The 55,740-nt window shown below is 40.9% G+C and overlaps 3 protein-coding genes across 4 annotated transcripts; 2 read left to right on the top strand and 1 right to left on the bottom strand.

Moving 5' to 3' along the window:
• Positions 1 to 9,528: 9,528 nt before the first annotated feature.
• Positions 9,529 to 27,282, bottom strand: med23 (mediator complex subunit 23). 2 transcript variants are annotated; one of them, XM_084377993.1, is made up of 31 exons: positions 27,117 to 27,282; positions 26,108 to 26,139; positions 25,817 to 25,904; positions 25,429 to 25,553; positions 24,969 to 25,080; positions 24,097 to 24,195; positions 23,858 to 23,959; positions 23,645 to 23,714; positions 23,375 to 23,487; positions 23,189 to 23,284; positions 22,450 to 22,467; positions 18,307 to 18,513; positions 17,403 to 17,546; positions 17,118 to 17,263; positions 16,731 to 16,976; positions 16,455 to 16,597; positions 15,296 to 15,470; positions 15,029 to 15,192; positions 14,766 to 14,890; positions 14,453 to 14,658; positions 13,527 to 13,707; positions 13,262 to 13,432; positions 12,916 to 13,132; positions 12,664 to 12,773; positions 12,444 to 12,570; positions 11,939 to 12,104; positions 11,726 to 11,798; positions 11,424 to 11,638; positions 11,199 to 11,319; positions 10,730 to 10,861; positions 9,529 to 10,226 (listed from the first exon to the last, which is right to left on the bottom strand). In XM_084377993.1, exons 1-31 carry the CDS (start codon positions 27,165 to 27,167, stop codon positions 10,005 to 10,007), a joined length of 4,197 nt encoding a protein of 1,398 aa, XP_084234119.1. In that variant the 5' UTR covers positions 27,168 to 27,282; the 3' UTR covers positions 9,529 to 10,004. The 2 variants fall into 2 exon arrangements, with proteins under 2 accessions (XP_084234119.1, XP_084234120.1); XM_084377994.1 differs by lacking the exon at positions 22,450 to 22,467.
• Positions 27,283 to 29,055: 1,773 nt separating this feature from the next.
• il20ra (interleukin 20 receptor, alpha) lies at positions 29,056 to 36,589 on the top strand (the record flags this gene model as incomplete). Its single annotated transcript, XM_084376960.1, has 7 exons — positions 29,056 to 29,104; positions 30,395 to 30,542; positions 30,812 to 31,017; positions 31,665 to 31,840; positions 31,951 to 32,095; positions 32,276 to 32,412; positions 33,378 to 36,589. The coding sequence occupies 7 exons, from the start codon at positions 29,056 to 29,058 to the stop codon at positions 34,551 to 34,553; spliced, it is 2,037 nt and encodes a 678-aa protein (XP_084233086.1). The 3' UTR covers positions 34,554 to 36,589.
• A 1,141-nt stretch (positions 36,590 to 37,730) lies between these two features.
• On the top strand, positions 37,731 to 54,850 carry ehd3 (EH-domain containing 3). Its single transcript, XM_084376668.1, has 8 exons — positions 37,731 to 39,135; positions 42,605 to 42,781; positions 43,560 to 43,657; positions 48,609 to 48,750; positions 48,897 to 48,996; positions 49,855 to 50,025; positions 51,639 to 51,803; positions 51,905 to 54,850. Exons 1-8 carry the CDS (start codon positions 38,909 to 38,911, stop codon positions 52,430 to 52,432), a joined length of 1,608 nt encoding a protein of 535 aa, XP_084232794.1. The 5' UTR covers positions 37,731 to 38,908; the 3' UTR covers positions 52,433 to 54,850.
• Positions 54,851 to 55,740: the final 890 nt, after the last annotated feature.

Here is a 55,740-nt window from a genome sequence, read left to right as displayed (position 1 = left end):
TTTTTATCAATCCGAAATCCGTCTTCTCTCTCTCTCTCTCTCTCTCTCTCTCTCTCTGTGTCTGATGTCAAGAAGCTGTTTCATCATGCCGATATCCTCCTCGGTTAGAGTTATCGGGTCATTGCATTCAGGGTCAAGCCGAAGAATATCTCACAAGAACAAAAACCCAGCTGCTTGGCTTTAAACAAACGCTTACAGACAAGATGGTGTCATCTCCGATATAACCTCTCTTCCCTTGTTATCTGTCAGTTTGAGTATTGATTGTAATATTCGACTGAAGATTTTCAAGCACTTCATGGTTTATCTCCCTGTTATATTGCTGCTTATATCTGCTCCTTTTTGTGCCAGAGCTCAGTCTCAGATCCTCGGGCAGAGCTCTGTTCACTGTTTCTTAAGTCCCAGCTCAAGACAAAAAGCTGACCGCGCTTTTATTGTCAGATCCCCTGGGCTCTGCATGAAAATCTGAAGCTCGCAGAATCAGTGACATCTTTCAAAACACTTCTCTCCCCCACTCGACATGTTGTTATTGTTGTTGTTGTGTATTTTATTCCTTTTTGTAATTTTAAGTCTCTGATTTTATTTGTCTCGGTCCAGAACTGTTTTGATCCCCTTCCAACCATGTAAGCAATTGTAAGTTTGTTTTAAAAGTATAAAAAAAGTTTATGATAATTTATTTTTGAAACCATTTTAAAATCAAGTGGTAGCTAACAAGATTCATTCATGACCTAAAGGAGCAGTGTTTTCTGTGGGAGAGGGGAGCTTCTGCTGGTGTGAACGTTGACCTTTTACATGCAAAGAACACATAAAACACTGAAGGAAAGACATTTCAATTTCAAAACAATCTCAGCAGCGACATCAGCAAATCGTGACAATGGTTTAACATTGAAAAACCAATTAAAAAAAGGATGCACGCTCACTGAGAACAGCGTAATGTTTATGCTGCTGCCTTGAAGGCAGAAATCCAATCAAAAAAACTGCACTGTGCTAATGTAAAGTGATATATAATGAATGAAAAACTGCTTGTATGTTCTGATTCTGGGGTATGATTGTGGCATTATGAGCCCGGTCATTAAAAACAGGAACACGGTGACATACAAAGAGGAAGCAGAGGATTTATTGATGCTTCATCTCTTGTCAATGATTGTGTGTCTGACAGCCTCGAACTGAGATTTATGTTGACTCTGCGTTAATAATTGTAATTTTATTGATGCCAGCTAATTGCTCTGTGAACATCCTGTGTGTGTGACGCGTGTGAATGAGCACAAGGCTGCTGTTTTGTTTTTCATGTGTAAATGCATCTTGTGAAGCACTTTGAGCCGTGCTAAATGTCCTTGATGCCGGCATGAAAAATTGGATCTGAAATAATAATCCTCCCTCGCTCTGCTTTGCCTCAATCGAGAAAAAGTCACTGCGACCAGAACATACAGATTTATAAAAGCTGCTCGAAAGATTTTGTCCCTATTAGCGAGACACACACTTGCAAATGTACCCAAACATTCCCACCCACGCAGCGCAGGCACACACACACACACACACACATCTAGTATCAGCGAATAACAGCTGCTGTCTAACTGTTGATGCTGCAGAAGAAACTTCCAAAGCCACAAATGGCCAGAGTGCACCCACAAAGAAGTGTTTACCATAGTTCAGGATGCTTCAGTGACACACAGCAGCTGTGCCGAGGCTCCAAATAGACCCAAACCTCTTGTGAACAGACAAACGCACCCTGCTCAGGCTGCTCTGGTCAGAAATTAACTCGGCAACAAAGAAGAACAGACTCTCAGGACAGGGGAGATAGGGGTTTTTTGTCACATTGTGGTGTTCCTATTATCTGCACGTTCCTCTTTGTCATTTCCCTGCGGATGTTCTGCCAAATAATCTCCATTTCTTCAGAACAATGTTGCTGATTTCCATTGTTCAAAATGTTCAATCCGTCCTTGGGCACCTTTCAACCTGAAAACTCACCTAGCAACGGCAGAGGACTGAGGATGTTGTTTTCTGCTCTCTTAATCAACAGTGATGAAGGTGAGGATGTTGCCCACTCTCTTTATCATCACACCATCTGGCCACACACACACACACACACACACAAACACACGCTGCTAGGCAGGTGGGACTCCTTCAAAGGGAATTCAAAATGGTTCACAGTCACAGAAATTAGTCACCAGCACTCACTTGAGTGAGCTCTGACTAAGCACCGGGAGGGAAAAAAAACATCTATAACTCACTTTTAGTATCTGCTTAGTCGAGTGTGTGCATGTGTGTGTGTCCAGATGGAAATGTGCAGTGTGATGATTAAGGCACCAGTCAGTGCGTCAGCCCAGAACAAAAATAAACCCTTTGTTCTCCGATCTCTACATTCTGCTGTATTCATCCTACATTTAGTGTCACATTTGATTCAAAATGCTTCCATGGGCCCAGTTTTTTTCTTTCTTTCTTTCATCAGTTCACTGATAACCGCACAACGTTATTCTGCGTGTAATGGATTTAAAAGTTTTGTTAATCAGCTGGAGACACGCCGCTGGCAATCAGTAATCTACAGAGCGCAGAGCCGTTTACATTAGAGTACAGCTGCAGAGGGCTTTCGCGTGGAAAGGATGGATTTGTGACGCTGTTCTGTGTATTCAGTGTTTGCAAAAACAGTCATATGAAATCTGTAATAGTGATTGGATCGTTTTGAACAGGGGGGGTGGCCCAATGGGAGCCCCCTCTGCCCACACACCAGCAGAAGCCCAGCCTGAGTCTTGATATTTTAATTGTGATTATAATTTCAGTCTAATAAAACTGCTGTCAGGCTAAATACATATTTTGTGTACTCCTTCTGGATGCGGACATTAAACATTTTAATTTTAATTTTTCAAAACACACCATGAACTCTGCTTTGTTTTATGTAACTTCAGCAGCTGAGCGCTAACCTGCACTGACGGCACCAGTCAGTGCAGGTTAGATTCTTACATGACCTTTTCCATTCCCAGGTTGCACCAATAAACAATAAGCTACAATAATATATATTATTGAATATTTATTGTATATAGTTCAGCAACAATTATAGATCCAAGTCGAAACAAATCTGTCTGCTACTTCAGCACCACGGACAGCGCTGTAAATGTATTATTTAATGAATTTAAGTGTTTATGTAACAAAAAATACAAGGATGGCGTCACTCTATGATGGAGGAATAAACCCAGAGTCCGGATCTGGAGTCATTTACCGACGGGAGGAGAGCACATGAATTTCTAACTTTTGTGATTAAAGAAGTGGATCCTCAATCCCTTTTTGTTACTTGCAGCAGCGATCCAAGCTGACCTTCATTGTACTCATACTGTAATGTCGACCGCCCGCTGGATCTGTAGAGAAAATGTACTTTACTACATGAATGCAAATACAGAGAGGAGTGGGGAAAAGAGGAGAGAGAGAGCTGGAGTCTCCGGTGAGAGGACAAACACTTTCAGTTTGTGTCATTGCTTGCTATCTTATGGCTGAAAATGAAATCTGGCTGTTTGGGGCAAATGAACACATGATCCTGTGGTGAAACTCGCCTCACTGGTGGTGAATACCATTTAACAACCACCTTTGCTGATGCTGAAAATCATTCTGACGTGACTCAGGTACAACTGATCACAGGCGAGGTAATGTTTTAATTTAATTCACTTTAAGTTTGATCTCGTTTGGCGACTTGCTGGAAGTGTCAACCAAAGGAAACACAGCGTTTGATTTCTCTTTTCTTTGGGATAATGTAAAGTACACAACTCAAAAAAATGTGTCAAAAGTCAAGTTGTTTATAAACATTACAGTTGATACATATTTAATATGTATTGATTACTGTCTGTGAACATGCAGCACTCTGAATAAAATGATCAGAATCAGTGGCTTGGTTTTGGCCACTTGGGCTTTTAAATCTATAGATTTCTTGGATTTGTACAGGTTGCAGGTTTTTCTTTATCGTGTATTAATGCATTTCTATTCAACACTTCAACTGTGTCGTTCTCTTCATGTGGACACTATCAATATATTTGCCACTGAGTGCAGTGAAACCAGTGAAACAACCTGATGCTGCTCTCTTTGTCCTTGTCCATCTGTCTTTGTCCTCCACAGTAATCCTAATTACTGTGCGGTTAATGATAATTATGTCAGTAATTGCTTCCTCTCTGGCATCATTATACTCCATTCTGCATTCTCCAAACACACACACACACAGAGACACACACACACACAAAGACACACCTGTAAGACGAATCCCATCTTAGCCTGATTTCTGCTCTGATTTGAGTGCAATCCAACATTGAACAGGTGTGTTGTTCCACAACTGTGTGCCGGGAAGGACGAAAAACAACACCGCACTTCCTGCTGTCACTTTTTGTCAACCCATCAGTCCTCTCCACTGTCCTCCCCGTCTCTTCTCACCTGTTCTCCCCTCCACCCATCATCCTCTCCTCTGTGTCTGCGGTCCACGTCAAAGAAAATAAGATCGTCAGACGAGATTCAGAATGATGGGGTCAGGAGTCCATCACACACACACACACACACACACACACATACACACAGATACATTTAGAGATCAGGCTGAACACCGGGGATGCACACACCCCCCCTCCCATCAGATGCACCCGGTAACCATGACAACCCCAGTTGAGGAAACTGTGTTTGTGTGTTTAGCTCAGAGCTTCCCATTTAGCAATAATTGAATGTGAAGGAAGGACGGAGGAAATGCTTGAGTGTGCATACTGTTAGTGATTGCTTTATTGACTTTACAAGGCTGTGTGTGCTCGTGTGCGTTTGCGTGTGTCTTTTTGTGGCAGTTTAACGGTGAAATAAACAAAGGCGCCGTCTGTTTATACTGGGGAAATAGTTTACGACTGTAACTGCAGCATAAAATCAATTAGCTGAGTGTGTAAACTGAGGCTGTTTTATCAGAGAAGTAGCTAAAAAGTCTAGAAGTAGCAGAACGATGAATATCCATGATAATGCTTGTTGACCTACATTAATGACCAGTTGCTTATAATTGAGACAACTCCTATTCTCATCCTGCAGCACACTTCTCTTTCCTGATCTTTTGCTGTTTATGAAACTCTCATTTTACCTACGCTTACTGTCTTCACACCCAACACAATCTGACAGGAAAAACCAAACTTATCTTAAATTTCCATGTGTAACTCTGCAGTAGTTTGAAAGTATTATATGTTTGCAGATAAATGTATTCCTCCACTCCACTAGAGGGAGCTACCATTATTTGAGACTAGTGGCTCTAGAGGCCTTGAGTATTTAGAGCAGATTTTATGAAAATCCATCCAAATATTTTTAGGGGACATTTCCCTCTGAGCCAAAAATATTGACCTCGTGGTGGCGGGGGGATCGTCAAAGTCGGCAGGATTCATCCCGGACTATGAACACTTGTACATATTTTCATGGCATTACATGAGATAGCTGTTGACTATCCAGTCTGTGTTGCACAGATTAAGCAAAACAAAATACATATTGCTTAGACGTGTTGCTTTAACACTCGTCTTTTCAATCCTACACATTTGGCTGGATGTGTATCCGCCGACTTTAACAAGGCGGTGTAATAAATTACTACCAATGTTTCCAAAGCGTGGCTCGGAGACTTAGATGAGTTTGTGAAAGAGTCATCTCCTCTTCCCGTGTATTTTGGTTGTGAGTGGGAGGCAATAATCTTTTACTGGAAAAGATTTTTATAGATGTTTTCTCTAACTGCAAATGCATTTGCTCAGGAATTGTATTTGATGTATACACATGAGAATAAATGTTTAGAGCTCTGGGACTGAAACTTGAACAATGAAGATGAGGAAGTTCAAGTTAGAGGCACGAATAAAAAAAAAAAGATTTTTGAGTCCACAATCAATACGAGATGACACATTCATGCTGGAAACCGGTCCGTCCACAGCTCATAAGCCTTATATACAGCCAGGCTATATATAAACCCGGGGCTTCCCACGCGACGCTAACAGAGCTGAATCAGTGACACACATATGTGACGACAGCTTTACTCGACCATGCTGCGATATGAAACTAACTGTGCATTCACATCGCACAGGCCAACATGTTGTCACACTACATTTAGGGGCCGGAGTTTAAAGGGTAAGCCACGGGGGCCAACAGCACATGAGATGACCTACATCTCAGCCAGGCCTTATACACAGAACATGTGATGATTCATACACACACACACACTCAGAGAAAGCAGAATGGGATTAAACGCCCAGAGTACACGGCATGAGCTGCGATGTGATTAAGTCACAGTTGACCTAGTATGCATGAAACTTTAATGAAGAGGAATAATGATATCGAGCTTCATGTTCGGAGAGCTGAAATCAATGTTTCTCAACATGGAGCCGCTCTCTTTTTAAACCACAAGCGAGGACGACTAGGAGCTCGATTTGCACTGTCATCTCGATGGAAGTCACAAGAGATGTCCTGGTCTCTAATGTACTTAAGTAACAGCTTGCATAATGTTCATGTAATTCACTTAACCACTGACCCGCTGAAGATGCATTTGAGACTGGTTAAGCAGTAATGATCGATTAAGGTATTTTACTTCTGTACGGTCTGTTTTTCTTTTATGCAAGTTCGAGTGAGTCGTGATACGTGAGAAAAATAAAATCAGCCAGTTAAGCCCCAGCGGAGGCCAACTGGGCTATTTTTGAGCACCTATGGTAACATACAGTGGATATAAAAAGTCTACACACCCCTGTTAAAATGAGACCAAGATAAATAATTTCAAACTTTCAACTGAAATCTTTGAGGGGGGAAAATAAAAAATAGAAAACTAAAATAATGTGGTTGCATAAGTGTGCACACCCTCTTATAACTGGGGGTGTGGCTGTGTTCAGAATTAACCAATCACATTCAAACTCACGTTAAATAGGAGTCAGTACACACCTGCCACCTTTCAAAGTGCCTCTGATTAACCCCAAATAAAGTTCAGCTGCTCTAGTAGGCTTGTCCTGACATTTTCTTAGTCGCGTCTTACAGCAAAAGCCACATGGTCCACAGAGAGCTTCCAAAGCATCAGAGGGATCTCACTGTCAAAAGGTATCAGTCAGGAGAAGGGTTCAAAAAATGTTCCAAGTCATTAGATATACCATGAAACACAGTGAAGACAGTCATCGTCAAGTGGAGAAAATATGGCGCAACAGTGACATTACCTATTCTTCATATGTCTGGGCTATGGGGTAGGGTGGCAAGACGGAAGCCTTTTCTTACGAAGAAAAACATCCAAGCCCGGCTAAATTTTAGCAAAAACATATTTGAAGTCTCCCAAAAGCATGTGGGAAAATGTGTTATGGTCTGATGAGACCAAAGTTGAACTTTTTGGTCATAATTCCAAAAGGTATTTTTGGCACAAAAACAACACTGCACATCGCCAAAAGAGCACCATACCCACAGTGAAGCACGGTGGTGGCAGCATCATGCTTTGGGCTGTTTTTCTTCAGCTGGAACTGGGGCCTCAGTCAAGGTGGAGGGAATTATGAATAGCTCCAAATACCAGTCAAAACCTTCAGGCTTCTGCTAGAAAGCTGAAGATGAAGAGGAACTTAATCTTTCAGCACGACAGCATATATCCAAATCAACAAAAGAATGGCTTCACCAGAAGGAGATTAAAGTTTTGGATCGGCCAGCCAGAGCCCAGACCAGGGTGATCTGAAGAGGGCTGTGCACAGGAGATGCCCTCGCAATCTGACAGATTTGGAGCGTTTTTGCAAACAAGAGTGGGCAAATATTGCCAAGTCTGAGAAAGACTGAGTGCTGTAACAAAATCTGCTGGTGCTTCAACAAAGTATGAGTTTAAGGGTGTGCACACTTATGCAACCACATTATTTTATTTTTTTGTTTTTCCCCCTAAAAGATTTGTTTGTTTTTCAATTGAGTCGTACAGGTTACAGGTCACATTAAAGAAATGATTTATCTTGGTCTCATTGTTTTAAATTTCAAATGGCACAGATGGTGTCAAAATGTGCCAAAATGCCACATTTGGAGATTCTGCCTGAGTGCTCTGTAGTAAAATCTCTCTAATTTTTATCTGATTTACTTTATTATCATAAAAGTTGGCAGAGGCAGATGTTTTGCTATGGTTTGCTGGAGATCTGGAGCTGCAGCTGCATCATTCCTATATTAGGATATTTAACGATATTTTAAAATAAATCTTTAATTTCAGCTGTGTTCCAACTTAATTTACTCGGACCCAGTGACATATTTACTTATACTTACACATCTGGATAAATATTTCAAGTGTTCCCTTTATTATGATACCTTGATTATTGAAATAGACCTCGTAGTTGCAGAGATACACTGTTAATTATCGAGCAGGGACACAAATTAAGGCTAGTTCTTAACAGGTTAACTTGAGAGGATGAAGCGCTCACAGAGAGACTTCAGCCTCACTCAGGAGCCTCTCAGGTGAGACTTGATAATACAGAGGGGAGGTTCGTCCTCACATGGAAATTAGACATTCATGATGGGTCCTTCATGATTATCACTATTAATACAACTTAAACCGGTAAATTGGCCACTCGCTTCACAACATTAACATATTATCATGTATTAAAGTTGCAGTATGTAAGTATTTTAACTAAAATTATCAAAAGAACATAAAGAAATAACAGTTTTGATGTTATGACGTCTCTGTCCTTCTTCCTTTCTCAAGTTTTGCATTTTCCTTTTTCACAACACAGAGCTTGACTTTTTCTGATAGAGTGACAGCTGCTTGAGCAAAAATTTACTATTTCTTAACTTCATCCCCGACATCTGACACTATGACAGATTTGACATAACGAACCATTCATGGCAGAATGAGAGCATCATCAATGGCTCAACTCTCCAGCTTGCTAAAAACCCAAAGGCACCACTTCAATTATAATTTGATTTACTGACCGGACGAATATATCCCCTGGATTTGGTATCAAGCCTTTCTCTCACCATCAGTTCCATTTCCAATTGTCAAATGGCAAAAATCCCAGATCTAACTCACTGCCAAAATCCTAAGTGTTCTTGGCTCAAAACCAACCTTTCCACCAGTGAATATCTGCTCAGATGTTTCAGAGATATCCCTGTGGCAGAGAGGCAGGAAAATCAAATCTAATGGGGCTACTGGGGTCGATAATGTTTCACTCTCCGTACTCCAGTGGCAAAAGGCAACTTTAAATGTTCAACTCCCCCTACTGGCCTCAGTTGCAATGTTATTGTATTTATTTGACAGAAACTGAGAGCTGTTATCTCAGCAATTGGGATCATCTGTCATGACCTGCCTCAGCGTGACTCACCCAAAGATAAGGTGTTTCTTCAGAGTGTGAGAGATGAGTGTGAGCTGACCTGACAGAGACACTGGCGCGCTCACAACACAGGTTATCACAGCTCCAGGGTAACACGGAAAACCAGCCAAGGAAAGACACCTGGTATAAAACCTAACCCTCGCAGATTTTGGGTGGATTACAAAGACGGACAGGTGTTTTGAGAAACGCTAACCCGGAATGACGGAGGCCGAAGAACCATCAATAAAGAGTTGAACCCAGATATCCAAAATCTTTTTTAATGAAGAGTCATAATGTACAATATAAAAATCGACTACAAACAGAAAAATAAAACAGATGTTATGATAGTAATGAGAAATTCTGTGTATCTGTGACCTTCTTGAACGCAGCACATACTGAGAGCTGCACATTCTTGTATAGTTTGTTGGCTGTTCTGATAATTTACTACATTTTCTTGCAAGAGATTTTCCACTTCAAAGACTTTTTAATGTATCAGTACCTCTGAATTCTGTTCATGATGAATTTTGAGAGTTTCCTAGACAGGAAAACACATTTTTACACACTTGAGCGAACAAGATTCAGTCTGATCTCTCAAAGAATCATCTCCATGGTTCTTGTTTATGAGAGTATAATAGGCACAATTAATCCAGGTCAAACAGAACAACAGACAGCAAAAATGTTTTTGTGATGTGGTTACATGTAAAAGTCAGTTGTCACGACTGTGTTGAGCTAGGTTGCCTACATAGGTGTGTGTGTGTGCTGTGTGGAGGAGGGCGAGGCGGCGGCGGAGGATGACGAGAGCGAGGAGGTGGACGGCTGAGGGGTGGAGGAGGAGGAGGTGGAGGAGGAAGCGGAGGCGGCGGTGGCAGCCAACGACGAAGTCTCTACAATGCTGCTGTGCGTGATGAAGCGCAGGCGCAGCTTCATGGCCGGACGTAAAGTCATGATGATTTTCTCCACCTGGGTAAAAAGAAACGGAGACGAGGTGATGACAACAAGTAGAAGTAAGGGAGAGAGAGATTTTATGTAACATCACTTATTTAATCACAGCTCCCAAAAATAAAAGACATATAGCTCAGGTAAAGTCGGCTCTCAGTGTTCAAGAACTGCCTTGTCCGTTAAATTAATTACTTTAAAAGTCAATTTTAAGTACACTTGTCTGAGCCTCGAGGACAAAGCAGAGCCACAGTTTCATCATCTCTAATTAACTCTGGTGTCAGGTCTGGACCTGGTGGGGAGTTGTCTTACAGCACAGGAGGTGACAGCTTCAAACTATAAATGGAAACTGGGAACAGAAAACTGTCTCCTGAAGAGCTGCCGGTTCATACGTGTAGATGCCATCTGACTCAAAGTCTGGGTGACGAAGGTCTCCGTTCGCCTCCATTTTTAGCTTCACGTCAGTTTGTTATTTTGTTGTATGAGCTTGTTGCCGTCTACTGTAGTTTAACAGAAGACAGCCTCACCTGCTCCTTCACGCTGTCTCCAGTGTACATGTATTTGATGTGATAGAGGAAGTCACAGATTGGATCCATGTAGCTGAGATGTTGGGAGTGCTGGTCCACCGCCTGGAGCATCTCATAGAAGGCCACGCCGATCTGAAATACACAAAGTTAAAACTTAAAACAAAGACATAAATCTTAAGCTCTTTTGCTGCACTTGTTATTGGAACTCAGGCTGAAGCAATATATCCAAAATTTCAGGCAAAAGTGTCAAACATTAGCTGGTTCTAGCTTCTTAAATGTAAGAATTTGCCCACTTGTCTTTGTCATTAATGATAGTAACTGAAGAGTCTTTGAGTGATGGTAAGGACAAAATAACCGATCTGAAGACGTCACTCTGGACTATGGAAAATAATCTGCAGATTAATAGATAAAGAAATAATAATCATTAATTTTGCCATCTAATAATCTATGGTCAAACTTCTCTATGTACCTCCAACATGCATCGGGTCCTCTCCTGCTGGAAGCGCTGCAGGAACGGCCCCACCAGGTGATACACGTAGAGTAACTGGAACTCTGTCTGGACGACGGGCTTCAGCGTCTCTGACAGGAATCTACAAACACACACGCAGCCACACATTTATGGTGACACCAGAGCCATAAAGAGCACAAAGGAGGACATGAAGAGCGAGAGAAGAGAGTAAAAAGACTTCCTTACTTGGGGATAAGAGACAGCTGTCCGATGGAGGAGTGATGCCAGACAGCGTGTGCTAATGCTAGCACATAGCTGCAGTTCATTTCACTGTAGCTCTGGTGGCAGGCTGTGAAGTCCAGCAAGGCGAAGGGACAACCTGCCCACTCCGTCTCAGACGTCAGCGCCGGAGAGCTAATCACAGACACAATGCGGTCGTGGAGAACGATCCAGTAGGGCTCCTGGAAGTGGGTCATGGTGAACAAAATCAATGCTAATTCATCAAACAGTAAAGGAATGTGATGATCTTTTATGACTGTTTTTCTTACAGGAAGTGCGGTGATCACAAGCCCAATGGCATTCATCCAAGCTATGATGCTCTCCCTGGGAACCAGAGGTTGGCTGAAAGGTGGAAGAAAACATTGTGTGACTCAGCAATAATTCAAACTCTTTTATCAACAAAAAAATACGACCAAAAACACACAACGCTCAAAATGATCTTTCTAACAGTCTAAAGATGGTAAAGCATTTGTCTATCGTACCTCTTCAACACAACGTTGAGCAGAGCGTTCCCGACATCTTTTCCCGGCACGGCCAAAGCCATCAGCTCCACGCAGGTGACGTGCAGGGCGTGGGCTGCGGGGTTGGGGAACTCGTTGAACCTCCAGTCACAGTTGGGGAAGGGGCCGGGTGACTTGCCGGCCATGGGTGAGAGAGAGAGTTAAGGAGGCCTACTGGTCACTGGAGGAGGGGCGTGAATGTTTGCTGCATGATTACACACCATAAAACATTTCCATCTGGTTTTCAGTAACTCCTCTCTATGTAACAGCTACATTGCCTGCAATAAAACAACCTTAAATATTAAAAGCAATAACTATGTGCCTTTAAAGCAAAGAGGCACTCAGGGACACTACAAGTATTGGCAGTAAGGTAAATATATTATTCACGTGCCCCAGAGGCCTGTGACTTTATTAGCTAGTACCAGGGTCAGTTAGAGAGAACAGTGATAGATACATCTGCCAACAGGGGGAGATTAATGAAGGATATTGTCCACCAGGCGTCCAATCAGCTTGCAGTAGTAGGTGTCATCAGGGATCCACACGTTGTCCTCTCTTGGGTTCATGCCAAACTTCAAGTAGGTTTCACTCAGGCACCAACCTGGGGTACGGTTGTCCTTTAAAAAAACAAGGAATAAAATGTAAATATAACCAATAAAATAAAAAATAATAAAATGTGTGTCTCTTTCTTCTTCCTCTACAGTACCTACCTTCAGTGACGACATGATGGCGTGCACAAGCTTCCTCTTCAGATTGGTTCTGTCTCTCAGATGTCGCTCGTAGTAGTGAAGTGTGTTGTACAGGTAGGTGACTGGGCGGTCTGCACACAAACACATACATAAACATACATTTCATTCATCTCCCTTCTTCCCCTTTTTTATCCATGTCATTTATTGCTGTTTCTCTATCTCACTCTAAACCTGTTCCCTCTTTCATCCACACAGTCGTTTTTCAAGACTCACCATGGAACTTGTACAAGCCTCCCAGATGATCGAGGAGCGTTTCCAGAGACTTGGAGACAGGAAGGAGCTCCAGGAAACGGTGGATGACGATGTCGAAGACGGGCAGGAAGCGCAGGCACACGTTGCCGAAGTAGATGGGCAGGTACTGCGGCTGGAGCTGCATGGGAGGGTTGACTTGGTCTGCGAGGCCCTCGAAGTACAGCTTCTCTGGGTATTTCTGGTAAAAGAAAAATCAGAAGAATACTGAATGTTCTGACCTGGCTCCCTCTATTAATTTCTCTTTTTTTAGACTGAGGTGTTGTCAGAATGAGATGGATGATAAGGGAAGGTTCTGTTACACGTGTACCTTGTGGTAGCTCATGTGCTTGTTGTGCCAGTCGCTCTGCAGCCAGTGCTCAGGAGCGTTCTCCTTGACAAAGTCATTAACTCGGTTCCTGAAGTCGTTGGGCTTCAGCAGCAGCAGCTGGATTATGAAGTAACAAACCTGAGCCTCATTGCCCTCGTGGCTGCGCATCGCCTGGATAAAGATGAGAGGAAAAGAGAAATCAGACAACTAGACCTAGACCTGTCAAACAGCAGACTTATTTATCTGTATGCAACTTTCCCCTCACCAGACACAGGATGAGTCTGTCCAGCGTGACTATGTTGTATTTCCAGACCATGTCGTTGAGAATTTCGATGCACTTGTTCAGCTGTTGCCCGCCTGCAGATGTCGAGAACTCGTAGACAAGGAAGTCTGCAAATGTGCGCACGTGAGCCACCAGTGCACGAGCCCCGATACGCTCCAAGACCCTGAGGGACAGAAACATCAGGTTACAGTTCGCTCGTCATCCCACAAAAACACTGTTTTCTCCCTCTGGATCAATTAACTACAGATGTTATTTAGAGACTCGAGAATGCCCCACCTCGGGCTAATTAGTGGAAAGTTAAAATGCCAGAACATCAGTGGTGAGACACATTATTAACACATGCTTCACTCAGGAGTGTCTTGGGTACAAACGCAGGAAAATTAATTTGGAAGCCAATTTATACAGATTTGTTTTTAAGTTGACGTTTAAAAATATTTTTTTCTGTTGATGAGCATGAAACCTAATTACTTTCAGTGGTGTTCAAAGATAAAACAAAGGCACTGTTTGTACAATATCTGTGACAAGAGCTGCAACAATTAATCGATTAGGTGACAGCTATTAAATCAATCAACTATTTTGATAAGCAATTTAACTCTTTGAATTTTTTTTTAAGAAAATAAAGTCAAAATACTCTGATTGCAGATTCTTAAATATGAATATTTTCTGGTTTCTTTACTCCACTATGACAGTAAACTGAATATCTTTGGGTTGTGGACACAACAAGACATTGGAGGACGTCATCTCAGGCTGTGGGAAATACTGCTCAACATTTTCCTCCATTTTCTGACATTTTATAGACCGAACAACTAATACATTAATCTAGAAAGTGGTCAACAGATTAATCAACCAAGAAAGTATTCGCTGGTTGCAAAGGTATTTTTGTAGGACATAAAATAATGACATCATACCTGAAGCCTATCTGGTTTATGTGGTCCGTCTCCAGCAGCATCTTCCACAGCAGACAGAGGAACAGTGGGGGTGATCCCTGCATGGAGAAGTGGGTAATGATGTCATTCTCATTGGCCATGGACTTCCACTTTCTGTACTCCTCTTCCACATTCTTCTTCAGGTTGAATCGAGACTCCTGAGGAACGTTGTTCTGTTTGAAGAATGCCTGAGGAGGAGGAGGAGAGAGAGAGAGAGAGACGGTCGTTACGACTGGATGAATTCATCTGATTTGAATCTGTCGGCGTTATTCATGCCTCAGTGACCACAACGCACCTGTAGTGGAGCAGGGAAGCAGGAAAGTGTGTGTGATGCCCAGTTATGAGGCGTGAAATTCATGATGGTCTGGAGGATGTCTTTACACCAAGTCCCATGGATGGAGTCGGACCCCGTGAAAAAATCTACACAGAAGAACACATAATGCAGAGGGTTTGACAAGTGGCAGAAAAAAACAAGATAGGAGGGAAAGCAAAAAGGAAAAGACAAAGGCAGAGAGCAACTAAGGATTCAAGAAAAGAAAAGATCTGAGAGAGCGCTACCAGTGACGTGTGTGGCTCTGGCCAGGGTGAGGATCAAGGCTCGGTTCAGCTCCTCAGATTCAGCTGACAGAACCGTCTTTGGGTCGTTGAGGAAGCGTGTGAACTGGGGCTGCACTTCAGAGCTCCCCAAGGCTGTGATCAACCGCAGAGCTGTGCTCTCAACACTGGAGAAAGAGACACAGACAGCAAGATTGTCATTCTAGTGGATGTGGACACAATATAAACAACGTGTGTACAACGCGAGGATGATGTGTTCTTCTACTTTACCACAGATGCAGCTGGTTCTGGTTGGTCTGGGGTACGGCTGCCAGACTGTGCAGATGACTTAGTAGCTGGACTCTGTAGTGCGGCTGGATGTGGTGCATCCTGTAGCTGAACATCTCCAGTAACGTGTGGAGGATTCCCCACGCGTGACACTTGAACACATTGGGCAGCAGCTGGCCTGAACAGACAGACAGAGTCACACTATTCAATATGTATTCGTTGCCCTGAAGGGAGACGAATTCATGAATAACACAAATGTTCTGAGTCAATCTGCTCAAAATGCAACCCAGAGGAGGAGCAGCGATGACTGAATATGAATTGGACTAAGAGATGCTGACGGACGTGCCAGATCACTCATAAAGACATTTCTTTCTTGATCATGCTCGTGTTCAGAAAGCCGATTATGCAATGGTGGAGTTTTAGAGACTTAAAAGCATAACTGAGATTATCCTGCTGCCGCCTTAAATGTAGCTGAAGTAAGAACTTCAAAATGAATAAATACGTATAAATATATGTCCATCATGGTACACTAGGGGACTTAGGGCTTGATTTTTTGACGGTTTTCTTTGTCACTGATTTGTTGTTTGACCACTGTTTTGTAGCTGGAGCTTGGCTCCACTTAGTCGTTATATCCACAGTCCCAGTGTTTTCAACACATATATTTTACTTGGGCAGTCCACCCAGGTATATTAACAGCTGTCCAAGTATATTTGGTGACCCATTTTAGCATTTTATACTTTTATTTTTGTACAAACGTGCTTTTCCATGTGACTGAGTGAGTGTGTGAGTGAATGACAAAGTTACAGGATTGGTCAGGGCAGTCAAGTAGCATTTGCTCATTGGCTCTTGATAGTTGATTTTTGAGTCTCTAGTCAATATTGCCGCAATATCGATATCGAGGTATTTGGTCAAAAATATTGTAACATTTGATTTTGTCGCCTGGTCCTCGCATTTATCAAGTACTTTTGAGGAGATTTCAAATCGGATAAATATCATGTATTGCGGTATAGCCTAGAAATATTGCGATATTAAATGACTAAATTTTGTCTTGAAAGGTAAGTTAGTCTAGCCTGTTTTACACTGGTTCAGACAAGAGAGGTTATTTCAATCTTGTTTTTGTTTTTTTGCATTCTGAGTGAATTAACATGTTTCAGTGACTCACTGATGAATCCTTTGATGCCCAGTGACTCGATCTCCATATAGACCAGCAGTCTGCTGTATGTCTCTACCAGCGCAGGGGCCAGGGCAATGCTGGATTTGGCCTGGGCCAGCTTTATTACCCGCGTGGCAATACTGTGGATCAGACTGGAGGCAAACAGACAAACAGAGTGGGACAAAAAGATACAGAGAAGGTTAGAGTCATTGTCTATCATTCTATCATCAACATATACATTTTTAAACCCAATTTATTCATCTGCACATCCCTTCCTTCCTCTACCTCATCTTTGCGTGCACTGTGAGTGAATCCAGCAGGTTCATAGGCAGCGGGGTGACAGAGCCCGATGCCATACAGTTGGTGCCAGGTAGGTTGATCCTCATAGTTCCGTTCCCATAGATGGTCTCCACCAGGACGCCCATCGGCAGAGTGAAGCACTCCGAGTTGGTGCTGTAGGCGTTGCACAGCAGGGCGATCTTGTAATCGGACATCCCCAGAGTCTTGTTACGCAGCGACTGCTGGAGAAACCTAACAGATGGTAGGGAGATTAGCAGAAAGACGTTGTATGTATGTAGAGTTGTTAGGAAGCACTTGCATGTGGAAGTGCGCAGTTTTAAGGTATTTATTGATCTATAGCACATATGGGTCCAGTTATTTAAAGATACATACTCATGGTGTAGTTTCAGAGAATGTGGGATTGGTATCTGGAGTTTGGAGTTGTCGTTCTGAGCTTTGCGGTTCAGGTGGATCCAGATGCAGGTCATGGCAAAGGAATGAGTCGACTGGGGCTTGTTAATGTCTGGAACTGGAATACACTGGAGTGGGAGAGAAATCAAAAATAAATCTGATGGAACTGCTGCCAATAAAAAGCGACATACGCAACAAGATACAAAAGACAAGAAATAACAGAACAAAATGGGGCATGAGTAATAATGATCGTCGGCAGATGTGCACCTCTTTTTCTGGGTAGAGCAGGTCAAAGAGCTTCATGACAGGCAGGAAGTCGGCTAAGGCATTCTTCTGAATGCTTCCCGAGATGAACTGCAGCAGGACCCACATCAGGTGGTCTCTACCTTTAATGAGACCTCTCCCTGCAAGCTAGAGAGAGAGAAAGACCAACTCAACAACAAGGAACACATCAGCTCACACCTTTTTATAATTCAAACACTTTATACTTTTGTATTTGACTTGTTAATTTTGCTTTATTTTTTTGTAGTTTTTACCTACATTTCCAGCAGCAGAGCCACAGAGTGCTACCAACCTACACCTTAAGGCAGAGGGTTGTCCAAATTTCTTTAATGGAGCTCAACTGGTGCTGTGTGGTGTTGCAGTGAAAATGTATTTCCTATTAGCAGTTACTGTTTGTGGATGTGATATTCATTGTTTTTACACGTCAGGTCGGGCAGATGCATCACAAGGAATTAATGACTTCCGAATAGTGTGTGACTGCAACTAAACCAATTTTATACTTATCTTAGGAAGGGTGAAATAATCCAGTCATAACTCTGGAGCCAGTGTAGCAAACTTAAATCTTTACTTGAGAGATTTAAGTGTAGCAAACTTAAATCTTTACTTGAGAATGAGTTTCTGCATGTTGGTGTCAGGGGATAGAACGAGCTACCTCCTTTAATTAAGGTCAAATCCTCCAGACTTTGAGGCACACGGCTGAACAATGGCTGCTAGAGAGTACTGCCTTATTAAATGTGACGTTTTTTAAGTTTTAGTTCTTAATTGATTGATATTTGTATCGTGAACTACAGAGTCATACAGCTGTTGTCTTCTGTGACACCAAATCACATGTAAATTACCCTTCATTTGATAATCAACTCTTCCCTCCTCTACATCTCCCTCCTCTTACCTTCTGATGTAACGACAGCACCATGTGAGGGAAGCTTGCAAACTGAAACAACACAAAGAAGATGAGCTGGGAGGAGAGGTGCTGCCACAGCAACTGGCTCGTGCCCCCGATATCGGCGTCAAAGTGTTCCTCGGTCTCGGAGCGCTCCATGGCGTACACCACGAGGTCCACCAGCTGCTCTTCTAGCACCGGGCAACGCTGCTTTTGCTGGCAGGGGAGGAGGGGAGTGTTAAAGACAAAAAAAGAGGGCAGGAGAGAGAAGTTAAACGGAGAAAGGGAGGGAAAGACGTCCACGGACAGACAGACAGACAGAAGGAGGAGAAGGGGTGGAGGAAATGAGGAGAGACAGCGGGAAAGGAAGGGAGAGAATGAGAAGAAGATCATCATTAAGTTACTTCATACACATTTTCTTGTCAATAGATTCTCCAACAGTTGTCACACTTCAAAATCTTTTCATCCCTTGCATGCAGGACAGCATCTCCCTCCTGCTTCTGTCAGCTGGGTAAACATCCCTCTGGCCCCATGTCCAAATTAAGCTTCAGCTCCAAATGTCCTTTTAATTCTACAGTGATGTCACTACGCAAGAATTGTTAAATTGTTAAACTTTAGAGTCCACGCAACTCCAATCCTTGAATTACATTAAAATAATGTAACTAATGTTGATGCAAACATATTTTAGCATTGACAAAAGTCAACCTGTGCTCAGCAGACGTCTGGTGAAAGGATTACCTGGTTTTCTGAAATGATCCTATCAAGTAGGAATTCATTCGAAATGTAAAATATGTGAAGCTCATTTAGGTCAGCAGCCAGACTTCCATGTATAAAAAGGGGTTTTGATGAAAGACAGGAGCAGAGAGGGAAGAAGGGGAGGGAATCAAGAGAAAGTATGAAAACTGGCAGGGAAGGCAGGTTATCGAGATCCTGTGGATGACTGCGTAGACGTGGCAGTATCAAACCAGTGGACTGAAACATTATTCACAGAAGTATTTCAGACTATATTATTGACTACTGACTGACATAATGTCGTATCAAAACAAGACAGTGTTCGTTTAAAAAATCTGAACTGACCAAAAACTACTAAGACTGACATTTCCTGGTAACCCATGGTGAGAAACTTAACTTCACCCATCAGTGACAGAGCAGGAGTGTCTCTGTAATGGCTACAACGACAGACTTAAAAGAGCCTTTTTCACACAGCATAGCAAGGAAACAGCACAGCACAGCACAGAGCAGTTCAATATGTCACAGCACAGCACAGCACAGCACTTAACACCAAACCAAACCAAACCAAACCAAACGGTGCAACGTGTTCCTGCATGCAGGCTAACGGGTCTGGAAAGGTGGGGAGGTGGTGTGACTGGGAAGAAGAAGAGGAGCTGCGAGGCTGACTGTCACCTCTCTTCCTCTGCCACCAAACACACATTTGCACTCTCACACAATCACACACACAAAAAGAGTGAGGGCAAGAGAAAAACAAAGAAAAAGAGAGAGAAAGAGAGAGGGATCCACAGGCACATCATCCACACTGTACAAAGAAATCAGCCCAGTGGCGTACCTAGTTACAACCAGAGTAAACCACAGAGAGAGACAGAGCTACAGCTCCATATCAAGGTGAGTGTTTTAATGTATTTAAATGTAATTTTCACAACAATATATCTGGTAGCAATTTAATAGTCTCTCAGCCCGCATTTATTCTAAAATGAGTACCGAACTGATTGTGATCACTGCGGGTCATCAGTTGTTAAACAAGAAAACATGTCACTCATCTGCCACTGACATTTCAGGCTCTGTATTAAATTATAGAATAAACTGGATTCAGTAGTTGTTTTTGTAGAATCAAGATCATAATTATTACTTAATTGTGTACAGTAGGTGCGTCATATGAGCAGCTGAGAACAATATCACATGTTGATGGTTACCCAAACAAATTAAACTACTAACACTAAACATTTTAATTTGGGGCCTGTTCAATCACTTTGCTCATTTAGTAATTGGCATAAATAAATCAGATGTAAAATAATTGGAAAAGAAGCTGTTGCTTGCAGTTTTTTGTGTACTGAAGCACAGAACCATTATTAAATATCTATTAAAAAGTGCAAACTGGAGAAAAAAAAAAAACAAGAAGTCAGCAACCACGCGCATCATCAACCAATGAATACCACAGCACACAGGTCAGACTACACTCATCCAGTCAGACAGCCAATCAGAAACACTCAGCAGACCTGGGCAAAACACTGTTCAACATAGAAAAACAAAAACAAAATAAGCATAATGTTAATTTGTCTTCCTAATCCACACTTTGCCATGTCTTCTTATTTCTGTGACCTGCCCGTGCTCATGCCATTTAAATCTGCACGCTGCTGCTCAAAACTTTATAATTACAAAAATATCACTCCATCTCTTTAACCTGGAGAGACTCTGGAGAATGATTAAGTTTATATAAGAACGAAAGTGAAGTTAGCAGAGCATGAACATTGCAAATTACAAGCTACTTATTAAAGAAGCTGATATCATTTTGGCAGTTAATTGACTGGATGGCACAAGTTGCATAGGAATAAGGTTCACTAACAAACTGCAGCATCGCGGCACAGAAAGTTTGTTTAGACTGGAAGCAGAAGACATGACAATCAGAAAATCATTAAGGTCTACCAACTATCAATGCCTACCTTTGAAAATAAATATGTTTATAATGATAAACAGGCCTGTAGACTTCCTAATACACTGCCTGTTACAGTGTACTTGTTCAGGTTTATTGCTTGTGGTAGCCTGACCACTATTTAGTCAAAATGGAGTAGTTTTGCCCAGGTCAGCGCAACAGAAAGCAGCGTAAAGGTCAGACACGAGAGGACCTCGCTAACAACAGGCAAGGACCAGACTACATTCACACATGCAGTGCAGCAGGACTTGAAATGTCAACAGCAGGGTTTAAAATCAGAAATACTTCATGGGAGCCTGTCAGCTGGAACCACAGACGTATGTATTGAATGGCTGGGACTTTCCTTTAATAAAAACGGCAGTGTAGAGAATCTGTCTTAGTCCGGACGACAGACTGTTATGTCGTTATCAGTTGGCTCAGTTTAATTAAGGAAAATCCAGGGTTGTAAAATAAAATCTCATTAAACGATGGAAACTGGGCCACAGCACTGCGAATATTCAATATAGCAAATGAGGTGTGTTAAATATGAACATAAGCAATTCCAATGATGCAAAAACATTACTGAGTATACATTTATGCAGTAAAGCATCAACAGATCGGGCTTACTGCTCTCGCTCTCTCTCTATGAGCATTAGTGGAGACGAGTTAGTAATAGTTAATGTCCTGTTTTCATTTATAAAAGGCACTATCATAATAGGCCATTAATTCTATTTTGGGGGGATCAATGTTTTCCCTAGAATTTAATTAATGTCATGTACGTGTATAAATAGTTGGAAAAGCTAGAGCAGCTAATAAATAATCAACACTTGATAATAAAACTTGCTGAAGAAGTCCACTGGGGACATACTGCAAACATAAGTCATTTAGTTTGTTTTGATGCTCTCTACATTGATTTCCCATTCATCTGGCTTAGCTGGGTGCTGCGCCTAAGCCTTCTAATGGAAAGGAAAACCCCTGAGATATGACTTGTTTTGCCCAGAATATCGTCTAATATAGATACTGAATATTAACAGAAAATATTGGACATCCGTGGCTTTGGTCAATACACTTTTTATTGCTTGTGAACTTATTCTGCTGCATTAAAGACAGTGATAAGGCAGCAAGTGACGCAAACTGACGTCACTGAAAATGTCACAGGAAACGATTTATTTGCACTCCAACCTTTTATCTGAACAATTCATCCATGGTTAATGATCCGCAAACAGCCTGTCTTTCCACCGAATGTTGATCTGCTTGTCAGTCTGTGTGCCTACCCAGTATTTATTTGGCCACATCTGTCTCTTTCAACTATGTGTATCTCTATGAAGCCCTGCTGTGACCATTTCAAGCTCTGTAGCATTTCTCTTTACTCAATTTACGTTTTCTTTTCTTTTTTTTTTCATGTCCAGTTTTCCATATTTATGACATCAGACCGCCTAAAAAGCTAAGCGTCCGATGGGCTGGTTAGTTAGGAGGTCGGGCGACCAGGAGGAGGAACAACGACATACCTGGGCAATGTTCAGAGTCTAGAGAGCGCATGGCAGAGAGACGGACAAACACAACACACAACCAGAGAGAAAAGAGAGAGAAACAAAGAAAGAAGGAAACAGAGAGGGGGGAAAAAGGAGAGACAGAGAGAGAGAAAGTGGTGACTAAGGAGCTAGGTTGTTCACTGTCTGTTCAGCACAGTTAGCATCAACTCAGCCGATTCAGAACAGACAAGATGGAGTCTGGGTGATTTGTTCAAAATCAGAGCTCTGGTCTGTGTAGATTATTCTGTTAGCAACAACGATGAGAGCTGGTCAAACTGTGTCTGTGGCGCTCAGCGAGCTGGGCTGAGTTGAAACTGCATGAACCAAACAGGGAGAACTAACACCAGTGCATTATGGGTCAAGCACACAGCATAGGTTGCTTTACATATGGTTTTATATAGCTGTGTTACCAGGGCAACAAAGGATGGGAGGGGTGTCAAAAGAGAAAAAACGATGGGGGAGAAGAAGAGGGGAAACCTGAAATTAACAAAATGAAGGAACGATGAAGAAAAGGATGAGGTAAAGATGAAGAAAACAAGCGGCAGAGAGGAGACAAGAATGAGGGAGGAAGGAAGAGCGAGAGCAGGCAGGGAAAGAAGGGAGCAGATAGGAATTTAAAAGAAAGGGGAGCATGATGGGGACAGGAGAAGTTAGGGCAGGTGGAGGGCCTGGTGCAGAAGCAAAGGAGCAAAAGTGGAAGAAGAGATTGTCATACCTGTTTGTTGAGTCCTAACATGTTGCACACCATTTCTCTCGAATATGGTTGCTCTAACACGTAGCGCAGCAAGCCCGTCTGTGGCTCAAACAGGTCCTACATGACAAAAATACACAGTTTAATACTGTGTATTTGTATGAGTGTGTGTATAAATGATTGTGTAATACATTTATGTTAATATGGTACCTTGTCAAATGGCAGCATGCCCTTCAGAGGGAAGCGGAGAGTTGTGGGGTCTAACTTCCAGGAGTTACAGATGGCCCCGCTGTTATTCACTACCGGTAACAAGCTGCATCGACCTGCACACATTCACACATGAAATAACTTAACAGGACTACTGCAAAACAGGAAGAGGAGAAGCAGTTTGCCAAATAACAGGAACCCATTAATACAACTCTACACATTGCAACTCTGTAAACTTGATATGTTTTCAATCAATATTTTATTTTCTCTTACCACAGATGGAGTTGATTCTGGCAGTCGGTCTGAAACTGTCCTCAAAGTCTGAAATCAAACTGCCAAGAAGCTACCAACAGACACCGAGTGACAGAGAGAAAAAGAGAGAGAGAAAGCAAAGGACGGATAAGAGAGGGGATAAACACAAAAATATTTGTTGGAAACAGATGACATGGCTGCACACACATTTACACACAAGAACCCCACACTTACCCAGTGTGATAGCTGTCCCTCTGGATACAGTTTTCTGATTTCTGTGACGGCAAAGTAGGCTGGCAGGAGGCAGGCATTTCTGTCCAGGATATATTCTACCACCTGGAATACACACGGAGCAAAACATTAAAGTGATAGACTTGGTCTGCTTACAGATAATTCATTCAAACAAGCAATCAGGGTAAAAAAAAATAAAGAAATTACAAAGTGAAAGTAGTGAAAGATAGACAGAAAAATACCTCTCTGGCAGCCAGAAGCTGCTGGACTATAGCTGAGCTGACAGTGTTAGGAATGGTTTGAATTTTATCCAGTACAGGCTTCAACAGATCTCGAACACCCTGAAACAGACACACACATTTAACATGAAAACAAATCTGATGATGGAAGATTTTAATTTCAACAGCTGTGTGTAAAAAATATATATATATATACATCAGACATATTTTAAGAGGCCTAAAAGGGCAATTAGTGTCTTTTTGGGATTACATAATGGAACTTCTGGTTCTGGACTTCTGGATCAAAGCGTCTAACGTCCAGCAGATGCTTTTAAGAAAAATACTAACCAGACCTACATAATCACTGAAAACTAAAAATTAGGTTTAAGGTGCACTATCTAGTTTTTGAAGAAGAAATATTAATCAGAAGAGAAAGATCTTCACTGACTTGATTTTTTTTGGCTAAACAAACTAAATAAACAAAATATCTTTGTTTTCATGACTGAATAAACAAAATGACCTTAAAGGACAACACAATTTCATACTGTTTTACTTTGTTTGTATTTGGCAGACCCCGCCACCTTTCTAGCTTCAAACAGTGTTCTGGTGACCTTATTTTCCTCTGAGAGCAGCTTGTGTGCAGAAAAAAATAAATATTTCTGAGTTTGTTTTTGTTTTATTACCTGATATTGTAAATGTTAAAATGCTAAGTTTGAATTGCTTCTCCAAAATGACATAGTGCCTCTTTAATGTGCTAACAGCTCCCAAAAGTAAACATATACCGATCATGAAAAAAAAGTAAAAAAAGTAAAACAAAAGTACTACAGGAAATTATCATTCAAAAGCTTCTTATCATTGAGCTTGTTGATGAATGCTGTGTTGTGCTTGTGTGAGACCTTGTAGTCCACTCCTCCGATGATCTTGCGAATCAGTCTGAACGTTAACGCCCACAGTTGGGTCCTCTCCCACTCCAAACTATCTGAGCTTATCAGAGCCACACACACCATCCTTCAGACACATACAGAGATTCATTAGAGGGATGATTATGACAAGAACCAGACATCATAGATAAGAGTTTAACAGATTAACTGCAGAGACATGACAACAAGACTAAGGTATCATATATATGAAAAGTAATACTTTCAATTTAAGAATTTTAATAATCCATATAGAAGATCTGTTTTAATTTTACCTTCAAAGTAAAAGACAGTGACACAGACGCCTAAACAGAAATCTCAATAAATCTTAGCCAACGAACAGGATAATACTAGACTCAGTCAAGCCCCCAGACTAGAAATTCATGTATGCTGTACTTTCTGGGTGTGTACAAGTGTGTGTGTGTGTGTGTGTGTGTACCTGGGCGTCAACAGACTGGTCTCCACAGCCATTGCTAAACAGTCATAGAGGAAGGAGATCCTTTTTGGACTGTGCTGGCTGTGTATAAACCGCACTATCCACTGTACACACTGTTCATGAGAATCCTGCAGAAAGACACCAAGACAGTAAGAAAACACAGAGTTAATAACTCATCCTTGGAGTAATCTTTGACGCAGAATTATAATTTGACACTTGACTAAAGAGGCGCAATACTGCTTTGCACAACTGAGACAGCTGACCAAGAGCAGGTTATTTTTTCGTTTTTGAAAGGTGCTATACAAATAAAGTTATAATTATTATTATTATTATTATTATTATGATCAGTGTTATTATGTCTGAGCGTGTCTGTCTCTGTGTGTTTATAGACCTGCGGTAGTGTCCCCCAGTATTGCCTGAAGGCTCCGAGACAGCTGATCAGTTTGGTCCTCTCATCCTCTGGAGTGTCCATAAACATCCTGAAACACACAGCACACTTGTTACCTTAGCCTGCAGTGGTTTCAGATTACACAGTACACATCAAGCTTTACATTTTGACACATTATTGTTGACATATTATACATATAGTGTTTGTCAAATCTACAACAAGTCAGACCTGTTTTAACTGCATAACAACAAAACAACAGGAGGCGTGTGTCGTGGGTGTCTGGAGCCAACTTACCCAGCAAAGGCCTCTTCTATCATCTCAGTTTTCTGCGGAAAAGAAGACAAAAATAAAATTTAGAAAAGATTTTCGTGAGAGGACATAAAATGTGTCGACTCTTGGTGTGTCATAAACCACTAACATTCCTGACTTTTAAACAGATGTTTAAACTTTGACTTCGCCCGAGGTGAAACAGCTAACCGGTAAAGGATTCTTGTTTTTATAACGCAAGATTTTACAAGAAGACATGACATTTCTGAGCAATGTATGTTGATATTTCATTTAAATATGTACATTTATAAAATAATAATAACACGCACAATAAAGTTTAACCGAATAGTATTTCTGAGCCTGAGGGTAGTAACGTTTAATCAACTGCTATTCATCCCCCATTTATTTTTGCTCTTTCCTCTGTAGGCTCCTCTAACAGCCTTTACTTTCTTTACATAATAATATATATAATAATAACAATTCTCACTGCTACAGAACAACACCTGATGTTTCTACAGATTACAGTGCCTTGCTCAGGGACTCTTGAGCAGGGTGGATGCCTGTCAGCTGGGGGTTTGAGTGCCAGGTTCAGTGCTATCAGTATGTTTATTCAAGCATAGTTATATTGCGATTTCTACTTTTATCTAGTGCTATTCCACTCTCTTGATGCCCTTTTCCTTTTAACTGGCAAATAAAATAAAAAAACACTAGCAACTTTGAAGCAAAGTTACAATTAAAGGCACTTATATTAAGTAGTGTGACAGAGGAGATGTAGGTTGTTGCACAGTGTTAACACTGCTTGTGAAAATTAACAACATTTCAAATGTAACACGCCATTATTATGACGCACATCGTAAAGGAAAATATGCAAGATAATACTTGAATTAACTTGTAGCTGTCTAGCTATGTTGCTGGAATTAATAATTGCAAAACCACATCAGGTTCATGTGTGAAAATGTATTGGAAAAGGCTAACATGGTCGGAAAATGCTAACTAATACTAGCTTTAAACCCAGTTATTAAAGATGCAAAATTACCACAACATCCTCAAAGATGCTCTGGAGCTGCGTTTCCATCGAGAGCGCCATGTTTGCACCAAAAAAGTGTCCGTTTTTAGCGAAACATCACGCGAATCAATGAGGTTAACTACTGCTACCAATGGGCGCAGACGCTAACAACAAGCTACATGCTAACAGGCACCGGAATGAAAGCGCCGAGATACGCGCAACTGCAAAAACAGTCCGGAGACACAACAGAGACACACGGTGCATAGTTCCGCTTCATTTTGTCACTATGACGTGTATGCCTCGGTGATTATAGCATATGATAATTATATTATGTAATCGACAGTTATCACAAACAATATATAACTTCACAAAACGAAACATGTCTGTGTTTTTCGAAATCTTTGATGTGATATAGGCGATGTGAGACACTTACGGTAGTTGTCCGCCAGATGTCACTGTCGGCGATATTAATGAAACCACTTTTTACTCTGATGCTGTTTTCTAATTATTCCTGTCGTGTTTTATATTGCATATTAGGAATGCCAGTGAAATTGGTTGTGATTAAGGCGTGGCAGGGACAGTTTTCTGTCTGATATTGAAACCAGACAGTTATGAAACACAGAGTCAGGTTGTTGGTTTTTTTTGTCACCAAGGTTTTCCAGATAACTCATTAACCTGCATCTTGGAACAAGTCCGAGAAGAAATATCACAAGGCAATGTTCATGTTTCTCAAGGTGCAGCAAGGTGACTTAGTTTATATCTGCAGGAAGGCTTTGGTGGATTCAGTCATATTGACTAGCCTACTTCAAGACTAAACTAAACTAACTATGATCTAAATAAATATTTGTAGTAATCCAATTTACAGTTTTTATTCAAGGGGTTTCAGTTTTACATTTCATAGCCCCTTAGTGAGCCTATTAATGATGGTGTAAAGTACATCAATTTACTCAAGCATCTACTAAAAGGTACTGTAGTATCTACTTAGTACAATTTTGATGTACTTGTACTTTACTACATTTGGGATCATCTGACAGCTCTTGGTGCCTCATGGATTAAGATTTAACTACCAAATCATTATGTATGTGCAAATAAATAATTCTTATGAAATATTTTACTACTCAAATATACTTGAATTTAAAGTTAAAAGAGGCTTGTGCAGTAGAGGTAGGAAGCTGTACAGTTTATATAAACATTTTTTTTCCTTCAAGGCAAGTTTAACGTTGTTACATGAAATAATAAGGGATGGAAATAAACGTTGTATAGTATATTTGTATATAATATACATGTATATGGTGTACAAGTATGACCAACAAGTAAAATATACTGCATTGTTATCAATCAAACTTGCCATAAACACCATACAGTATACATTAACATGCTTAAATGTTGATTTAAGCCACACGGGGGACATTTTACATGATAAGTGCTATTTATTTATTTATTTATTTATTTATTTATATTGTGTTGGTGTTATAGGCCACTTCTAAGATGATTAAAATTTGGAGTAGTTTTTGATGAAGTAGCTTGTATTTGATAGCTGTTTTTTAATGGATCTGTTTACCTCTTCCAGCGATGCACGCCCGTGCGCGCGCGCCTCCACCTGCACAGGTGTAATGTGCACAAACGAGCGAGGTCACATTCCTTCCTCATTCAAGGAAACCTGGCGCACGGCTCGTTTTACTTGAACCATAAATCGTTTAGGGTTCAGCAGGCTGCCACTCACCTTTAACCAACCATACAGACTTAATCCACTCTCTCTGGCTGGACGTACAGTATGTGTGTGTTTGTTTTGTAGCTGTTCTTTTTTTTCCCGGGTCTGTTAGTTTTGTTTTATCGTGTGGATTAACACCGGGCTACTGACAGCTGAGCCGTCGGAGCAGGTGACCGAGCCTGCAGAGCCGACAGGCCGCTGGAGGAGCCGAGAAGCTGCCGGAGAAATGCTGTGAAAACATGAGCACCCCGCGCAGAGATGTGGACTCTGGTCATTCTTCTCAACCTGGTGGCTCTGTACTGCACAGGTAACATTATGAGTACTCTGAGTTAGTTAGTTTACCTCGCATTCCTATCTCAACAGGTCATTGCTAATTATTGATTTTCCTTTTAAGGTATAACCTAAATTGTAAGCTTTTCACAAAATATAAAATATGGTAATATCACAAGAAACTAAGCGATGGTTTTTGCAGATCATGTGGATTGTCATGAACTTTGGTTTGGACTGCTCTTTTATTGGGCTGTTTGGTTTCTGTGAGCGACTGTGTGTGTGTTTGTGGTGGGCTGATGTGATTACAACCACATGAAACCACAGAACATCTCTCTGTCCAGTAAGCTTCCCATAATACAAACGGATTTATTATTACAACATGCACTGGAATCATTATGAAAATACTGTTTGCAAACAAGTGAATATATGGTGTCTTAAGCTCACACAGGCTTAGACATAGTTGTATGTATGAATGACACAATAATAAAGACGTCATTTATATTACATCAAGTAGTCCTGTACATAGCGTGTCCATGTAATGGTGTGCCAACAATGGGTCACAGCTGTTTCTTGGGTGTGTGTATAGCCATTAAAATCACGTTAATGAGTCATGTGTGGCGTTTCATGTTAAATCAATCATTGCGTGACATGTCTGCACCCTACCAACCTGGTTCTCACGATCAAACTTTCATTAACTGTCTGGAATGTAATCTAAGTACATTTACTCAACTACTGTGCTTAAGAGCAATTTTGAGGCACTTGCACTTTACTCAAGCATTTCCATTTTCTGCTACGTTATTCTTCCACTCCACTACATTTTGGAGGCAAATATACTTTTTCCTACACTTATTGATTATTTAATCAGAAAAATGCTGAATATCACATCGAATAATTGTCCAATAATTGGTTGACCCAAAGTATACAGTATACATACATGTTAATATACATATAATTTTACTTTTATTTGTATTTCTGATACATAAGTACATTTAATATCAGATACTTTAACACTTTTATTCAAATACTATTCATATAGGTGACTCGCTTTTGACTTGTCGGTACTTTTTACTACACTGGTCTCATGCAAAGATAGTTTTAAACAAAACAAAAATGAATGAATCTCTATTATTTTTGTTATATTTCATATGTTTTAAGAGCAGCCAGTGGTTTCACAGCACAACAATGTCATAACAAGTCCTTCTGTGGTACAATAACACACAAGAGGAAGTTAACCAGCGAACCAGCATGCGAGACTGAATTGTGTAACCAGAACAAACATGATGATTTCATATTACAGTAAACATGTGTCTCTTATCCTTCTGAATCTCAACTTATTTTTCTTCCTCCTCAGTCTCCTCCGCTCCTCCCAGCCCCATCAATGTCATCTTCTCCTCAGTAAATCTAAGGAATACGCTGCAGTGGGTTCCAGGAAATGGCACACCGGATGACGCACACTTTACAGTGCAGTATGCCATGTAAGTGAAGATTGTGGAGTTTAAGCCTTTCTTTAGCATGCCTCAAAGGGATCTGCTGACACAAAGAAGCAGAGAAATAAGAGAGGAAGGAAAACAAAAGAATAATGTAACTAGATCTAACAAACAGCCTATGTAAGCTGACGTTCTTGCTTGAGGGGGGATTGAACGAGGAGAGAGGAGTGTATTTTCAAGTTCACTCCCTCGATACTTGTTGTCCGAGCTTGTGCGGGCTTTCAAAGGCAGTCATCCTCTGATCTTGTCTTTCTCAGCTACGGGGACAGCGTTCAAGACAGCAAAGGAAGACGGGCGCACTGGAGGGCAGTGCGGCGGTGTACAGAAACGGTGCGAAGATGGTGCGATCTAAGCAACGAGACGTGGGATCTGGACCACGGATATTTCGCCAGGGTTCGGGCTGTGAGCAGAAGAGCATCCTCCAAGTGGGTCATGACACGGAGATTCGATCCAAAGTTGGACAGTAAGTTAAAGGGACATTCTGTCAAAGAATATTAGCTGTGACATAAATAAGAAGAGACGGACACACAGGAAGGCCGAACAAAAAGACAGTTGAGATGTCCCTTCATCTAATCTTTAACAAAATACCAGAGATCGACCAATTGAACTTGGCTCCGATAGTGGAATTTGACAAACTCAAAATCAATCCTATCTAGATTTTTCAGTTAGTTTGATGTTCAGTTCCAGATTTGTTTATTATTTATCACTAATTTCTTTGAGTTTTGTGCGGTGTCAGCAGTAATTTGGACGTTGTACCAGACCATTGTGGTGAAAAGAGAGCCGAGCACGTTCCAACCCTCCCGTATTGTCACAACCTACATCGTAGATGTATCGTGGATACAAGCATCCAAAATGAGTTTCCTATGCAGGGTGGCTGGACTGCCCAGCTCGGACATCCAGAGGGAGTTCGAAGTAGAGCTGCTGCTCCTTATGCATCAGCTTTATCTTGGTCCAAACGATCGTTATTATATCAGCCTTTAAAATCCACAAACAGTCTGCCTCTTGCCACCTTTGTGTCTAACTTGAACTTTTTATTAACTTGGAATCAACATTTCAATCTAAAATATTTCAAATCTTTCAAAACCAACATATTTTTGCTTATCTCAATAGCTACCTTTGGTCCTCCACTGGTTTCTGTTGAAATTGAGAACAACAGTGCCGTTGTCACTCTGAAGGGACCAATGAGATATCAGCCTAACAACCACACCCCGGTGGTTTCCATGGCAACACTTTACCCCCACATGAGATACAACCTCTCCATCCACAATACCCATCGCGGCCAGATGGTGAGTAAAAATATAGCTTGTCTCATCTTTTTTGCACAGAGAGGCTGTTAAATCAAGCATGCATGAAGTTCTCCTATAGCACTGACTAATCTATGAGTGTTTGTTTGTAGAGCCATTTCCCAGTGGTCTCCAGTCCGTACAAACATCGCCTGATGGACTACAATACACAGTACTGCTTCTCTGCCAGGACAAAATTCCTCTCTATGCCCGTCCAGTGTCAGTCCTCAGAATGGAGCTGCATAACCACACCTCCAGGTACAAGCACACTGACAGCAAATATTTCCTTCCCTGTTTGACTGGAAGAAAGGAATGTGACTCAACCTGCCACAGAAGCGAAAGAAGGATTGATGTTTGTGTCGGAGAATGAACGCTTTCATTGTTCGTGTTTGTGATAATTAAGCATTTGTGTGACCTTGTATTGATTCACGTCTCCAGACCCTGTGATTGACCAGCTGAAGAGGGTGGTTGTTGGTATTGTCGTCCCATCTGCGTGCATATGTATTATGGTGGTGGTCGGCTACCTTCTCCATCACTACCTAACAGGGAAAGGACAGAAGAGCCCATTATTCCTGGTAATGCAAACACACACACATTCACACTTTTACCCACACTGGCTCTCCCTTTTGTGTAATTATTGTCCTTAATGTAATAAAAACTTGTCAACTTGGACGTTTAATCCTCTACCAACTGCTGTTACGCTAGCAGATGCGAGCACTGTGCAGATCTTCACTGACTGGCTAGTATTATGAAAAATGCAAGTATGTATGGAAGGAGGCATAAAAAACAAAAACAAAAAAAAAGATTATCAGGGTAGAGAGTGCATGTAAATCCTTAAAAATATGGGAAGCTCTCCAGGGTAGCATGGTGGCCTCATAGCAAGAAGGACATGGGTACCATTGGGTACCGTTTTTCATGGGGGATTTCCCCTAGGCACTCCTAGAGGAAACCCACATGAAAAACATAGGTACTTTCTCCTGTAGTTGTTCCTCGAACCAGGGTGCCGCACAACGACTGCCACTGCCGTGTATGATTGTGCTCGTGAATTTTTAACATTTTTAAAGGGCACTCTACTGATCTGACATGTTAAGACCAGTTTACTTGCATGGTTGTAAAACCCTGATTCCAGAAAAGTTGGGACACTGTGTAAAATGTAAATAAAAACAGAATGCAATAACTTTCAAACATGTTGTAATATCCTTAACACAGTCATGTGTTTCACAAAGTAGTGAACGCTGTCCAATCTTTACTTGTGAGCGAATGACCCTTGGGATGCCACTTTTATAACTAATCATTATGATTAGCAGCGTCCCGACTTTTTTCAGAATCAGGACTGTAAAAACAACAGGAGCATTTGACATGAAAACAAATATCAGCTTGCCTTCGGAGACAACAGATTTTCAGTTGAAAGCCAGCCTTAGAAATAATACAGTTTTGACTACTGCGTGGCCACTCAGCATGTCAACTTTATTTAAAAAAAAAAAAATGTTTCAGAAGCTAAAGGTACATTTTTTTAATGCCACACTGTTTTAACTTCCAGAACCAGTCTTCTTATAATTGGCCCCCTCTGACGTGGCCCCCTGTGACGTCCCCCCCTGAGAATCCTGTCATCCCCATCATATACAGCATATCAGACCCTGCATGCCCACAGCAGGAGCGACCTATCGCAGGTCCCCCACCAGGATACGCCCCCCAGAGGCTCGAAGCACCCCCAGAACCCGAGGGGCCCTGGGATGACATATCCATTGCCTATGCGTTTGTTAGCGTAGCTCCTATCAATGACAGAGATCGGAGGCATGAGGGCGGAGAAGGTCTGAACAGTCTGAAAGGTGAACATCAGAATGGCGGCTCAAGAGACAGTTATGAGGGGAGAGTTGAGGACGGTGACTCTACCGGGGTTTACGCTCCTCAGAAAAAGTCCTACCACTCGCAGAGGTCAGCACACACATGCTCACAAACACACGCACAGACGGAGATGAGCACACGTGTACAGGCGCGGGCATGTTCACAGGTAAGTTTAGTTCCTCTGACCCAAACTCAGGCACCATCACTGTCTTTTCAGGGAGAGGTAGATACAGAGAAGGAGGATAGAGAGTTTCCAGGTTTATTTATAAACAAAACCCCACAAATTTGCCTCTTCCACACTCTAAATTTGCAAACGAAGGAGGAAGGAATGGAGGATGAGACGAACAGAAACATGAGAGTAAGAGCAGATGGACAGAGCGATGGAGGTGTGGAGGAAGTAAGTGAGAGCGAGGGGGTGCCCCTTCTTTCTGCTTACGCCTCTCAGAACAACAAAGTCACGTCTACCTCCCACGCTAACCAACCAGATTACTTACCAGATGACTATGGCGTTCTGAGACTGGCTACAGCAGATGAAATTGAGAAAGATGAGGAGGAGCAGGAGGAGGAGGAGGAGGAGGCGGGAACTATCTTTATTGATTGGGATCCCAACACAAGGAAACTAGTATTGCCAGACATGGCGATGGCGTTCACCCAGGTATTAGGGTCGGATGGGTCGATGCAGGGAGAGAAAGGGAGGGAGAACAGAGTGGGAGGAGAGGAGATGAGTGCGATGAAGGGCGAGTTGACGTTGGCAAATGTGTTTGTCAGACAAGGGTCAGAGGAAGAGGCAGAGGCACAGAGAGCGAGGGAAAGAGGGGAGGCAGATGATATTTTCACCAAATGGAACTTGCTAATCTCGATGGACCCGTAGATGATATTCATCAATATATTTACCCCATTATTATAGAAATGCTCATCTTCTGCACTTAAATTTGACATCATGATAAAAATGTAAATCCTTAGAAAATTTTATATAAAATACACGATACTATCAAATTCTAAGGAGCACTTATTACTGTCGTAGGGTTTGTTTTTGTATCTGTGAATGTTGATTCATTATCATTATTATTTAATTTTTACTATTAATATTAGCAAGATTGACAGTTTCAAATTGTAATCAACTTTGAAGGAAATTATCATGCTCAAGTGTTTGCCTTAACGTTGAGCAAAATCTGTTGAGATGTAGTCACTGTATTCTGTATTTATTTGTGCTTGATATGAAGTCAAAGGTCTTCTTACCTTGTAGCAACGGTTTGTTACTGATTAGACCGTGTGGAAGTGCAAACCATATACACCATGGTCACCAGTGCATTAGCTCTCAACCCAAACAAAGCACTAAAGGACTGGTGTGGATCGGTGTCTGTGACATGATTTTCCAAATTCATTCTTAAAAAAGCAAGTTGTGGAATATTAGAGATTTAGTCGTAGTACAAAAGCCCTTATAAAGACACTTAACCTGGGTGTTTTCTTTTACTTTTGCAGTATGTTATCAATATTTTGTTAGTTAGTATTCCATTACTGGAATATCTGTGTTTACTTCATAACACGTCAAGCAGAAGTAGGTGTGGTTAGTTTTGGTTAACTCGGTTCCTGTTTTAGTCCCAGGTGAAGCACTTAAATTGCTCTTGTTGAGTCACAACAGTAAACAACAGTATTTGTTTGTCTGTTGGCGGTAAATTGGGCTGATTCATAACTTAATTAATTCCGTCTTTCCTCACTCAGTATTTGAAGCATCTGTTTCATACTACTACACCATTTTTTAATATACGAAGGAAATACTGGTGTTTAGATTAATACGATGTGCGACTGTGCTCTTATACTGTATAATGAAGTTAAAAACGACAGCACTTTACTCTTTATACGTTTTCTACTCAATCTAGCAATTTACAGCAGTACACAGTTTTCAAGGTAAACCATGGTATGAAAATAGATGTTAATCATAACATGTACATTTGCTTATCCAGGGTATTGAATTCTACATTTTAGTGTTATAAAAATATAATATTTCAAGTTTATATCAAGTTTCATGTCTGACAAAACATAATATTTTGTGAAATTATAATATGGAGTTTGTTCAACCAAAAAACCTATTAATTCTGTCAATGGTCATTATAACTAATTATAGCAATTGTAATAGTTGTGTAATACCATTTACTGTAAAACCATGATATCATCTGAGATGGTTATCGTACCGTGAAAACCTCACACCATCGCAATTCTACTGGCGATTCTATAAATAATGAAGCTGCCTGACCTACAGTATGATTCAATATTATCTGTCTCTTTACGAAAGGTTTGTCTTAATTTTCTATTTTGTATGCCACATTCTTTTTTTGTTTTGTCTTGAGCTGAGATTGTCAGGATATTTTACGTTGTCTCATCTACAAGTTGTCATACTTTATTATTTACTACTGTGGATTCCATGAACATGAATACTAATTAAAAATATATGTTGATTAAAGCACAGTAAATACTTTTACTTGCACTTTTGTATCTTTGTTATTCAGAAGACTGCCTTATAAATTATGTTTCGGTATGTAGTAATAGAGGAAATCATTCTGCTCTTTATTGTTCTTCTTTTTGTTTGTTATTGTACTCACATAAAGTCCTTAACACTCAAAATGTTATATGAAGGACGTGTTGATCTTTCATTATCCATACAGTTGCTACTGGCGTTTTGCTTCCTCATGGTCTGACCTTGGGAATTTCTGGCATGTGAATTACTGTAAAACCTCTTCCTGTATACCGGTAACACACACGTATCCAAAGCCACAGTAAAGATGACTAGTGAAAGTCTGCAGGTACATTTGGTTTACACAACTCAGGTTATCTGCAATCTGATGAGAAGTATAATGGTGTGTATGTAGTTGTATCCGTTTTGTTAAAATTATTTCACTCTGGGAAAGAAGTCAGTGCTATTTTTGTGATAATTTTGTATGATTTAAGAATGATTGTATATTCAAAATAAAAACTAATGGTAAAGTCAACTTGTCAACTCTTCTATGTTTCCTTTTTCTCACTAAAGGTTTTTTACTATTTCTAGATTGTATATATTCTCAGGAAGAATCTACAGTTTTAAAATATTCTCATAAGGAAATGTTTGCATGGGCTGACGCTGACCTTTGTTTTTCACTTTGATTACCTTCTCATCCACAAGGTGAAAACAGAGACATCTGCTGGCCAAACTGCAAAACATCATGAAAATGTATTTCATATCCCCACTAGAGAGATCAACACTATGTTATAATATTAATATGTATAAATGAATAATGTACTTTTTGACATTTTTAAACCTGGGGTCCATGCATTACATCTCTGGGAAAATATGTGTAATTTGTCATTTTACAGTACATACAGGACATCACCACTTATACACCAGTTTGGACTAACTATAGAGGAGGCAGATGTACATTATGGCAGCCAATATTTCCAGAATGGTGGAAAAATATAGTATTTTACTTAAGTAAACGTAGCAATAACACAACATCAAAACACTTTATAACAAATGAAAGTCCTACATAGTTGTATATATAATAAATATAACCATATATAATGTATAAGTAAAAGTCTAGTATTATTATACTCAAAGTGACAAAAGTAAAAGTACTTGTTATGCTTATGTGACATTAATGGATTGGTAATAACAAAGCATTAATGTTTAAGTAGCATTTTCCTGTTGTAGCAAGTTAAGGTAGTTAAAGCTAATGCTATCTAGGCTGCATTAAGCTATAACCTTTTTAAAACATGTTTTGAATTTAAACTTTCAATATGAAAAGAAACTGGTAATACTTTTCAAATGCATTTTAATGAATTAGAAGTAGAAAGTTTCACAAAATTGAAATATTCAAGCACAAGTAAGTTCTTCATTAGCTAGTGCTACTAAATATGGCTACTTTCCATCACTGACATGGGATATTGTAGTTTTAGGGAAACCAATGATAATGTTATTTTTCAATAAATATAAATATATGTATGAAAATCAGCGGTATTATCCCACCAGAGCAAGAGACGTCTGTATGTTTATATATTTACCTTTAGGTGGCGCGCTGTGCTTCGGCGGAAGCTGCACCTCCATCTCTCCTCATCCATCATGGCGTCGTCCCGCCCGGCTTCAGCTCCAGCATCATGGGCGGGACCGCGGTGGGTCGGACTGCCAGCCGTTGGGCACTTCCGCCGGGCTCGGGTTTCCTTCGACTCGGCATTTAAATTGAGCTGCAGGACATCAGCTGCTGCTACATTCAGCGCCGTGCTGTGACAGAAAAACCACCCGTAGCACTAGCCAAACGGGCTGCTCTTATTTTTGACACGAACACGGCAGAATTATTGTCGGTGTCAGGAGGTCCGGCTCGTTTTGAGGGCAGGACAGCGGGAGCGGTTGAACAATAACGGCGGTTGCGCTCTGACAGCAGCTCGGTGCATCATTTTTGGGATTCCTCCGCTAGCTCCTGGACCAAATTGAATAGCGGTAACCGTGATGTTGTGCATGTGAACGGTCCCTTTTAGGCTTTTGTTTTTGTTTTTCTGGGCAGTGTTTGTTTACTGAAAGAGATTTGGTAAACAACAACAAAGTCATTGAATGCAGTGGTTTTTGGCCCAGCAGCACAAGTGGCCTGGAGTTGGGAGGCTCGATGGACTGGATGATGAGAGTGCATTTGAAGGGGCACGTTGACGGTAAATTCAGATAAAATACACAACAAATTCGATTATTTTCGATTATAGACATTAACAGAGACAAAAATCTGAAAATAGCGTTTAAGCTTGGCGGAAAATAACATCAGGTCCGATCAATATTAGCATCAATAACAACAGTCAACACCCATTCAGTGCAGCAGGACAGAAACACTGACTCTGACTATTATTAAATCTATATTTTCTTCCTGAGGCTGATGTGAGAGCAAATATCTTAGATTTTAAGATATTTTTGTGCATTTTATTTTTCAAAACAGACTTTTTAAGTGATTTTAATCTATTTTTGAGAACCTTTCCAGAAACACAAGCTGAAGAAGACTCCAGTATAGATTATTTTTCCGTGTGTATAAAGCACTTATCTTTTTGTTTGGATTTAAAGTGGATTATGAGGGTTTGTTTTTAATTAGGTGAGATTTTCACACGACTTTTTTGAAACAGCTTTAATCAGTCAACGACAGATTAAACATCTTTGACCAGTTACACCCACTGGAGGCTTTACTAGTCTAAAAAAAAAAAAAAATAAGCAAACCAGCAACGATGTTCAGCTGGCTTGGAACCGACGACAGGAGGAAGAAGGAGCCAGAAGTCTTTCAGACGGTCAGCGATGGACTTAAGAAGCTCTACAAAACCAAACTCCTGCCGCTGGAGGAGAGCTACAAGTTCCACGAGTTCCACTCTCCGGCGCTGGAGGATGCTGACTTTGACAACAAGCCCATGGTCTTACTGGTGGGCCAGTACTCCACCGGCAAGACGAGCTTCATACGGTGAGAAATACGGCACGCACACATGAAGAGCTTCATATTGTAGAGAGGGGGAATGAATGAGGCAGGGGGCCAACAGAAAAGATAGGACGGGAGAGGTTGACACACCCAAACTGACTCTTGTCATGTTCAGGCAGTGAACACAGTGCAACAGGATAGGAAACAATCAAAAAACACACATATCAGTGTGAAAAGAGGAAGAATAGCTAAAAGGTCATCCATCACACATACAAAAACACCCAGAGGAGAACTTCTAGCAGCCACACCTCTGCAAGCTTTATTAAATCCAGTAAGAAAAAGTTTATATGACAGCCAACAAACCTAAATCATACATACGTTATAGGTGATTAAACTTACAAATGGACATCTTTCACATAAATCATTGTTCATAAACCATCTTCTTGTTTTCAATTGAGGAGGTTGGAATCAGGTCTGTAAGCCAAAAACAACATTTGACTTTAGGATTAAGCAAAAAAAGCAGCGTTTCCTTGTAAGATAATGTTATATGAAGAGCAGCTTATGACCTGGAGTATATCTGTGTGTGTGTGACAGCGGGAGGCATTAGCAGTTGGGTGTTGGGCCTCTTTTGAACTGCGGGGCAGCTACTAACGACTTGTCCCTCTCACACAAACACTCACACACTCTCAGAGCATAGTAGGTAATTAGTGGGGTTAGCCTTTGAAAGCCAGAGAGAGGATGCTGTTAGTGACTTCCTGTTAGAAGACAAGACAGTGCAGACATCCCTGATCTCCTCTTCTTCTTCCTCTCTCTGTCCCTGACACTCTCTCTATCTCGCTTTCTTTCTTTTTTCCACTCTTTCACTGATGACAACACCCACAAGTCAGCAGCCTGACCGCACACCGCTGACATTGTGACAGTAAGATGCAGAATGTACAAACTGCTGAGTAACCGTCAGTCAGTGCTGCTGCACTGGGCTTCATATCGCAGTGTCTCAGGGCCTGAAAGTTACGATAATGATGATTATTTGCATCATATTTAGCTTGATGTGAGTTATAAGAGTGGTTGAAAGAAAATTTATATCTGTCTCCCAGCTTAAAGGAAGAGAAATTGGATGTAAAGATAAGAAATGCTGGAGGAGGGAGCAGTGATCTCTCTTCTTTGGCAGTTGTTCAGAGATCAGTAACACAAGTCTGTCTTCATTTTTTAGGGCTGAAATTTATAGATTTTCCACTTCTGTCACAAGTCTGTGAAAGAGCCAATCACGACCAAAGTTTTCCTTCAAGGTGACAGGACTGGTATGCACACACAGACACACAGTATAGATAGCTTACATGGATGTAAGCTGGATGTACATGGTTGTGCATTTGCATTGCACAACGTTCCCACAGACATACAGACAGGAGGGCTCAAACTACACAGACATGTTTGCAGAGAGACGGCTCTACCAGGCACTGCTAGCTCCTCTGACAAGGTGTGTGTGTGTGTGTGTGTGTGTGTGTGTGTGAGGAGAAGATGTATAAGTGAACCGTGCTTACATCTGGGAGCACTTTAAAATGCATTCACATCCCGCACTTGAAATTTATGGTCCTTTTAAGCTGTAAATCTTTTTGCCTAAATGTCTTTTTCATGGGCTGCCTTCACATTGTTGGAGTTGTGAAACTCAACAGAAAAGACCCACTAATCCTCATTTGTATCACAAGTGATATCACCGAATTATCAGATGAGAAATCTGCACTTTCACACCCAAAAACATATGTGTTGTTTCTTTGGGATTTTTTTTTTTTATTGTAGGTTCCCTCAAAAAGTTTTTCCTGTCGAAACCGTACATACATAACATTTAATGTTTGGTGTCCTCCTTAACCTTTCACCCCGGTCAGCTGTTTCTCATCATCAGTAAGCATCTGGCAAGCATAGCATAGTTGACCATTCTTCTTGACCACACTGATAGAAGTCAACCAAATCCAAGCTGAACCTGAATCCAAGTTTTATTTTAGCCTTATTATGTGTTTATGGTAATTTGTCCCTTAAGAGCACTTTACAGTTTACTGAAAAACATTTATTCAAACACACAATATGTCATTTTCGCCAAGTGTTTTCTGGGGAGGAGCCGCTGCTCAGAGGTGGCGGCTTCTAATCGGGTTCTGTTCTGATCTGGAGCAGTTCACAGACGGGAGGAGAGCTCAGATTACTTTTTAACTTTTGGGATTAAAAAGATTTGTCTTCACTCCTATCAACCTATCAACCTGACTGCAGCAGCGATGTCTGCATTTATGTCACCTTGATCTAAATATAAATCCACACACACACACACAATATCTCCTTGTGGGCCATTGCTGGCTAACAATAGCCGAGGGCTAATGGAGTAATCAGTCTATTAGCGGTGGATAAACACTGAATGAGCAAGGCGAATAAACACAAATGATTCTGCGGTCAAAACTCATTTTGCTGGTAATGAACACGCCATTAAATAACCACCACTGCTGCTGAAAATCTATCTGACGTGACTCAGACACGAATGTTCACAGACGATTAATGTTTTAAAGTTTTCTCACTTTAAAGTCTCGTTCACTGACTTCCCTGTCCCAGAAGTAGCGGCAGGTAAGCCTAATGAAGCGTTCCTTTACTTTTATTAGACTTTCTCTGGGTTTTAACATTGTTTGGAACAATTGGGATAATGCACCGACACAACACAACAAAATAAATAACAAAGATGCAGGTGATTTCAGTTTGCAGCATGTCAGTAAAAGAGTGCGATGCTGTTGCTTGTGGGGTTGAATACCTCGCCATTTCCCCTACAACCAGATTTTTCATCCTTTAAGTCCACTTCTGGCAAAACAAACTCCACCTCAACTCTCTTACATAAAACAAACTTAAATCAAATGTTATGCTGCTCATTTTAGGAGCTCTTTTGCTCGGCAGTCATCCTGTCTATGATGACGTAAAACTCCCCTAATCTTTGTTCCAGCAGCTTCTAATTCAAGGCAGACCTGTTTTCTGATGGTTTTTTTTGAACGGTGTCCTACCATCCAGACCAATTTCCTCTCAGCGTAATCGCTTTGAAAAGGCCTTGCAGCACTCGTTTACAAACTAGAGGCTGCGGAGGTAACACACATCTGTCCTGCTACTTACAGCTGACTGTCAGGATTCAGTCAACTCATAAGAATGATGGCACTAAGCAGATGGGGAAGTGGTTGGTAAACATTCTCTAGCTTGAATGCTTAATGCATTTACAATGACATAATTATCCTCCAAGACAAATTCTTTAAAAAAAGTGGGACTTGTACTGACGCTAAAGTCTTATAAAGTCGAATGAATCTCTTGTGATTTCATTTTCCAGTATGCTAGCTACACACCACCCTCTACACCATTGTTCATTGTCTCAGATAGCATCTTCTGTAAGGATTAACTGTATGCACGGTCGATCTATTCTTAGACAGCATGTAGCTGATGAAAAACATCTCATATCTCGGCATGTTTTCTTTAATGCTACGTCGCACTATCTCCCCTGCAGGTACCTGTTGGAGCAGGACTTTCCTGGGATGCGAATCGGCCCCGAACCCACCACGGATTCCTTCATCGCGGTGATGCACGGCGACACAGAAGGAGTCATCCCCGGCAACGCTTTGGTGGTAGACCCCAAGAAGCCTTTCAGAAAGCTGAACGCGTTCGGAAACGCATTCCTCAACAGGTAAATGCGCAAAACACACATCTTGAGAGAGTGCTAGATAAAGTGCACTGATGGCAGATGCTGTCAGATGTCTATTGGAGGGGGTGTGTGTTATGAAAATACAAAGTGGTGTACCAAGGTGAAGTATGTGGATGTAGAGGGGAAAGTGTGGAGAAGAAAGAGAGGGTGAGAGTGCTGGTGAGAATCCACACCACAGCTCTACATTCCTGTGTGATTGAATTTCCCTCTGCTCACTGGTCAGGCTTTTCTCTTCTAATGGCTGGCTGTGTGAGTGTGAGTGTGAGAGAGAGAGAGAGAGAGAGACAGTCATCTTTGCAGAGTCATCCTTCTGGAAAAGGAAAAATGCCAAAAACTCTTGCTCTTGCGGTAGTGTCCTGGCTGCGAGGGCCCACCACTGCTGAAGAGAGACAGAAGAAACGCTGACTGTCAGAGGGGATTAGGGGGGTTCAGAGTGAGGACGACTGCTAACCTGTTAGTATTTATACAGCTGGAGACGAGGGGGAGAGCTGCAGAGATGGAGGAGAGAGGGCGAGGGACGACCGGAGTGGGATGATGTTTGTTATTCAAATGTTTTACACTTCTGTCCAGTTTCTTTTAACTCTCCTCTGCTCGTGTGTGTGTGTGTGTGTGTGTGTGTGTGTGTGTGTGTGTGTGTGTGTGTGTGTGTGTGTGTGTGTGTGTGTGTGTGTGTGTGTGTGTGTGTGTGTGTGTGTGTGTGTGTGTGTGTGTGTGTGTGTGTGTGTGTGTGTGTGTGTGTGTGTGTGTGTGTGTGTTCTAGGTTTGTGTGTGCCCAGCTGCCTAACCCAGTGCTGGAAAGCATCAGTGTGATTGACACACCAGGGATTCTGTCTGGAGAGAAACAGAGAATTAGTCGAGGTAAGACACTCACATTATTATCCTCCTCTGTGTGTGTGTGTGTGTGTGTGTGTGTGTGTGTGTGTGTGTGTGTGTGTGTGTGTGTGTGCGTGCGTGTGTGTTCGTTCACTGGACCCATTCAGCTGCAGCCCCCTTCATCCCACTGAACTCTGGACTACCATGTCAGCATTTCCTTTGGATGTTTGCGTGTCTGTGTGTGTGTGTGTGTGTGTGTGTGTGTGTGTGTGTGTGTGTGTGTTTATTTTAGCTTTTAGCTATCAGGAGGATTATGCTTCATTCATTTCAAAGAACAGGAAGCGGCGAGTAGAAGATGAGCTTTGAACGTGCTCTCTCGCACACATGCATGCACACAGCTCCGACTTAACATTTTCTAACACTGCACTGTTCAGAACTGAACCTGAGAGTTTTACATTTGTGAGACTACGACGCACTTTCACAGAAATAGTGGCTATATTGATTAAAAACAAGATGCAAAATTCTTGGACTTGCTTTCTGCAGCAGCTCTGCAGGCCACCTGCACATTTCTGACACCATTTTAGAACCCAACCCTCAGAGACATGTGATGCATCAATCATGTTCAATAAACATCTGAGGTAATTAAGACATTCTTATTTTTATTATGATCATATTGGGCGGACAGACACAGATTTCTTCTTATAAACTGATGTCTAAAAAACATACCAGATGTTTCTTACCATAATGCAGGTGTGCATTTATTGCAGAGAAAGGGGGAAATACAGATATTTTTTATGACTTGTAATAAATGTCCCCCATCTGTCCAAAAAACTGCAGATGGAGGGCAGGAAGTGATTTATGATACATAGTGATACATGTAGTGTAACATAGGAAGCATAAAATGCAAATATAAAACAGGGTTTGCATCATGCGTTTAGACTCCCCAAACCTCCATCTGCTCTCAGAGAGCGATGTCAGATAATGCTTGTTTGTGTGTTAACTGCATTGTCAAAGGTAACTTTGTGGTTTCTATGTAGCTAACTGTTTCCTTACCTTGTAACTTTAAAGGTGCACTGTGTAGTTTTCTGAAAGACCAGAAAGGTAATATTTATCTTTCCATAACTGAATAAACAAGCTGTTCTCAGAGGGAAATAAGGTCCCCAGAACAATGTTCGAAGCTGGAAAGGAGGCTACTTAGAAGGGTCACATAGTGCACCTCTTAAAGTTATTGTTTTTTCTTCTTTCCTCTGCTGAACTTTGTACCCCTGTAACTGAACAGCATCGATAACTAACTTTCCTCCTTTCTGCCTTTTCCATCCATTGCATGTTTCTGTTAACTTATCCACCACTGCTTATCTGAGGTCAGCTCATGGGAATTTACTAAACTGACCATTTTTTTATGAGAAAAACATTGAGACAGAAAGATTATACTTCTTATCTATGAAATGAGTGAACCACCGGTGGACAGAGCCCAGCCGCAGTGTTGAACTGAATGCAGAAACCACAGTGTGAAGAGAAGTTTAGGTGTGAAGGGCTTTCTTACAGTTTGATGTGTGTCCAGCATGGCTGGCATTCCCAGAGCTGAAAGCTGGCATTGCCATACCAACAGCTAACATGAACAAAAGAGCTGGGATAATTAAAGACAACTGTAATTTAGTCTTTCCCACATTCACTCACTCCCTCTGTCGCCGTCCGTCTTTGAATTTCTTTCTTCTTCCCATCCATTCCCTGCTTTAGTTTGTTCTCTGTTGAAAAGTACATTTGCACAATTTCTTATGCTGAGTGACTCCCACATGGATTGTTTCTCTTGAACAAAACATTGTTGACATTTGTAATATTGACTGTCATCACAGTACACTTGGTATCAGTAACACCTCAGGGTATCACGAAAAAGAAGTTGGGTAATTGGGAAATTACCTTGAAATTGAATTATTATTTGGTAGGGATGCATGTATCAATGCTGGCTTCTAGTTTGTAACAGTGTTTTCATCGGTATAAAATGATTAATGAATTATTGCTCAGCCTCAAATGGGCCTGATAGCATTCAGATCAATATGAAATAAAAATCAGTTGCAAACTTGGGTTATTTAATTTGTAAGTAGACTTATTGGCAGTCAAAACAGATTCTGATCTGGTGTCGGTTCAGTTTTCTAAGGGCAAAGTGATCATTAGAATTTCATCCTCAATTTTTCATGATGATGTAATGATTGCACAATGATGTGATTATGTCATTTTTCCATATATATCTGGCAGTATTTCCTCTGCATCTGTTGCACAAAAAGTTGCAGAAGCAGTATATCATGAAAAACAAGTGTTGACATTATGAAATATATAAACATACTTATGAAGTTCCAAAAGCTAAATGAGAACAACGAGCATGTTCTGGTCATTGAGTTCAGCACATTACTTCATAGCAGGGTTGGGTCTGGATTAATGTTTGTCATGAGAACCTTGTTGTTGCCTTGAACACTCTGTCAGCACCAACTGAACTTCAGATGTCGGTTTACAAGTATGATTAATTTGATTGAAACAGGCGGACATCATCTCTGCTCTACTTTGTCTTTGTTCGGTCAGACTGCCCTCTGAATGCTGTCAAACCAAATAAACAGCACAGAGAGGTGTGACCCTGCTATTGTGGGTTGGATATAAAAAAAAATACAGGCTAACATCAATCTCTACTGAGTCAGCACAGCTGTGTTGTCTCTAGGGACAGAGAGAGAGTGTGTGTGTGTGTGTGTGTGTGTGTGTGTGTGTGTGTGTCTGTGTGTGTGTTGGGGAGCTTTTGTTTGTGTGTTCATTTTCTTTTTTTCCATCCATCTCTTATTGCATGTCATGTATATACTTTCATGTTTCATTTGTACACATGTTGTCTGTATGTGTCTCATTCTTTTCATTCTTTGCCATTATTATGTTTCTTTCACCCTGTTGCATTGTTTTATCAATGTCTGTATTTATGTGTGTGTGTGTTTGTGTGTGTGTGTCCAGATGAGGAGTTGTCAGGCTATAGCTGCCTACGTAGATGTCCTTATGGAGGTATTGTAGATAATGAAGCTGAGCATCAGCCAGCTGCAGAAAGGCTTATTAAAGTGATACTTTGAAGGATTTATGGACTGTTACATGTTCTCCATCAGACTCTTGTCACATGGTGAGGGGAAAAATATGTATTTGTCCCTGAGTTTACCTTGTTTGCAAGCCAATTGGATAATTTCGTCACATTTTTCACATTGACAACTTTAGCTACAATGACTGTTTTCCTTGTGTAAGTCCGTCCAACACTATCAGAGCTAGATATTTCAACATGTACTTTCCAGCTGCCTGTGAGGTTTATATTCCTGATTCCCAGAAGGACAAATCATAGTTTTCGGGAAGGGGGTTTAAGTGATCTTGTGGTCTTTTTTCTTTGCCACCATATTATAAATTCCCCCTTGAGCAACACTTCTGTCCATGACCTACTCTAATTTTTCATTTGTGACCCCCTGACCTTTACTTTTCCACCACTATCAGAACAAACTTCATATTTTTCAATGGTAAGACTTTAAGGTTAGTAAAATCACCTTAGCTCCTAGGTCGCGATAGTGGAGGTTTTAACTTGCAGTCCTTTTTTTTCCCCCCACACCATGTGAAAAGTACTTTGTGTGAAGAATTGTCCACTAAAGCTCAAAATATCGAGTCATCTATCTCTTTTAACCCTCCACAGCTTTGGCCAAGCAGCAGCGTGTCCCCCTGTTTCCTCTCAGCTGTGCTCCTACAGGACATAACTTAAACCAGTTTCCATGTTTTACATGCTTATTGCTACAACCGCTGAACTGCTCACATCCCAGTCATTGGTTCTGAAAGATGACCTTCATAATTGCTGATAAAGGAGCTTTTGTGGCATCATGTCAACATGACTTGCTAACACTAGAGTTTGAGAAGTTTTGTTTAACAAATAAACATATTCATTGTCGAAGTCATTCACTATTCTATAAACTATTGGTCTACTGGGAGGAGCAGCAGGGCAGCCACAGTACAGTAGCAATAGCAGGTTGCTTCTCTGGAAGCAATGAGGGTGAATCAGTGTGGAAAAAATGTTTAAATTGAATTTAGAGAGCGTTTTTTAACGAACGTAGCTCTTCAGAAAATCTGTTTGACCTTCACTTTTATAACATAAAGCTTCTAACAATTGACAGCAGATGCCTCCTAGTTGCTATCCCATAACTTCAGCTGTAACAGGTTCACTGACTCAGCGTCTCTGCTGCGTCCTTCAGTTTTGGTTGGAAATCTTAGCTCACTAATCCTTCGTCCTGTCTTTTGTTCTTTGTTCTCCTCTCATATACTGTGGTATTTCTGCAGGTAAGTTTTGTCCTTGAGTGGGATAGAAAGTCGAAGGAGGCAGTGATGTAGTCCTGCTGACAGACTTAACCACTGATTTATTCATTCACGCATTCATTACTCTGCTCATTCATTTAAAAGGCCATGATTGCGTTGAACTTTTGCCTCTAAACCTGTTCATTATTGATGCCAATTTTTAAAAATAAATCAGAGCCAAACATGCTGATAAAATATCAATATTTTTGGTTTCCCCCCTGGTTATTTAGTCTTAAAAAGCCTCTGAGTTGAACCCTGGCTGTACTGCCTCCATCTGTAAACAGACATTCTTTCCTCTCAGCGTGTTGTAATATGGGCGTCCTTCTTGTTGCCTCCTCTATGACTTGAAGCCATTGTAATGGTTTTCCTCTTGGGAATATTGCAACATCGCAGTTGAGTTTCATGGCTCAGGTCATGGATTGTAGACAGTGTTGCTCATCATCGTAAAGACTGATGTTTACCACCAATTCAAATGCTTCTGTTTAATGAAATTTCACACTGGTATGGGATGGGAGCAAAGAAACAGGAAGTAAACTGATGCACAATTGACTCTTTCTTACACTCTCTTTTTATCCAAACCTCCCCTGTCCTTCATCTGAAATCTTAATTTCACAATATCGCCTCCTCCCCCTCCTTGTCCTCCTCTCAGGCTATGACTTTGCGGCTGTCTTGGAGTGGTTTGCAGAGAGAGTGGACAGGATCATATTACTGTTTGACGCACACAAACTGGACATCTCTGATGAGTTCTCCGAGGTGATAAAGGCCCTGAAGAACCATGAGGACAAGATCAGGTACTAGGGTTGCTCAGACAGAAGAGACAGGAATAGTTGATCTTTTTGTACGTGCATATCAACATCGATGGATGTTTATGCAGCATTACTGTCAGTCACTCTTTAACACTAATCAACATGTTTCTCTTGTGCTGATTTATTTGTAGGGTTGTGCTGAACAAGGCTGACCAGATAGAGACCCAGCAGCTGATGAGAGTGTATGGTGCACTGATGTGGTCGCTGGGGAAAATAGTCAACACTCCTGAGGTATAGTTCAAAGTCAAAGCCTGGAGTTTGATTGGGGGAAACTGAGATAGTCTCAGAGCAATCGGCACAATGCTGAATAAGGATATCAATGAAAATTCAGTTTTAAAGTTGCCTGAACGCTGGAATCACAGCTCCCTCAGGCTTTATTGGCAAGGTTTCAGCCCCACACTCTTTGTTCTGAGGCTTGTTGTGGATAAAATGCACCTCTCTTCATGCCTTGATATCATCTTTATGAATTGGCGACCAGTACTGAGGAAAATTTGACTTTTAGTTTCAGGAGATATGTTAATATTTTTCCCTTTTGTACAAACTGAATTCTCTTGGAGTTGGTTTAAACATTATGAAATTAATACTCTGCCAAACCTCCATATTTTAGAGCCAGCTCTGTAGTGTGTAGTTTTAAAACTAAGTTCAAACTTTTATATCAATTTATTGTGGTACAGCAGTAATATTTGAGGTGGATTTATTTATTTTAGTTTGTCAGGTACTTTAAACATGAGCACTTTGTTTTTTGTGTGTTGTGATTTAAATGAAGAAAGAAGAGAGAAAGAACATTTATCTGCACCTTTATTCCAGTTTACAATCATTTACATAATGTGTTAAAGTAATTAAATTAAACTAGGCACGTGTAAATTATGTACTGGCACACCTAAATGCAAAAAAAGAGGCGCACCAGTACAACCAGTGTAAAAAGTTAGTCTGGAGCCCTGCAGGGCCACTAGATGCCACTAAATCCTACACACTGGATCTTCACATTTTCAAAAATAAAATACTGGATTGTACCTTTTTTTTCATGTTTATTTTTTACCTTGTTTAAGTCTCGCCAGCAGTTGATTTCCGTCTCCTTCACCCTGACAGGTGATCCGCGTCTACATCGGTTCCTTCTGGTCCCACCCTCTGTTGATTCCAGACAACAGGAAGCTGTTTGAAGCAGAGGAGCAGGACTTATTTAAAGACATTCAGTCTTTACCCAGAAATGCAGCGCTTAGAAAACTCAACGATCTGATCAAGAGGGCAAGACTAGCCAAGGTAAGGTACAAGTGAAAGAGGGGATTCTTGGTCTGGAGGTGTTGTTAATTGTGGATGTGGATGTAAAAAGCACTGTTGTATAGCTGCACACAACATTTCTTACCTCTAAAGATGGGTTATCAATTTGGTATTCCATTAAACTATTATTAGTACTGTTTATTCCCAAACATCAACTTATTTACAGTTATTTTCCAGGTGTGTGAGTTTCCTATTTATGCTTCCCATCACTCACTCCCCCTCCCGGCCCCGTCCAGCTGTTAACCTTGACAAAATAAACTTGTCACTGTCACAGACCCAATACAACCAGACAAATTCTCTAGGCTGCGTTCTCCTCTGAGGGAATTGTTTCCTGTTTCCTCTCTGGACAGGAAGTCAGGTATGAGCGGCGACTGTCTGCTCTAGTTCGCGGAAACAAAGAGGATGCACCCGTGCACACACTCAAACACACACCCAGATTTATCAAACTGAGAGTTGAGCGCAGTTTTCCTGTTTGATAGCTGATAGGGTGTGCGTGTGATGAGCATCAAGGACGAAAGATGGATTCAGGGAAACACTCCCACAAGTCCCCACAGCAACATAACAAATATGGGTTTTCCCGTCCCTTTTCTGAGGAATATTAAAAACAAATGTCAACAAAGGTAATGTGAGAGATTCACTGTATGACTAATCTGGTTAAAGGAATGTTTGGTGTCCCCAGACACCGGAGTTGAAACAGTCTGTTGCTTCTCTGTTCATTTATTAAAAAATTCATATCATCTTATCATGAAGGGTGAGGACTGAACAATGATAAAACACAAAGAATGTGTTAGCTTTGTTGATCCTTTATCTTAAGGTAATTTAATGAGTATATCCTTCATTGTTTGTGAAAGAAATCTTATTTTTTGCTGCTTTTAAAGATGGTTAGCACAGATATCTGTGAGAATTTGCCTGTATGTTGTGATCCACATATCATACATGCATTTGAGTCCCATTTAAATCTTCTTGCATTTAAAGTTTTAATAGTGATGCAGTTAAAAACATTCAATCAACAGGGGTCACTGCACGTCCAACATGTCTCCCTATTACATACATGCATCTCAAGAGATCTATTTTCTCATGAAGAGAAAGAACGGTTGAACTACCACAGGTCACTGTTTAAAGTAACAATCCTTCAACTTTTCATTATATAAAACCCAGTTTTTGACACAATTTCTGGAATTTACCCTTTTCCATATATGTATAGTCACCTCTCTATCTGCGGCGGGGTCCACCATTCCAGTGGTGAATTCAAACGGCTCGCTCATGCACAAAAGATTCACAGGAAATGGCCCATACATGTACTGGACGAAATTCAGAATACCAGAGCATATGTTACATAATGAGTGGAACAGCAGAACAGCCGGTCCCGGACACTCTGAAGTGGAAACATAATTGCGTTGATACAAGCAGAGCTACATCGATATATAACAACATGTAAACAGATACATGTGTCGGTTGTCTTCTTCTGTTGTATTTCTGACAAAGACATTTTCTCCCCCTTGAGACAAAGAACAGGCAGTTTCAAAAGTTACTCTTTAACTTCCAGAGGCTGACTTGCTCTCCTGCTAAAAGCATCTTTCCCTCTCACAATGCAGGTCCATGCCTACATCATCAGCGCACTGAAGAAAGAGATGCCCACAGTGTTTGGGAAGGAGAACAAGAAGAAAGAACTGATTGCCAGTTTGGGAGATATTTACAAACGCATAGAGAGAGAGCATCAGATATCACCTGGAGATTTTCCTAATCTGAAGAAGATGCAGGTAAACGGGAAAGAGCAAAGGAATGTAGATTCATAGATAGAGGTTTAGTTGTGTAAGACCTAAACTTGAGATGTTTTTGTTTTCTGTATTTTCTCTTCCAGGACCAACTCCAAGCCCAGGATCTCAACAAGTTCCAGCCTCTGAAACCCAAACTCCTGGAGGCAGTGGATGACATGCTGGCAAATGACATCGCTGGCTTAATGGTCCTGGTCCGCCAAGAAGAAACCCAGCGTCCCAACCCAGTTGTGAAGGGCGGCGCATTCGATGGCACTCTGGACGGCCCATTCGGCCACGGTTACGGCGAAGGAGCCGGCGAAGGCATCGACGAAGCCGAGTGGGTCGTCGCGCGTGACAAACCTGCTTACGACGAGATTTTCTACACATTATCTCCCGTGAATGGGAAGGTGACGGGAGCCAACGCCAAGAAGGAGATGGTGAAGTCAAAACTGCCCAATACAGTGCTGGGAAAGATCTGGAAGCTGGCAGATATCGATAAGGATGGGATGCTTGATGATGAGGAGTTTGCGTTGGCCAACCACCTGATAAAAGTGAAACTGGAGGGACATGAACTGCCATCTGAACTGCCTGCACACCTGGTGCCTCCTTCCAAGAGGAAAATATCAGAGTAAATGCAAGATCACACCATTCCCTGCCCCCAAAACCTGTAAGTAGACCCCACCCTCCTCCACCCAGAGAAAAATATCCCAATCAAAATAGGAATATTCCTGTAGCATTATAGCAAAAAACACATTTCCAGCTCCCACATTTGCAATGTTTCCTTCCCTTCAAGAGTAAAATATTCTGTTACACTTACATAAAAATCAAGTTAAAGGTGCAATACGCAAGAATTTTAGTTTTAAACATTCAAAAAAAATGTGAATAAACAGCAGTTTTGATGTGATGTCAAAGACGCCTATGTATTGTGTTGCAGAGATATCTACTGACGTTAGCATGCTAACCAGATAGCCCTAGCTGCACAGTTAACTGAGCTTACTGGCTAATGGCAGCTACAGTTAGCAGCAGCCAGCGGTTCCTCAGGTGGTATGCTGTCCTCTTCTAGGTTTGGGTTATGAATTCGACAGGTGACCAATTCTCACATATTGCACCCTTAATGAATGCTTAGCGAATGTTTCAAATGCTACATTACTGCAGTTCTGAATTGGCTTTTACCAGGATAGGAAAACTGGAATTTGACATGCCTGCGATAAAGTCGCTCAGCGAATTATTTTGTATTTAAGGGAGAGATATTGGGAGTTTTTAGGTAGGACAGATGTTAGAGATGTTAGGACAGATGATTAGTAAATAAAAACAAATTAAAAGTGTAGGAAAGAAACACTGGAATACAACAAAATGTGAGTCGATCCAAACTACTGGAAGAAAATGTGAGAGTGACGACAAAAATAAGAGAAGAAGAAACTTTCGTTGGAAAGATTTTGGGAGAAGGAAGACTGGAACATAAAAATGCAAATAAACAGCTTACTCCCATTAACACTTTATATATAATAGTAACTATTTTATTGACTGTAGTATTTCACACAGCTGCCAGAACCTTCCTCAGTTCTTTTTCTCCTCTCTCCTGGGCTGGCACGGCTGAGTATTTCTTGGCTTTTGTTTCATGGCGACACATTATAAACAGCTACAAAGACTTCCTGACAAGTGGTCTGAGAATACACACATACAAACGTGTAGAAGCACACACGCAAACACACACAGAGAAAGTGAACACAAGCCTGGTTACTGACCGGAGGAGAGGGTGGACCGTATGGAGCAGTTCACATTTTGTCACACACCTGATATTATCATAAAAAGAAAATGGCTGACATCCACTTTTTAAAATTGTGAACGTGATATGCAGATGTTGATATTTGTGTGTGTGTGTGTGTGTGTGTGTGTGTGTGTGTGTGTGTGAGGTGGAGTTTATGACATCACTTATCGTAGCACCTGGATTAACCCGCTGCGTTAACGGAGAAAAGGCTGATGATTTTTAAAATATCATTAACACGTTTGGAAATACTGTGACTCTAATATGAAACTCTATATTCGGGTATTGTTCGGACACATACTGTATGTGTGCTGACACTCTCAGTATAAATGTATTGTAAGGACTGTATTGAATGTTAAACACAGTTCTGTGTGGGCACATCCTGACTATTGTATGTACGCATATGACCACATGTACCAGTGTTATTATTTGTAACATATATGTATTACGTCCTAAGCGTTCAACTTCCACAGGCCGCTGAGTCGGGAGTATTTCGGTGGATTATTAATTGAAAACTGGTGAATCAGTTATTGCTCACCTTCTGAAAGTTATCTAATCTAACACGGCTTATTTTGTGACGATAACACAACACTAATTGACACATTTTTCAAGTGTTTCCACTTCATGTGTTTAAATTGTATACATGTAATAAATGTAATCTGTCTGATTTACTGTAGCTATATGCCAGTATGTATATATACTTCACGTCAGGACCATGTTTGTGGTTGTTATCAGTGAGAGTTGTTGATGAAACTAACTAAATTTGGGTTCCCATATGATAAGAAATGTTCACTGTGTGTTAATGAGTGAGGCTGTATTCACCCAGTTTGAGCCACATAATTGAAATATTTCCAGTTTGTTTCCTCCTTCTCCGTGTGTCTCTGTGCTGTTACTGTGAATCTACTGTACATAGTGAGACTGTTTGCCCTCCATGAGCACAAATTGGGAAATCATCCACCTCCATCTTGGGTGCTTTATGCATCACTGGCTCATATTTCATAGGCGAGCCAGATCTGATCAACAGAATAAAGATGTAAAAAGGATGCTTGTTAAATGTGTGACTCTGCAAAACAAAGTCCTTCAGATTCACAAGTTGTTTTCATAATCACACGGATTGCAACATGGAGTCCTTGGTGCGTCCTGTAAATACACTAAGTGGAAACACTGGTGTTACGATATTATTTTTTGCTGTTTTGAGATGATTATACATTGCAAAATCTGTACTTAACTGCTTTTCTGTCATCATAAACAGTCCAAAAGTGTAATAAAAAAAGTCATTACTCAACTTTTTTTGCTCTGCTTTGTGTGTGTTGGAAGAAACTGAAAAGGTTATTGGCTATAAGACGGATTTTCCTTGATTCAGCTGTGAGAACAACAACCATTTAACAGTTAAATAGTAGAGTTATATTTTGAGACTTTGTGTTCTCCACTTTCCAAGATATCTTCTCTGAGAAACCAAAATACTAACTCGATAATGAGGAGAGATTTGAAAATGTCATTGTATAATTAACTATTTTAATGAAATTAGAGTACACTCCCATTGCTCGCATAAGGAATCTGTCAGAAATGATTTTTCTAATCTGCAAGTCATGAGATTCACATTGGACAACCTACAGTAAATGTTACCAGTAATGTAGTTAAAGTTAAATATTACTTTGGTAAAAGTGAAAGTCACCCACACAAATAGTACTTGAGTAAAACTATCAAAGGATCAGATATCCTGTGGATTCAGGACGTTTGAGAGGCAGAGAGAGGGCACTTCATCATTTTTTCGGGGCATCCACGAGGGAACTTTTGCAGCGTTTTGGGGGCATCAGAATTAATTTTCAAAGCCGTAAGTGTATTTAATTATCAAAAGCTCAAGTAAAAATTATACATATATTTTCAAGTATGCATGTACAAGATGAGTCCACTGATTATTGGCCTGGCCGATAATCTCTTCCCATTTTCAGCATTTTTCTTATTACAGCCATCTGTGTTTTTTGTCCGATTGCCAGTAAAATCATTAAAAAATGCACAACGTCGGCTCTGATCCAGCATGTAATGTGCAAAGTAACTAGTAACTAAAGTTATCAGGGAAATGTAGTGGAGTTAAAAAAACTGCAATATTTGCCTCTGCCTTTACTTAAGTACAATTACCTTAAAATGATACTACAAGTGCAGTACTTGAGTAAA

The sequence above is a fragment of the Pagrus pagrus genome (genome assembly GCF_965226575.1).
Source record: "Pagrus pagrus genome assembly, chromosome: 16".
Lineage (NCBI taxonomy): Eukaryota > Metazoa > Chordata > Actinopteri > Spariformes > Sparidae > Pagrus > Pagrus pagrus.
The sequence above is the reverse complement of the archived record's forward strand: the minus strand, read 5'-3'. Positions and strand labels throughout refer to the sequence as shown.

Bases quoted from the DNA above. Each gene is read 5' to 3' on its own strand.
- med23 (XM_084377993.1), bottom strand. From the start codon at position 27,167: ATGGCGCTCTCGATGGAAACGCAGCTCCAGAGCATCTTTGAGGATGTT. The intron at 25,554-25,816 runs GTCTATAAACAC...GTCTTTCTGCAG, and splicing joins ACTGGGGGACACTACCGCAG to GATTCTCATGAACAGTGTGT. The intron at 12,774-12,915 runs GTGAGTCTTGAA...GTTTGTGTGCAG, and splicing joins AGGCTTGTACAAGTTCCATG to ACCGCCCAGTCACCTACCTG.
- ehd3 (XM_084376668.1), top strand. From the start codon at position 38,909: ATGTTCAGCTGGCTTGGAACCGACGACAGGAGGAAGAAGGAGCCAGAA. The intron at 43,658-48,608 runs GTAAGACACTCA...TCCTCCTCTCAG, and splicing joins GAAACAGAGAATTAGTCGAG to GCTATGACTTTGCGGCTGTC. The intron at 48,751-48,896 runs GTACTAGGGTTG...ATTTATTTGTAG, and splicing joins AACCATGAGGACAAGATCAG to GGTTGTGCTGAACAAGGCTG.